General features: G+C 40.6%; 1 protein-coding gene across 1 annotated transcript; it reads right to left on the reverse strand.

The window, feature by feature from the left end:
- Positions 1-16079: 16079 nt before the first annotated feature.
- On the reverse strand, positions 16080-16325 carry LOC119528626 (cytochrome c oxidase subunit NDUFA4-like). Its single transcript, XM_037828943.1, has one exon. It carries the CDS (start codon positions 16323-16325, stop codon positions 16080-16082), a length of 246 nt encoding a protein of 81 aa, XP_037684871.1.
- Between the last annotated feature and the right edge of the window lie 55764 nt (positions 16326-72089).

Below are 72089 nucleotides of genomic sequence, written 5' to 3' on the forward strand. Positions count from 1 at the left end.
CTCTTCCCCTTCTGGGGCACCAATGAGTCTTAAATTTGGGCATTTTATTTTATCTATCATATCCCTGAGATCCATTTCAATTTTTTTGATTTTTTCCCCCATTTTTTTTTGTTCTTTAATTTTCTTTCATTTTCCATTCTGTGGTCCTCAAGGACACTGAGCTGTTGTTCAACTTCCACTAATCTTGTACTATGAGTATCCTGAATCTTTTTAATTTGGCCAACAGTTTCTTTTATTTCCATAAGTTCATCTATTTTTTTATTTACTCTTGCAATTTCTTCTTTATGCTCTTCTAGGGTCTTCTTTATGTCCTTTGTATCCTGTGCCATGCTCTCATTGTTTGTCTTTAGTCCTTTGATTGATTGCGCCAAGTACTGTGTGTCTTCTGATCTTTTGATTTGGGTGTTTGGGTTTGGGTTCTCCATATCGTCTGGTTTTATCATATGCTTTAAATTTTTCTGTTGTTTTTGGCTTCTTGGCATTTGCTTTACTTGATAGGTTTCTTTCAGGACATGAAAAACACGAATCTCTAGTTTGTTAGATCTACAGCTTGGTGGCGTACACTTTCTCTAACTAACCAGCAGATGGTGTCTGCAAGTCACCTATTCCCCTCCAGTCAGTTCTCCCCAACTTTGTCTTTGTGGTGTGTGGGGATCTGATTCTTGTGGGGTTCAATTGGTGCACTAAGTTTGGGTGTGTTGTTGGTGCTGTCCATCCTGAATGTGGGGCGTGTGTCTGAGCAGTTAGGGAGGCAGGGCAGCTTTAATAATGAAACCTCCCAGGTGTTCCTGGAGATTTAAGCCTGTTGCAAGAGTCTAAGCCTTCATTTCAGTCTTGCCACAGATTGTCTCTGCCGCTGACCCACAAGTCTTTGGTATTGGTGTGGGGTCTCTGGGCTTTCTGAGCGGGTCCCCCTTCTCAGCCGTGCTCTTCCAGGACCTCTGCTGATGGAAGGCTGTGCCACACCACAAGTGTGTGCCAGCCCTCCAGGGAAGCCCTGGGCCTCTAGGCCATGCAGGGGCATTCCCAGCCTGCTGTAAAGATGGCTGAATGGGGCGTGTTAATTTCCCCCTTTTCACACAGCTCCGCCTTCCCAGCTCCAGGACAATTAGCTGTGGGTGCACTAAAGGCCACTGTCCACGGCTGACATTGTGGTGTGTGCACGGTGCTGCAGGAAACACTGCCCGTCACACTGGGGCCCTTGGCATGGCTCTGGGCTATGGGTCTGGCCCTGGGCAGAAGCATCCCCAGCCCGCCAAGAAGACAGCTTCAAGGGGCGCGGTTACTTTCTTCTTTCGGCTCCCCTCTGTTCCCCTGGCCCAGAGACAATCAGCAGTGGGTGTGGGAAGGGCTATCCTCCATGCCACACACTGAGGTATTGGCACAGCCCGCTCCTGCCACGTTTCACTGCACAGTTCTCGCCACCGTATCTGCAGCCACTCCTGGGTTTTTTTTAAAACAGAATTAGTCCATCTCCAAACACCAGCCCACGGTTTCCCCACACTGCAGCATGGCCACTGGACTTTCAGCCGGCTTACTCACTCGTTTCAGAATGCAGACTCCTGGTTTCACCAAACACACAGTCCCTGTGGATTAACAGACCTTGTCCAGCTGGTGCATTGCTGGAACTGGTGTTCTGGTCACTTTCCGGCTTTTATCAAGTATTTTTCATAGAGGCGTTTTTTTTGCCCTGTCTCACCTAGTCACCATCTTAGATTCCCCTCAGACTTTTGTAACCTAATCACAAAAGTGACATCCCATCATCTTTGCCATATTTTATCAGTTAAAAGGGAGTCAAGGGGAAGTCAAACCCATAGTCAAGGGGAGTAGATACACAAGGGTGTGAATACCAGGCAGTGAGAATCATTTGAGGACCAATTTAGAAGTCTGCCTCCATTCTTTCTTGGAACTTCAGATGTCATTTGCTAGGATGATTCTCTGACAGCAGTCTTCACCATATTGGCTGAACCTACCTTTCCCTGTACTAATAATAGCTAATGCATATATAATGCTAATTACATGCCAGATTTTACATGAGCTTTATATGAGCTTTACAAATATTAACTCATTTAATCCTCAAAACAACCTTCTGGGAGGCGGGGCAAGATGGCAGACTGGTGAGCTGTAAGTTTTAGCTACTCCTCCAAGAAAGTAGGTAAAAAACCAGGAACTGCGTGGACTGGACACCACAGAGCAATCTGACGTTGGGCATACTTCATACAACACTCATGAAAACGTGGAACTGCTGAGATCAGCGAAATCTGTAAGTTTTTGCGGCCAGGGGACCCGCGCCCCTCCCTGCCAGGCTCAGTCCCTGGGGAGGAGGGGCTGTCAGCTCCGGGAAGGAGAAGGGAGAATTGCAGTGGCTGCTCTTATCGGAAACTCATTCTACTGATTCAAACTCCAACCATAGATAGACTGAGACCAGACACCAGAGACTCTGAGAGCAGCCAGCCCAGCAGAGAGGAGACAGGCATAGAAAAAAAACAACACGAAAAACTCCAAAATAAAAGCGGAGGATTTTTGGAGTTCTGGTGAACGCAGAGGAGGGAAGGGCGGAGCTCAGGCCTTGAGGCACATATGCAAATCCCGAAGCAAAGCTGATCTCTCTGCCCTGTGCACCTTTCCTTAATGGCCCTGGTTGCTTTGTCTATTAGCATTTCAATAACCCATTAGATCTCTGAGGAGGGCCGTTTTTTTTTTTTTTTTTTTTTTTTTTTAAATCCTTTTTGCTTTTTCTAAAACAATTACTCTAAGAAGCTCAATACAGAAAGCTTCAAAGAATTGCAATTTGGGCACGGCAAGTCAAGAGCAGAACTAAGAGAGCTCTGAGACAAAAGGCAATAATCCAGTGGCTGAGAAAATTCACTAAACAACACAACTTCCCAAGAAAAGGGGGGTATCCGCTCACAGCCACCATCCTGGTGGACAGGAAACACTCCTGCCCATCGCCAGCCCCATAGCCCAGAGCTGCCCCAGACAACCCAGTGTGACGGAAGTGCTTCAAATAACAGGCACACACCACAAAACTGGGCGTGGACATTAGCCTTCCCTGCAACCTCAGCTGAATGTCCCAGAGCTGGGAAGGTGGAGCAGTGTGAATTAACAAAGCCCCATTCAGCCATCATTTGAGCAGACTGGGAGCCTCCCTACACAGCCCAGCAGCCCAGAACTGCCCTGGGGGGACGGCACTCACCTGTGACATAGCACAGTCATCCCTCAACAGAGGACCCGGGGTGCACGGCCTGGAAGAGGGGCCCACTTGCAAGTCTCAGGAGCCATACGCCAATACCAAAGACTTGTGGGTCAGTGGCAGAGACAAACTGTGGCAGGACTGAACTGAAGGATTAGACTATTGCAGCAGCTTTAAAACTCTAGGATCATCAGGGAGATTTGATTGTTAGGGCCACCCCCCCTCCCTGACTGCCCAGAAACACGCCCCACATACAGGGCAGGCAACACCAACTACACACGCAAGCTTGGTACACCAATTGGGCCCCACAAGACTCACTCCCCCACTCACCAAAAAGGCTAAGCAGGGGAGATCTGGCTTGTGGAGAACAGGTGGCTCGTGGACGCCACCTGCTGGTTAGTTAGAGAAAGTGTACTCCACGAAGCTGTAGATCTGATAAATTAGAGATAAGGACTTCAACTGGTCTACAAACCCTAAAAGAACCCTATCAAGTTCAGCAAATGCCACGAGGCCAAAAACAACAGAAAATTATAAAGCATATGAAAAAACCAGACGATATGGATAACCCAAGCCCAAGCACCCAAATCAAAAGACCAGAAGAGACACAGCACCTAGAGCAGCTACTCAAAGAACTAAAGATGAACAATGAGACCATAGTACGGGATATGAAGGAAATCAAGAAGACCCTAGAAGAGCATAAAGAAGACATTGCAAGACTAAATAAAAAAATAGATGATCTTATGGAAATTAAAGAAACTGTTGACCAAATTAAAAAGATTCTGGACACTCATAGTACAAGACTAGAGGAAGTTGAACAACGAATCAGTGACCTGGAAGATGACAGAATGGAAAATGAAAGCATAAAAGAAAGAATGGGGAAAAAAATTGAAAAAATCAAAATGGACCTCAGGGATATGATAGATAATATGAAACGTCCGAATATAAGACTCATTGGTGTCCCAGAAGGGGAAGAAAAGGGTAAAGGTCTAGGAAGAGTATTCAAAGAAATTGTTGGGGAAAACTTCCCAAATCTTCTAAACAACATAAATACACAAATCATAAATGCTCAGCGAACTCCAAATAGAATAAATCCAAAAAAAAACCCACTCCAAGACATATACTGATCACACTGTCAAACATAGAAGAGAAGGAGCAAGTTCTGAAAGCAGCAAGAGAAAAGCAATTCACCACATACAAAGGAAACAGCATAAGACTAAGTAGTGACTACTCAGCAGCCACCATGGAGGCAAGAAGGCAGTGGCACGATATATTTAAAATTCTGAGTGAGAGGAATTTCCAGCCAAGAATACTTTATCCAGCAAAGCTCTCCTTCAAATTTGAGGGAGAGCTTAAATTTTTCACAGACAAAGAAATGCTGAGAGAATTTGCTAACAAGAGACCTGCCCTACTGGAGATACTAAAGGGAGCCCTACAGACAGAGAAACAAAGACAGGACAGAGAGACTTGGAGAAAGGTTCAGTACTAAAGAGATTCGGTATGGGTACAATAAAGGATATTAATAGAGAGAGGGAAAAATATGGCAAACATAATCCAAAGGATAAGATGGCCGATTCAAGAAATGCCTTCACGGTTTTAACGTTGAATGTAAATGGATTAAACTCCCCAATTAAAAGATATAGATTCGCAGAATGGATCAAAAAAAATGAACCATCAATATGTTGCATACAAGAGACTCATCTTAGACACAGGGACACAAAGAACCTGAAAGTGAAAGGATGGAAAAAAATATTTCATGCAAGCTACAGCCAAAAGAAAGCAGGTGTAGCAATATTAATCTCAGATAAAATAGACTTCAAATGCAGGGATGTTTTGAGAGACAAAGAAGGCCACTACATACTAATAAAAGGGGCAATTCAGCAAGAAGAAATAACAATCGTAAATGTCTATGCACCCAATCAAGGTGCCACAAAATACATGAAAGAAACACTGGCAAAACTAAAGGAAGCAATTGATGTTTCCACAATAATTGTGGGAGACTTCAACACATCACTCTCTCCTATAGATAGATCAACCAGACAGAAGACCAATAAGGAAACTGAAAACCTAAACAATCTGATAAATGAATTAGATTTAACAGACATCTACAGGACATTACATCCCAAATCACCAGGATACACATACTTTTCTAGTGCCCACGGAACTTTCTCCAGAATAGATCATATGCTGGGACATAAAACAAGCCTCAATAAATTTAAAAAGATTGAAATTATTCAAAGCACATTGTCTGACCACAATGGAATACAATTAGAAGTCAATAACCATCAGAGACTTAGAAAATTCACAAATACCTGGAGGTTAAACAACACACTCCTAAACAATCAGTGGGTTAAAGAAGAAATAGCAAGAGAAATTGCTAAATATATAGAGACGAATGAAAATGAGAACACAACATACCAAAACCTATGGGATGCAGCAAAAGCAGTGCTAAGGGGGAAATTTATAGCACTAAACGCATATATTAAAAAGGAAGAAAGAGCCAAAATCAAAGAACTAATGGATCAACTGAAGAAGCTAGAAAATGAACAGCAAACCAATCCTAAACCAAGTACAAGAAAAGAAATAACAAGGATTAAAGCAGAAATAAATGACATAGAGAACAAAAAAACAATAGAAAGGATAAATATCACCAAAAGTTGGTTCTTTGAGAAGATCAACAAGATTGACAAGCCCCTAGCTAGACTGACAAAATCAAAAAGAGAGAAGACCCATATAAACAAAATAATGAATGAAAAAGGTGACATAACTGCAGATCCTGAAGAAATTAAAAAAATTATAAGAGGATATTATGAACAACTGTATGGCAACAAACTGGATAATGTAGAAGAAATGGACAATTTCCTGGAAACATATGAACAACCTAGACTGACCAGAGAAGAAATAGAAGACCTCAACCAACCCATCACAAGCAAAGAGATCCAATCAGTCATCAAAAATCTTCCCACAAATAAATGCCCAGGGCCAGATGGCTTCACAGGGGAATTCTACCAAACTTTCCAGAAAGAACTGACACCAATCTTACTCAAACTCTTTCAAAACATTGAAAAAAATGGAACACTACCTAACTCATTTTATGAAGCTAACATCAATCTAATACCAAAACCAGGCAAAGATGCTACAAAAAAGGAAAACTACCGGCCAATCTCCCTAATGAATATAGATGCAAAAATCCTCAACAAAATACTTGCAAATCGAATCCAAAGACACATTAAAAAAATCATACACCATGACCAAGTGGGGTTCATTCCAGGCATGCAAGGATGGTTCAACATCAGAAAAACAATCAATGTATTACAACACATTAAAAACTCGAAAGGGAAAAATCAATTGATCATCTCAATAGATGCTGAAAAAGCATTTGACAAAATCCAACATCCCTTTTTGATAAAAACACTTCAAAAGGTAGGAATTGAAGGAAACTTCCTCAACATGATAAAGAGCATATATGAAAAACCCACAGCCAGCATAGTACTCAATGGTGAGAGACTGAAAGCCTTCCCTCTAAGATCAGGAACAAGACAAGGATGCCCGCTGTCACCACTGTTATTCAACATTGTGCTGGAAGTGCTAGCCAGGGCAATCCAGCAAGACAAAGAAATAAAAGGCATCCAAACTGGAAAAGAAGAAGTAAAACTGTCATTGTTTGCAGATGATATGATCTTATATCTAGAAAACCCTGAGAAATCAACGATACACCTACTAGAGCTAATAAACAAATTTAGCAAAGTAGCGGGATACAAGATTAATGCACATAAGTCAGTAATGTTTCTATATGCTAGAAATGAACAAACTGAAGAGACACTCAAGAAAAAGATGCCATTTTCAATAGCAACTAAAAAAATCAAGTACCTAGGAATCAACTTAACCAAAGATGTAAAAGACCTATACAAAGAAAACTACATAACTCTACTAAAAGAAATAGAAGGGGACCTTAAAAGATGGAAAAATATTCCATGTTCATGGATAGGAAGGCTAAATGTCATTAAGATGTCAATTCTACCCAAACTCATCTACAGATTCAATGCAATCCCAATCAAAATTCCAACAACCTACTTTGCAGACTTGGAAAAGCTAGTTATCAAATTTATTTGGAAAGGGAAGATGCCTCGAATTGCTAAAGACACTCTAAAAAAGAAAAACCAAGTGGGAGGACTTACACTCCCTGACTTTGAAGCTTATTATAAAGCCACAGTTGCCAAAACAGCATGGTACTGGCACAAAGATAGACATATAGATCAATGGAATCGAATTGAGAATTCAGAGATAGACCCTCAGATCTATGGCCGACTGATCTTTGATAAGGCCCCCAAAGTCACCGAACTGAGCCATAATGGTCTTTTCAACAAATGGGGCTGGGAGAGTTGGATATCCATATCCAAAAGAATGAAAGAGGACCCCTACCTCACCCCCTACACAAAAATTAACTCAAAATGGACCAAAGATCTCAATAGAAAAGAAAGTACCATAAAACTCCTAGAAGATAATGTAGGAAAACATCTTCAAGACCTTGTATTAGGAGGCCACTTCCTAGACTTTACACCCAAAGCACAAGCAACAAAAGAGAAAATAGATAAATGGGAACTCCTCAAGCTTAGAAGTTTCTGCACCTCAAAGGAATTTCTCAAAAAGGTAAACAGGCAGCCAACTCAATGGGAAAAAATTTTTGGAAACCATGTATCTGACAAAAGACTGATATCTTGCATATACAAAGAAATCCTACAACTCAATGACAATAGTACAGACAGCCCAATTATAAAATGGGCAAAAGATATGAAAAGACAGTTCTCTGAAGAGGAAATACAAATGGCCAAGAAACACATGAAAAAATGTTCAGCTTCACTAGCTATTAGAGAGATGCAAATTAAGACCACAATGAGATACCATCTAACACCGGTTAGAATGGCTGCCATTAAACAAACAGGAAACTACAAATGCTGGAGGGGATGTGGAGAAATTGGAACTCTTATTCATTGTTGGTGGGACTGTATAATGGTTCAGCCACTCTGGAAGTCAGTCTGGCAGTTCCTTAGAAAACTAGATATAGAGCTACCATTCGATCCAGCGATTGCACTTCTCGGTATATACCCGGAAGATCGGAAAGCAGTGACACGAACAGATATCTGCACGCCAATGTTCATAGCAGCATTATTCACAATTGCCAAGAGATGGAAACAACCCAAATGTCCTTCAACAGATGAGTGGATAAATAAAATGTGGTATATACACACGATGGAATACTACGCGGCAGTAAGAAGGAACGATCTGGTGAAACATATGACAACATGGATGAACCTTGAAGACATAATGCTGAGCGAAATAAGCCAGGCACAAAAAGAGAAATATTATATGCTACCACTAATGTGAACTTTGAAAAATGTAAAACAAATGGTTTATAATGTAGAATGTAGGGGAACTAGCAGTAGAGAGCAATTAAGGAAGGGGGAACAATAATCCAAGAAGAACAGATAAGCTATTTAACGTTCTGGGGATGCCCAGAAATGACTATGGTCTGTTAATTTCTGATGGATGTAGTAGGAACAAGTTCACTGAAATGTTGCTGTATTATGTAACTTTCTTGGGGTAAAGTAGGAACATGTTGGAAGTTAAGCAGTTATCTTAGGTTAGTTGTCTTTTTCTTACTCCCTTGTTATGGTCTCTTTGAAATGTTCTTTTATTGTATGTTTGTTTTCTTTTTAACTTTTTTTTTCATACAGTTGATTTAAAAAAGAAGGGAAAGTTAAAAAAAAAAAAAAGAAAGAAAGAAAAACAAGGAAAAAAAAAAAAAAGATGTAGTGCCCCCTTGAGGAGCCTGTGGAGAATGCAGGGGTATTCGCCTACCCCACCTCCATGGTTGCTAACATGACCACAGACATAGGGGACTGGTGGTTTGATGGGTTGAGCCCTCTACCATAAGTTTTACCCTTGGGAAGACGGTTGCTGCAAAGGAGAGGCTAGGCCTCCCTGTATTTGTGCCTGAGTCTCCTCCTGAATGCCTCTTTGTTGCTCAGATGTGGCCCTGTCTCTCTGGCTAAGCCAACTTGAAAGGTGAAATCACTGCCCTCCCCACTACGTGGGATCAGACACCCAGGGAAGTGAATCTCCCTGGCAACGTGGAGTGTGACTCCCGGGGAGGAATGTAGACCCGGCATCGTGGGATGGAGAACATCTTCTTGACCAGAAGGGGGATGTGAAAGGAAATGAAATAAGCTTCAGTGGCAGAGAGATTCCAAAACGAGCCGAGAGATCACTCTGGTGGGCACTCTTACGCACACTTTAGACAACCTTTTTTAGGTTCTAAAGAATTGGGGTAGCTGGTGGTGGATGCCTGAAACTTTTAAACTACAACCCAGAACCCATGAATCTCGAAGACAGTTGTATAAAAATGTAGCTTATGAGGGGTGACAGTGGGATTGGGAATGCCATAAGGACCAAACTCCACTTTGTCTAGTTTATGGATGGATGTGTAGAAAAGTAGGGGAAGCAAACAAACAGACAAAGGTACCTAGTGTTCTTTTTTACTTCAATTGCTCTTTTTCACTCTAATTATTATTCTTGTTATTTTTGTGTGTGTGCTAATGAAGGTGTCAGGGATTGATTTAGGTGATGAATGTACAACTATGTAATGGTACTGTAAACAATCGAAAGTACAATTTGTTTTGTATGACTGCGTGGTATGTGAATATATCTCAATAAAATGATGATTAAAAAAAAATAAATAAAAAAAAAAAAAAAAAAAAGAAAAGTAGGGGAAGCAAACAAACAGATAAAGGTACCCAGTGTTCTTTTTTACTTCAATTGCTCTTTTTCACTCTAATTATTATTCTTGTTATTTTTGTGTGTGTGCTAATGAAGGTGTCAGGGATTGATTTAGGTGATGAATGTACAACTATGTAATGGTACTATAAACAATCGAAAGTACAATTTGTTTTGTATGACTGGGTGGTATGTGAATATATCTCAATAAAATTATTATTAAAAAAAAAAAAAAAAAAAAAAAAACAACCTTCTGAAGTAGATACCTATATAAGCTCATTTTACAGCCAAGCCGACTGAGTTACATAGAAGTATCTTGCAAAGGTTATATAGCTATTAAGTGGTAGAGGTGGGATTTGGGATCTGGGAGTTTGGTTTCAGAATTCCTGCTATTAACCACCATACTATTCCATAATCCAAACATGAGCTGAGATCCCATATTGTCCATTCCTGGAATAGTGTGATATTAAAACAAAACACTAAAAGCATAGTTGAGCAACCAGAATAAGAATTCTAACACTTTATTAGCATTAAAAGAGATTCAGTCCACATCCTAAAGCAGCACAATTTGGATCCTAGGACCTTATTCTTGCCAAGTCTCCCCTCCCCATGTTCCCTGAAACCCAGCTCAGGCTTTTTTACATTTTCTTTCTCCTCTACTTCTCTCTTATTTCCTTATAATATAGGTTGATTTGGTGTTTTGGCTCCATTCTTTAGTACCCATCTATTTAGCTCATTACCTGAACCCTATACATCAAATGGCAGTCCTGAAATTGACCAAGAAATCAAGAGTTTTACTCCCTTGTCTCCTAAATGTCCTGTTGGGCTTCTTCCTACCAATTTCTGTATCATAAGAAAAACATAGACCCAGCAAAGACAGAATTCTCCTTAGAGAGTAGGGTAGAGTGAGAAGTTGAGTAAATAAAAAGACAATTCTCTTTTGCTTGGGTGGGTTTGGGGGTGGGGAGTGGAAAGGAGAAAGAACAGTAGGCTAGAGACACATGTCAGCAATCCTTGTCTTCATCACATTCCAAGAGATTTATGACTGTTATGATGTGTCCTTATGATCACAGATGAGATTGTCAAGCAGTGTGGGACAGTCTCAGCAGAACTGAGGGCCTTGGATGTGGCAGGGAAGCTTTCTTCTCAGGTCTCTCATCCAGGTGGTTCCCTGAAGCTGTGAATGGGGGATAAAGCACATGAGAAACCAAAGAGAGTAAGTCGTGCTTCCTGCTCCCCAGGCCCACTGGCCACCCATTACCCTGGGGTCCACACTTTGCTTCCAAGCACGTGCTTTGTTCACATGAAGGTGAGAGCTGATTCAAGAAAGATTAAGTCTCCACACTGCATTTTCTCTCAGAGTAAAACAAGGGAACTGACTCTTAAATCCGGTAGCATCTATCTTAGCAAAGCCTCTCCAATAGGTCTCTCTTATCCATTCTTGCTACCAACATCCTCATATGAAATTTCTGCTCTAAACCACTTCAACTGTCCTCTAAGTTACTCCCAACTTCTTGTGCCTCTCCCCCTCAATTCATTTCACCTACCACTGCCAGTTTAAGCTTCTCAAATGCTAGTCTGATCACACCATGTCACCACTCAAAACCTCTCTGTTGTTTCCCTTTCCCCATAAATTTCTTATCTAGACCTTGAAGACCCTCAAAGCCCTCTTTTTAGACATATTCTTCTACACATATCAGATTATCCATCTAAAATAGATGAATCACTGATTGTCAAATTCTCTACACTTTTCTGCCTTTTACTCCCATCAATTTTCCTGCCTCTAATACCTTCTAATTCTTTCAGCCCCACCCCACCTATCAGTCAAGGACCATCAGAAAAGCCACCTCCCTCGAGAAACATCTCCAGATAATTGCAACTCAGTGTGATTTCATCCTTTTTCATTTACCATTTCATTCATTTGATCCTCTTGTATGACATTGTTCTTGTACTACTGTATCCATATAACATCTGTTTAGTAGAAAGTTTCTTCTTTGAAAGGAAGGGAGTTTCCTTGCTTGACTTTAAATTTCCTACTTTGCCCAGCAAAATTTCTTAAACACATGCATGTTAAACGTTCAGTAAGTAGCAGCTGAATTGAAATGAAGTCTGTAGGGCTGATATCTCTCTTATTCTAATGTATCAAATACACCTTTGGGTGGACTAGGTGGGGATGGCGTGAGACGCATTCCTTTGAAGAGGGAGGGCATGAGGGAAAGCACAGGAGAGGCCCTTGACCTGGGTGGTCATTGTTCATGTACATTCCACAACTTGAATGTCATCAGAACCCCTGAACATTTAGTCTCTAGGTGTTACCTCGAGAGCAATGCCTTTAACCAGCCTGACCGCATGCTTTTCAACCCTGTTCACCAACCACTGTCAGAGGGAGTGAGGCACAGGGCATGTCAAACAGGAAAGACAGTTACGTCCAACTCAATTCTACAAATATCCATCCAACACATACTATGAGCCAGGCACTCTGCTAAGTGCTGGGGAGAGAGAGATGAAGAAGACAGGGCCCAGGCATCTTCAAAATATGACACCAATGCAACCCTTTATGCTGATAGCTTTCTATACGGCTCAGCTCTGGACTAAGTGCTTTATATGCATTATCAAGTTTAAGCTTTACAACCACCCTTATTATCACCTTTATTTTATAGATGGGGGAAAAAAAGCTTAAAGAGGCTAAGTGCCTTGCCTAGAGTTAGCAAGTGGCAGAGCTAGGATTGAAACCTAGTGTTGGCTGACTTGAGTCCATCCTGAGAAGCACTAACTCTGCCTCCTCCACGTGCTCTTGCTCTGCTCAAATTAGACTCTTGCTGTCTTCTTGACTTGTTGAGTCTTGCAATGTGGCTTTGGGTGAGTGTGTACATATCATAAACAACTTTGCCTTCCTTTTCCTCTGGAGATTCCACATGTTCACAGAATACTCTCCCCCTGGATTTTCTCCAGCACTCTTACCCCAGCAATACTCATGGACTGAAAGACAGAGGCAGGGTCTGTTTGCTCATATCTCTTCAAGGCATCCCTCCCACCTTACTCTACTCTGATACTCTCAGCTATATGGTTTGTCCTTTTCTATTGTATGAGTTTTGCAAGCCTCCTCAAATACTTTATGAAACAGGTGATACATAAATAAATCACACTTAACATGTGAAAGCAACTTAGAGAATGTCTTATCCAGTTTTCACTTTGTTCCATGGAGTAGCTCTTTGGGTCCCTCACCCCCACTGCCTCTGGAGCACTCCTCTCCATGTCTTTTGCATATAGGGCTTGCTTCCTGGAACATTTCCTTGGAAGAATGGATTCTATATCTGATAAAAGTTCAGTTTCTCATCTTATTGAAGAGGAACCTGAGTTTCAAGGTGAAGTGGCTTGTCCAAGGTCACTCAGTAAGGTGAGCAGCAGAGTTGGGATGAGAACTAGGGAGTCTTGGCCATCAGACCTCAGCTCTCCCCATTGTAACCTACTCCCTCCTCCCTGGGATGAGGGAGCAGAGGAGAACTCTTCATCACCCTCTTAAGGCAGGAAGAGTTTCCACAAAGCTCACAGCCTTGTACCTTCCATTCCCTTTTCCCCTCCTTTTTCTCCCTGAACTATGTGCTCCTGATGGTCAAAGCAGGCAAGGTCCTTATGACAAAACCCGGGAGAAGCAAATGCAGGTGGAGTGTGCTCCAGCAGAAAGTGTATGTGTGGATGAAGGTTTTCCTGTTATTTGAATTCTCTTAGATGCTAACTTTTGTATTTCATTCAAACTGAAATTTCCAGCACTTGGTTGGCTCCTGATGCAAGAGTCTTGCTTTCCCATGTGCATCTCTCCTAAACTTGCTGGTTGTCTCTCCTGGAGGCTCCCAGCTTCTGTCTTGAGGTTCTGCCTGTTGGGCTTGAACAGTTTTTCCATTATTAGAAAAGCATGTCCTGGCAAGCTCTGAGGACACATTGTAAATGATCTGAGAGAGGGCACACCTTTTGGTAAACAGGTGGTCATACCAGCTGCAAAAACATCTTCTGCTTTGGCACTCTTGGCACCCGAGGGACCCAAGCCAAGCCTTTATTTGGTCTTTGAATCCTCATAGACAGAAAACTTAGCCTAGGGTGGGAAGGAAAGGAAGTTGTTAAGAGTTTGAAAACCACACTTATATCTTCCACAAACAGATCAACTGGTGCCCTGAAGGGAGATAATTGTTTCAATATTTATTCAACAAATTTTGGTTGAGTGCCTAGCAGGGGCCAGACACTGCTAGGAACTGGGAACATGCTGGTGGGTGAAAGAAACAGGTTCTCTGCCTCCATGGAGCTTACAGCTTAGTGGAGGACGCAGACAATAAGAAGGCATTGCAGGCTATTTTTAAAGCAGTGATCAGAGGAAAGTTCATAGCCTTAAACTCATTCATCATCAGTAAGAATTAAAGCAAGTGAATTAAATTTCTAATGCATTTGTGTCTCCACCCCATCCCCGCCCCCCACTAAAGTAAGAAAACTAAATAGACAAGAATATTATAGACAGGGAAGAAACAGTGAAAAGATGGCAGGTAAGGGTGGTGGGGTGGGGGGTAGGGATGCTGCTACTTTAAATGAAGTGGTTAGAGAAGGCCATATGAGAAAGCAAATGTAACCTGACACCTGAAAGATAATAGGAAGCCAAAATATTTGAAGACCCAGGAATACAACATACACAAAGTTAACGAGACAGAATAGGGTCAGTGTGTGTGTGTGGAACAGAAGGGCCACCTGTGTGACACAGCACCTTGAATGAAGGAGAGTGTAAGAGGCCTGGTGGGTGACAATAAGGAGTTTGGCTTTTATTCTGAGGGCACTGAGAGTTTAGACATAGATCACAAGAATTCTGAACAGACCTCACCTCCTTGGCTGGGCCTTCATTGCTCATTCCCCATCCATTCCATTCTCCCAGTTGCTGTTCAAAATTTACTCCAGCCTCAGTTTTGAATAAGCCTTTCTCTGTCCTCCTGCTAAAGGGTAGAGATTGGGCTATCAGAAACTCCAGAGACCCATGAGATCTTGAATACGTTGGGCCTGGTTAAGTCAGCTTTCATAAATTCCTAACCTCTCGTCTACATTTAAGGTGTAGACATTTAGCTATAAGAGCCTCCTCCTCTCTGAGACTTGGCAGAGCAGAACAGAAGCTCCAGAGTGTATCACTGATTTCACTACATCTGGAATAAAGATCAGGCCAGCTGATCTTTAAAAATGCAGATTTTCTTTACTGCCTCCTCCCACCAAACTACTAAAGTTAAGCAACAGGCATTCAACTGGTGGACAATACATTCATCTTAAATCTGTCTAGGCATGGTTTCTTCCGTTACCAAAACCACAATTAACCCTAATTAAGGCTCACCCATCCACTCTTCATTGCCTCATTCCCAACCCCACCTACAGAAGAAAACCCAGCCCACTCCCCACCTGTAACCCAGAAAAGTAGAAACTGTTTAATGAGGCGCATGGACCCAGAGCCTTCTTATGGAGGACCCATATGTGTTTTGTTCCCTTTAACACTGGAATGGCCAATGGGGAAGGAAAACAGGGGGACACCATGTAGGGAAAGCAACTGTCCCAGCTGCAAACGTGGGATTCTGTCCCCATTTTCCTTCCCACTGAAGGATTGTCTTTCCTTGATTGTTTAAAAACTGACTGGCTCCTGTTCTATTTATTTTCTTTTATTTGTTCCACAAATATCTATTGAACAGTTAATAAGTGTCATGCAAAAATTTCTGGTATGATTCTTTCCTGGAGTGGCACAGTGGATAGAGCATGAATTCCGAAGTCAGAGGACCTCAGGTTTGAGTCCAGGAAGTTTTGCTTACCTGGAGTTAATCAGTTTACATCCCCAAAGTTCAGTAGCTACCTTGGCAGTCTACAGGGCTCTGAGGATCAAATATAGCACATATGTAGGTTCTATAAACCATAAAGGGCTTCAAAATGATAGTTGTGTATGAGCATTGCATTTGTTTTTTGAGTTTCAGATATTTTTTAATCATGACACACCAACAGGGTTTCGTGTATTTAGAGGAGAAATATTTCCAGGTTAAATGGAAAATTGTGTGGATGGATTTTGGAAGAACCTCATGCTAAGCAGCTCTAAAGGGAAACATTTCATTTAGAAGTCTGGTCCTTCTTTCTTCAATTTGCTGTAACGCACATTCACTGGGTAGAACTTGTATTGCTCCTTGGGACCCAGTTTGTTCCAGAGTTCTGGGTTATTCTTTCTGTCCCAACTGACATCTGGATTGAACACTGCCAGATGCAAGGCATGCAGTGCTGCTTCAGGACCTCTGGCAATAACTACAAAGAGGAGGACCAAGCTTGGGTGCTTCTTGGCCTGACCAAGGATCTGGCAGAACATGTTTGTGGCAGAGGCCTTGGGTATAGCAGGAATGACGAAAAAAGTTTTGAGGCCCAGGATTTAGCAGTCTCTGCACCAAGCCTGAGCTGCACTTGTTTTTAAGTGGATCTTCTTGTGGTCACTCATGGCCCATAGCCAGAAGAATCCAGTAGAGGCTACGGACCACTCACTTGCACATGCTCACTCCAAGGCCCCTTGGGCAACCTTAACAATGTGTTCCTATAGTCATAAGTTTTTCTAAAGTTTGGAAAATAAACATATTTTAACTGTGATTTATTAAGATCACTATGTCTTGATGTCAGTGCAGCAGCCTACAACTAAATTCCTAAATGCCACTGGGACTAATTTAAAAAAGAATCCCAGTTTCTACTTTTACTCAATGGTGAAATTGGTTGCTCTTGTATTTTATGGGAAAAAAATGGTTCTTTTTTTAACCTTCATACATTGAAACAAAAATACTTTAACTGCTGTAAACCTTCAAAAGTTAATAGAACGTTTTGGAGAGAAGCTCAGAGCTGACACTGATGCTCTGAGGTGCTAGACCAGAGTTTGCCCCAGACCAGCTGAGAGAGACTTTTGGAGGGACGCTTGGGAGCTGACACTCAGAGATGCTTGGAGACATTTGAAGATGCTAGCCCAGAGATATTTTGGAGAAAGCCATTTTGAAACCAGAACCCCAGGACAAAAGGTCAGCAGACGCCAGCCACATGCCTTCCCAGCTAACAGAGGTTTTCTGGACTCCATCGGCCATTCTTCAGTGAAGCTATCCTCTTGTTAATGCCTTAATTTGGACATTTTCATGGCCTTCTGACTGTAAATTTGTAACTTAATAAATCCCCTTTATAAAAGCCAAAAAAAGAAAAGTTAATAGAAGTGAGATCATACTGGTTTGTTTCTTAGCTTGATTGGAGAAAAATTAAATTGCTGCATTTCACAGGGACCCATTTGCATGGCATTCACAGTTTAGACTGTATAAGAAGAAATGTATGTGGTGAAATGTTAGCAAAAAATAAAGATCACTATGTCTTTCCTCTCTGACTTTCCCACCATCACTCTTTTATTATTGAGTAGTGATAAGTGACAGTAGACATGGTTGGTATTAGGCTAGGGAGAAGTTGACTTGAGGATCCATGAAGTTTGCATTTAGTGGCATATATTTGTGTGGTTTGCAGTCACTTCTGTGTTTAGTTAGGTTATTACAAGGCCTCTTGGGGTAAGAATGGCTTCCAGGAATACTCCTAACCCCCACTGTGCCAACTGACCTGGACTCATATCAGGAAGGTGCAGGACCAAGTGCCAAATCATGATATGAATGTGCTCCACAGTAGCTAGCACCAGAAATATATGTAAGGAATAGAGGAGAAATAAGGATTGAAATGTATGGACACAAAAATAGTCTGTAGAAAATTCTTCCATTTATCAGCTCCATAAAATTGTAAGAAGATTCAGTTTTCACTAATACCTAGTTAAAATGAAATTTTGTTACTCTCAGGAATATACTTGTAGAGCAGGGTTCACAGTTTTAAATGCACTATAATTTTTTTTTCTTTTTTGATAGGAATCTTGCAATATTAAAAATGATCCCAATTCCTGTGTATTTATAGGGCATAAACCTATAGCATTATCAACAGCAAACTCATCCGTGTGTAAAGTCACATGTTTTATGCATTTTACCATACAGATCACCTCTCAGCATACTGGATACTCCTTGTGCTGACAAAATCTGTTGGCTTCAGATGAAAAAGGCACACCAAATTGCAACACACATAGCAAGTGCCTGAAAAAACAAGTGTTCCTGTGTCAAGTCTCCTACACATATTCATTACTAAATCAGTGTAAGTTATATACAAGTCATTTGATTACAAAACTATGTAGTTCAACACAAAATAGCAATAATTTAAAATTTCTCTTCCGGAGGCCTTAATTTCACATTATTTTTTTTAAGAATCACTGATGATACAAGAGTGTCCAAAAAAATTTGTAGAGCTGTATTGGGCAGTTAATGAATAAAAATACTATGTTATTGTCCTGGATTTGGTGAACTTTGAAATATTTGCTAGCTTTTTTGCATTTGAAAATTACAAATCTATTTTCTCATTCTAAAAAACTATTTATTTTGTGTTTTTTTTATTCATGACGAATTTTGTATTCTTTTTCTTGTATAAGCTTTATGTCTTCCAAAGCCCGCATCTACCCTGGCTGTAGATGGTGCAAAATGTAGTCATCCCACTTTGCTGTAGACACGAGTCTGGTATTGCTGCCCCACTTGCTGCTCCACCCTTCACCAACAGCACTCACCCCCAAGAGTGCACTTTGCAGTTTCCAGGGCTTGTCACCCAAGACAAGAAGCCAAGCATCCCAGAGACTGCTAATGAAAAGATTCTCATTAATGGGTTTCTGGAAGTTAGTTATGAAGGGATGCTATGAGAGGGTAAGCAAGGAAGAAAACTGCAGAGGTTAGCAAGGCAAATGACTCTCAGATAAAAGCCACACAGAGACAGCTCAGAGTAAAGTTATTAAAAGTTTGTTTACGTCTCACCCTAAAGTACTATTTTAAGTAGCAATAACTGACCAGTAGAGAAAGATCTCTGTGGTGGAGAATATTAGTTGTCCACCAAAATCTATTCTCCCGTACTTTCCTAGATGTAGACTTTAGACCAGGCATCTGGCTACTCAACTAGAGATTACACTTCCTAGACTCCTTTGTAGCTAGCTGTGGCCATGTGACTAAGTTCACCAACGGAATAGGAGTAGGAAAGATGTGTGCGACTTGTGCTTGGCTTGCTTTAAAAAAGATATTGCTGCCCTGGACTTTCTCTCCTTTACCCTCTTGCCATCTGGAAAGATCAGAGCAAAGAACTGAGCCAGACATTACCATATCTTTCAGTTCACAGTGCCCAGGGGGTCTCAATAATTTTATCATGGCACCCCTAGGCCAAAAGACTCTATTTATTAATAGTTTGGTCCAAATAACTTAAATCCTTATTTCTTAACTAACTAGTGCCAAGAACTGTGAACAGTCTAAGATTTTACCCTACTTGTAGGCTAGCAAGTTAGCCTGCCACAAATTCATGGATGCTCCCTAAAAAGACATGAGACTGCCGGCTCAGGGGCAAAGAATTTTATTACTCACAGCAAAAGCAGTAGAGTGTCAGCATTTTCTCTGGTTCCCCAAGGCCCAATTCCCACAGGGCTTTTTGAAGAGAGCCAGGTGACACCTGGTGAGGAGTTGCATTACAGGGAGAGGTAACTTGATTCTCAGGTACCAAGTTTTGGTAACCTGAATGTTTCATAATGGACAGCAAGCCTGACATTTTCCTTGGAGGAAAACATTATCTTTATTAGGCCAGACAATAAACAAACCTGTTCTTTGCTCCAGAGGTAGTCACTCTAACTAATGCTATTAGCTGTACAAACATCCTTGAAAAGATAGTCTGGATCAAAGTTGTTTTGGTTTGCTGAAGCTGCCGAAATGCAATATACCAGAAATGGATTGGCTTTTAATGATGGGGATTTATTAGCTGACAAATTTACAATGTTAAGGATATGAAAAGGTCCAAATTAAGGAATCAACAGGATGATACCTTCTCTGAAGAAAGGCTACTGGTAATCCGGACTGCTCTGTCACTTCGCCAGGCACATGTCAATGTCTACTGATCCTTCTCTCCCAAGTTTCATTGCTTCAGCTTCTGGCTCCTTAGTCTATGGCTTCCTTTCTCAGCTTCTGTGTCTTTTTCTGGGTGCTTCTCTAAATTTCATCATTCAGCTTTTCTGGGGCTTCTCTGAACTTCTCTGGGCTCTTTCTATGTGTCCCTTATCTTCTTATAAAGGATTCCAGTAAGAAGGTTAAGATCCACCCTGAATGAAGTGGGCCACATCTCAATTGAAGCAACCTAATCAGAAGGTCCCACCCACAATAGGTCTGCACCTACAGGGGTGGATTAAAAGAACATGGCCTTTTCTGGGGTACACACAGCCTCCAAACCACCACAAAAGGCATCAGTGCCTTTGCTTACAGGTTGTACAAAACCATGAGAGGTCTATGGAGAATCGTCTCCCTATACTTAGTAGCTATTTGCAAAAATAATATTCATAAATTGAAAGAAAAAATAATTTCATGTTTAAACAACTGTAATTGCTTAGTAATGGGATTTGTGCACCTGTTGCACCCTGAGCAGATCTTCAAACCTTGGAATCAGATTGGACACTGCCACCCTTATTCCTGTTCCACCTTGATTTTCACGTGGTACTTGCTTTTTTATCACAGCAATCACTGAAAACCTAGCTTCACAAAGATATGGCATGTTCACATAGTTTCTTTCAGAAGTTGAGGATTACTATATTTTCTTCAAAAATTGGAAATATCCTGTGATGCCCCCTGTGAGTTCACTATGGGTCCCTGGGACAACTTGGTGGGGTTTGGGATCTGCAGCCCAGAGCAGCAGTGGATGGAAGCAGCACTCAATCCTGAACGGCCTCACAGAACAGAGCTGTCTTGAAAACCCAGACTGGTCAAACTGTTATGTCAAAGATAAATAAACTTCTATCTTTCATAAGTCTCTGAATTTATGAGTCTCTTTATTGCAGCAGCATGGCCTTTATCCTAATATAACTTCCTACATAATTTTGGCTTTACCTCATAATGTAGTATTTGATGATAAGATTTCTTACATTGTGAAAAACTTGTTTCCTGTTGTTTCCTTTGTCTCTCCAAGCTCATTCATCACCTCAATCAACATTTATTTAACTCCTATCATGCTCTGGCATTGGACAAGCTTCCTTTCAAGATCTAAATACATTTCTGTTACTCACTACCCTCAGCTGACCCTTGAGCCAATTCTAAGCAAACCTCTTCCCCATGCAAAAAGTAGGGTCCGGGATTAGCACTGGTGCCCCACTCCCAGGAGTAGCTGGTGTGCCTAGAGAAGAGTTCCAGGGTATGTAAGTAAACAATGGTAGACTATCCCCCATTCCCTGCCCATCCCCCCAACATTGCTAGTTTCCCAAGTCCTTGTGCAAGACTTCTGTCTTCATGGCCTCAACATTCTCTGCTTCTTCTGCTGGCACTAAAGCTCTGCACTGAAGGTCCAGTCTACCCATATGGAATTAGGCACTGTGATCTCCTCTTGCCACTCCTATTTCCCTGGGAGCCGACACCTTTCCTCCTTAGCCCCAGACAGCAGACGAGACATCTAGAATCAGAATTCCGGACCCCATTGAAGATCAAGTACTTCCCCTGCTTAGAGACTTCAGTTGCCCACCTCTCCCATTACATCAGATTCCCTTGATTCACAGATGAATTTACCATATGACTTTGGAAACTGCTATTTAATCTGCTGGCTGGAGGGCAGCCCAACAGCTGGATGAGTTTACCAGCCCTGTCTGAGAATTTGTCATGGTGTCATGAATATCCGGTTCAGGTCCTGCCATGTCATGAAGCCTCATCTGCCCACTCTGGCATCTACTGGACAATTCCAGCAGCAAAACCTGGAACACAAACCTTAGCACTTATTCTTCTTTACTCTCATTGTTTCTGATATTCTTTGCTTCCCAATGAGATTACATGGCAATGAATATTTGGCTCAGTTATCTTTCATTTTATGATACAAATATTTCTGACATATGCAATGAAGTCTCTCAACCACTGCAGCAACCAAAATATTGAAGTAAGATGTGGTGTGTTAAATGGTATGAAAATGAATTTATAGTTATGGGATCTTGGAATTCTGCCCTGGACATCTCCTGACAAGCTCCCTGAGGGCAAATATGCACAAGGAACGAGAGCAAAGCAGAGTCAATTAACCTTTCATTGCTGGCTGGGTTTGGGCTGAACCAGGTCGTGGATCAGTCTTTTTTGCTAATCTGGTTAAGACCAAGAAACTTTAGACCAAAAGCTAATCAGGCACATCCATCAGAACACAAGCTGATCAGATACATCCGGTAGGACACAGAGAATGCATCCTGAAAGAGAAGCATGTAAGCATCAAGATAGAGAGTACTGCCTAGTGCTGAGCTGGCCTGGGCTGCTGCCACAGACAGCCCTGGTTCTGTGACACTAGGGAGCAGGAAAGAGAGCAGGCTCTGGCTGTTTGGCAATAGAAAGGAGAAGAGAGAAGAGGGGTGGCTGGACTCACCTTGGGTAGCATTGGGAGAAGCAGGCCCTATGTCCACTTGCTACTTTTGCAACATGGGTGAGACAGAGACAGAGAGACAGAGAGATAACAGAGACAGAGAGGAAGTGGAAGCAAATCAGGTATGGGCCTGGACACCCTCCAATTCCGCAACAAGGAAAGAGAAGAGCGTGCTAAAAGAGCCCCCCCCACCCCCCCACCCCCACCACCCCAGAAAAGTGACATTTTAATGCACATTGACTTCTACTAAACTTAGCCCATTGTGGGTCCTGGAATTTGAGCAGTCCATGCCAGCTTTTCTTCTTGAGAGCAGCAAAGAAGAGGGGATAGGGGGCTTTGCCTCCCTCCTGAAGCCTTCACTGTATAACACTCACAGACCTACCGCAGCAGGAATTCATTTAGCAAAGAATCTCAAAGGGGTTGAAATAAAACAAAACTTATGATGAACTTGGTGTAAACTAGAATATTTATCTTGGTCTACAACCAGGTTTCTAGTTTCAAAAAGCTCTCCCGCCTCTCTTGTGATTACATCAGTGGGCCCACCCAAATAATCCAGGGTAATCTCCCCATCCTAAAATCCTTATCCTAATCACTTTTGGAGTGTATTTTACCTATTCACAGGTTTTAGGGTTTAAGACACAGCCATCTTTGGGGGCCATTATTCAGCTACCACAGGAAATAATTACAGACCCCCTTGCATTTCTCCAGATGTCCAGCCAGCTTTCCCAACACCATTTAATTATGATCCTTCTTCCCCTCTGATTCAAAATTCTATCTTTATCCTAAATGTTCAATTCTTAGGTTGATTTCTGGGTTCCCTTTTCTAAGCCATTGATTTGACTATTTATTCACGGTCTAGTATCCATCTATTTTAATTCCATAGCATCTATACTAAATTGAAGGGACCATGTTCATTTTCTCCTATTGGATTTGCAAAAATAATAGCTTACGTTTATTGGCACTTATATTGAATCCTATGTAATTGCTGTGTCTATTTTGCCCTATACAATTGTCAATTTCATATAGCTCAATCTGAGTTATTGAGGCATTTTGCTAAGCACTTTATGAATGTTAATTTACTGAATCTGTACAACAACCCATGAGGTGGTGAAACTGAGGTTATGGGTGGTGGAACTGAAGCACACAGGGATTGAGTAATTTGCCTGAGCTCACACAGCTAGAAGCTGCAGAAATGTAATTCTCATTTAGGTGCTTTGATGCCAAAGCCTGTGCTTTTAACTACCATCTTTACAGGCTCTCCAAAAAGGAAAAAAAACAAAAAAAAAAAACAAAAAAAACTGTCAATGTGCACTGTTGGCAAAGATGTAGGAAAACCTCATGCACTTGTATTAAATGTATAAATTTCTACACATTTTCTGGAAAATAAATTATTGATGTGTATCAATATGCATGCCTTTTGACAGCAATTCAACTTCTAAGAATTTATCCCAATGTTTCTGAGTTCAGAAGTACAGAGAAATGTATATTCCTCTGCATTGTCTATAACAGTGAAACACTAGCAATAAACTAAATGTTCATAAATAAGGGATTGGTTAAGTAAATTATACCACACCCATACAATGCAGCCAACAATAACGATTGTGGGTATCTAAAGTCTCTGAAAGGGAAATCAATGGAAGCCACATGAGCCCATTATAGAAACACTAAGCTAATTCTTCTCTAGTCATAGGGTGCCTTACACCGAGATAAAGTAGGTGGTTGTGTGGTAATGACATGTGAGACTCAGAGAAGCTTCCTGACCTCCCTCACTTCAAAATCACCTCTCCTGCTCTGGTCTGATACTCTCTCACACGTTTCTTGAAGTTGATCTTTGCTCCCGGAGCTCCACTTGCTCTGGGAAGCTGTAACCAATGATATCTAACTGCTTAAGATAAAAGTATTGGATGCTTTTCTTTCATGGGAATTTGGAGGGGCAGCATGAGACCACCAAGTACTTTAGCAGGTACCTAAAATATAGAAACAAATAAAGGGAAGTGGAAAGAAGAGAGCTAAATTTTTTAAACACCTTCTGATGACAACAGAGCCTCATCTCACGTGCAGGTGAGATTCCAAAGTTGGATATGGTCAAATTTAATCTTGTAAACTCCTTAAGCTGCTCAGAAAATAGTACATAGAGTCATGTACTCATTCTTTTTTGGTAATAAGTATATATCAAGTATATATCAATGTAAAAATTACAGCATACATATATAATAAAAATTATATATAAAAGAGAATATTTCAGAATGTTTAATTACATAAAAGAAGGCAAAGTAGAAAAATGGCAAATGTTGTATTTAAGTAATTTAATACTTACAACACCAAAGGGTGATCATTATTAACATTTTTAGAAAAGTAACTGAGGCTCGGAAAGGTTAACTGATTTTCCAAAGGTAACACAGCTAACAAGCGCCAGAGACAGGATTTGAATCCAAGCTTGCCCAGCTCCAAGATCACTTTTTACTGCTTTACCACAGTGCCACCCTTCCTAACTCCTGCCCCAGCAAATGTTGGGAGGTGCTTTGATTTATGAATTTCACAATTTTGCCCTAAATTGGCCTTGGTCTTACCCACATGAATGTTTAATTATATTTAAATGTAAAAAATTATTTCATGGTGTCATTTGTAGGGACATAGAGCAAGGGCAGTCTCTCCTACAAATTCAAGTTTATATATTCCCTCAAATTTAGCAGTTAAAAACAAAAGAAAGCCCTGTTTTTTATCACTCGTGACTTAATATTTCAGAACTTGAAATAGAATGATCTGAAAGATGATGAGAATTTGCTGCTTTCACATAGCCTTTTATATGGCCTCATTACGGGACTAATGTATCAGCTATTTGAGTTTCTGTTACTTGTGGAGACTCACTAAGTTTATGTAAGTGGAGAAAGAAACCACAGCCCATCTTTCAAAATGGGAGCACAGCCGTCATGAATCTAATGGGGCCAGGATAATTTGACCCCCACAAGTAAGAGAGTAGACTTAAGGGTTCTTCTACTCCCAGGAATTCTCTTGGAGTCAGAATTGTGGGTCTCAGTCATTTGTTGCATCACACTTTGCTCCAAACAAATGTGAGGATTAAGATCAGGAAGGAGCCAGGATGAGGCAGGAATGGAAGATGCTCTCCTTGTGTTTCACATTCTATCAAAGGGAAAGTGGAAAGTGTATTTTCAAAGTCATTCTTTATTTGGTAAAAAGGAACAAATCACAGACCATTTTTCTGCTAACTGAAAGAGAATCAGAAAGTATTTGAACTAATGACTCATTTTTATTTGTAAAAGACATGGTAGATGAGAAGCACTTAGTTAATTTTAATTGTTTACACATGAACTCAAGAAAAGATTAAAAACAGGTTCACTATTAGTGAATTTGAAGAAAAAAAACTTGGAGAACAACTGGCAACAAAATTCAGAAGTGAACATTTTTACTCCACAATAATTCTTTATGCTTAAAGTACAAGCTTGTTATTAAATTACTCAGCTGTTTCCCACACGGACATCAAAGGATTAGAATATTTTATCAATGTTACCTGAGACAATTATACTTCCTGTTCTTGCTGAAATATTAATGACCCAACTACAGAAGGAGAATTTCAACTTTTCTTCATTAGCTGGAGGTAGCTTAAATAAATTCTCTATTCCTAGTCGTTCAATGACAGAACTTGGCAGGCAAAGCAAATGGCCTTGGAAATGGCCCAGGTAACGTTCCATCGTGGGATCAGTCCTCACCCCATCCCCTCATTTTACTCCTCCCCCAGATCATGGCTCTTTCACATGATTCCTGCTCTCAGGACTCCACTCTATGGGGCATTTGGGAGATTATTGAACCCGGTTTCTCTATAAAACAAATAGATTTATTATATATTTTAAATATATATATATATTTAAAATATATATTTTTACATAAGATATGTTTAAATTTTTTTCACTGGAAAATATTTTATTAATGTACTGTGAAATTAATCCCTGTTTTGTTAGAAGCAAGTAATAATTTCAAATGTAGGTTGTTTCTTGATGTCCCATTATAGGGGACAAGTTAAAAAAAAAGATGGTACATCTACATAGTGGAACACTATACTAATACAAAGATAACTCTTAATATACAGATACAAAAACCTATTCAAGCTATATTGTTAAATAAAAATAATAGGTTGCAGAACAGCATGTATAATGATGGAATATTATACCCAATTAGACTGAACAAATTATAACCACATGCCTCGATACGGAAGAATCTCACAAACATAATGTTGAGCAAAAGAAGTCAAACATAATCCTATTTTAAAATTCCATTTATATAAAGTATAAAGATGGCAAAAGTAACCTAAGCTATTTAAAAAGTCAGAATAGAAGCTGCCCTTAAGGGGGGCAGTGACCCAAGGGGCCCCTGGGAGCTGGTAGTGATGTTTCCTGATCTGGGTACTGGTGGCACGAGCAGGTGAGAATTACTTGCGATGAGCACTTTTCTCTGTTATACTTCAATAAAAAGGTTTTACAAGTGTACATAAAAGGAGAGCCTAAGCCTCCCTATAATTGTGCCTAAGAGCCTCCTCCCAAATGCCTCTTTGTTGTGCAGATGTGGCCCTCTCTCTCCAGCTAAGCCAACTTGGCAGGTGAAATCACTGCCCTCCCCCTTATGTGGGATCAGACACCCAGGGGAGTAAATCTCCCTGGCAATGTGGAATATGACTCCCGGGGAGGAATCTAGACTCAGCATCGTGGGATGGAGAACATCGTCTTGACCAAAAGGGAGATGTGAAAGGAAATGAAATAAGCTTCAGTGGCAGAGAGATTCCAAAAGGAGCCGAGAGGTCACTCTGGTAGGCACTCTTATGCACACTGTAGACAACCCTTTTTAGGTTCTAAAGAATTGGGGTAGCTGGTGGTGGATACCTGAAACTATCAAACTACAACCCAGAACCCATGAATCTTGAAGACGATTGTATAACAATGTAGCTTATGAGGGGTGACAATGTGACTGGAAAAGCCATATGGATCACACTCCCTTTGTCCAGTGTATGGATGGATTAGTAGAAAAACGGGGGCAAAAAAAAAAAAAAAAAGGCACCCAGTGTTCTTTTTTACTTTAATTGTTCTTTTTCACTTTAATTTTTATTCTTACTATTTTTGTATGTGTGGTAATGAAAATGTTCAAAAATTAATTTTTGTGATGAATGCACAACTATATAATGGTACTGTAAACAACTGAATGTACACTTTGTATGACCTCATGGTATGTGAACATATCTCAATAAAAATGAACTTTAAAAAAAAAGTGTGCATAGCATGCTACCATTTGTGCATAAGACATCCCTGGAAGTATACTAAGAAACAAATACCATCTATTTCCTGTGAACAAGGAAACTGTGTGGCAGGAGAAAAACTGGGTGGTAAGGGACACAAAATGGGAGGAAGATTTTCACTGTAGACCCTTTTACCCTTCTTAACTTTTTAATCATTGGAAAGTGAAAGCTATTCAAAATTAACTTTTTTTCCAATTTTTTTAAAAGAATAACTTTACACTGGGCATACTGCTTAGTACAGCCATGTTGTCATAAATACAATCTTTTGTTAGGAATTTTCTACTGCACTGAAAGTGGATCACCATAAACTGTGAGTTGCGGTATCTTTATTTAAAATTGCTGTGCTCTGAGATAACTGGTTCTTCAGGTGAACCAAACCCACCAGATTCAAATCAGCAATGTAAAAAGTAGTTTCCACAGCAGAGTCTTCAGCATCTTGTTGAAGTTGTGGAAGAGAATGTTTCAAACAATGAAGACTGTTTCAGAAAGCTGAAACTTGGTTCTTGGAATGCAGTTCATAACCAAACTTCCTTTTATGCCATCTCAAAAAGCTTGCCCTCCTCTCTCCCTAGCTGAGCCAACCTGGCAGGTGAAATTACTGCCTTCCCTGCTATGTGGGATCAGACACCCAGGGGAGTGAATCTCCCTGGAAACATGGAATATGACTCCCGGGGAGGAATCTAGACTCAGCATCGTGGGATGGAGAACATCTTCTTGACCAAAAGGGAGATGTGAAAGGAAATGAAATAAGCTTCAGTGGCAGAGAGATTCCAAAAGGAGCTGAGAAGTCACTCTGGTGGGCACTCTTACGCACAATATAGACAACCCTTTTTAGGTTCTAGTGAATTGGAGTAGCTAGCAATAAATACCTGAAACTATCAAACTACAACCCAGAATCCATGAATCATGAAGATGATTGTATAACAATGTAGCCTATGAAGGGTGACAATGTGATTGGGAAAGCTGTATGGACCACACTCCCCTTTGTCTAGTTTATGGATGGTTGAGTAGAAAAATGGGGGAAGGTAAAAAACAAACAAACAAACAAACAAAGGCACCCAGTGTTCTTTTTTACTTTAATTGCTCTCTTTCACTCCAATTATTATTCTTGTTATTTTTGTGTGTGTGGTAATGAAGGTGTCAGGGATTGATTTTGATGATGAGTGCACAACTATGTAATGGTACTGTGAACAATCGAATGTACGTTTTGTTTTGTATGACTGCATGGTATGTGAATGTATCTCAATAAAATGAATTAAAAGAAAAAAAAGCTTGCCCTGCTCTCCAAGTGCATTTGAATCTGTTACGAATCCAGGTAGACCTGTTTTGTACATTTGTGCATATGTGCATGTGCATAACTGTTATTTCCCATTCAAATCTAAGCTCCCTCTATCATCAAGTTCTTCACAAGTCAGATGGGTCTGTGGGGGTAGTGCATGCAAAGTCAATTCCACAATTCAACCCACAACAGGCACAGTCCAATCCTCTTGGAAAGAATTCTTCCTAAAGGAAGAGAGAACCAAGCAGAGCAAGTTTGTGCAGAGAGGAAACCACCTCAAGTAGAGTTTAGTGGCTGCCACTCAGCTTGGTGTCTAAGCCCAGGTTTCCCCATATACTTATTTCTGAGTCTTATAGGGGCAAAGACTGAAAGAGTTATTTCAATTAAAGAACAGTCACTAGATTTGAAACAAAACAAAAACAAACAAAAAACACCCCTCCAGGGCATTGAGAGAATATAAGCAACCCTACTTTTACCCTTCAGTAACAGAGTAAAACCTAAAAGAGGGGAAGAGATGCTCTCGCCCCACTTTGCACTGCACTTCAGCAACTGCCAGGCTGGAGGCAATGGCCAACCTGGACCACGATGGACATGACCATGTAATTGAGCTAACCTCCCTCGTAAGGACCCAATATAACATCCCTCGAGACTTTCAGAAATATTTAACATGAGGAGCATGGACGATTTGTAGGGGGCTGGGATCCTGCATTAAGCGGGGAGGGCAAGTACCAGTGAAATACAGGATACAGAAGTACATTATTTAATATTTGTATAATCAGTTGCTTTGCAATAAAATCAGTTTCACAGCAACACTCTGTGAGTTTACTGTTTGAATGGCTTTGTACATGACAAGACTAGTACACAAAGCTTGTGGCTGGCTTGGAGGTGGTAAGGAAAAAACCCCCTGCATACTCTAGTTGTGGATGCTAATCCAATGGGTCAATCCATGCCAAGGGACACGATTCCAGGCCTCTAGTGGTGTGGTGTTCTCTGCCTCAAGGGAACAGCCAGCTTGGTGCTTGTTTCAGTTTGCTAAAGCTACCAGAATGCAATACACCAGAAACGGATTGGCTTTTCCAATGGGGATTTATTAGATTGCAAATTTCCAGTTCTAAGGCCATGAAAATGTCCAAATTAAGGCATCAAGAGGTAGATACCTTCTCTGAGGAAAGGCCAATGGTATCCAGGGTTCCTCTGTCACCTGTTGTGCCAGTTTGAATGTATTATGCCCCCCAAAACACCATTATTTTTAATGTAATCTTGTGTGGGCAAACGTATTAGTGATGATTAGATTGTAATTCTTTGAGTGTTTCCATGGAGATGTGACTCGCCCAACTGTAGGTGATAACTCTGATTGGATGATTTCCATAGAGGTGTGGCCCCACCCATTCAGCATGGGCCTTGATTCATTTACTAGAGCACTACATAAGCTCACACAGAAGGAGTGAGCTTTCTACAGTCAGGAGGAACACTTTGAAGAATGCACAGGAGCTAAGAGAGGAGCTGCAGGTGAGAGACAGTTTGAAGATGGCCATTGAAAGCAGACTCTTGCTCCGGAGAAGCTAAGAGAGGACAAACAACCCAAGAGCAACTGAGAGTGACATTTTGAAGAGGAGCTGCGGCCTAGAGAGGAAAGTCCTGGGAGAAAGCCATTTTGAAATCAGAACTTGGAGCAGATGCCAGCCACATGCCTTCCCAGCTAACAGAGGTTTTCTGGATGGACACCATTGGCCATCCTCCAGTGAAGGGACCTGCTTGTCGATACATTACCTTGAACACTTTATGGCCTTAAGACTGTAACTGTGTAACCAAATAAACCCCCTTTTATAAAAGCTAATCCATTTCTGGTGTTTTGCATCCCAGCAGCATTAGCAAACTGGAACACCTGGTAAGGTACATGGCTGGCTCTCCTGGTTCTTCTTTCCTGGGTTTAGCTTCTGGTTTCAGTGGCTTTCTCCAAAATGTCTCTGGCTTCTGTCTCAGCTTCTCTTGTGGGTCCTTCTTGCTTCTCCCAGGGAGTTTTCTTTCTAAGTGTCTCTGACTTTCTTCAAAATGTCTCTGCCAAATATCAGAAATCAACCTGAGCCTAGGGAAGGGTGGGGATAGATTACCCAGGGACTGGAATCTTCATGGAACCGGAGGTCAGGGAAGTAGCAGGGCATCAGGGGGTGGGAGTCAGGAACCAGGGAGCTTTCAGAAACCAAGGTCCTCACTTTCTTTTTCTTTCCCTCGCCACCTCTCATTGTCAGAATCCCAATCTTCTGCTTCTTTCCTCATGGAGAGTTTTTTTTTGTTTTGTTTTAATTAAATTCAGTTTTGTTGGGATATAGTTACATACCATATAATCATCCATGGTGTACAATCAACTGTTCACAGTCCCATCGTATAGTTGTGCATTCATCACCCCAATCTATTTTTGAACATTTTCCTTACACCAGAAAGAATCAGAATAAGAATAAAATAAAAAAAAAGTCTCTGCCATTTGTCCTCTCATAGAGTACTCCAGCGTGGGGATTAAGACCCACCTTAAATGGGCAGGGTCACATCTCCATGGAAACAACCTAATCAAAAGGTCCCACCCACAATAGGTCTGTCTCCACAAGATTAGATCAAAAGAACACAGGCTTTTCTGGGGTTCATAAGAGATTCAAACCAGTGCATGCTTGTCAAGGCTTTACCACTCAGAGGCTTGATCCTTCAAGCTGGTTCTGGGTCCCACTGGTGTCCTTCAGCCGGACCAGTTTCAAAGGTGATCCCTGTGATATCTCAAACCAGCATGGGTTCTGGGAGATGCAGGATGGAAATGGTCAGGATGTGCAGCAGGCCTGAAGGCAGAAGGCTACCAGCCAGGGAGTTTATACAGGTGGTGGCGTCTTCGACTTGTTAAACACTTAGTTGGGCAAGTAGGCAAGTCCTGAGATCTCTAGGCAGAACCTGGGCTTTATGTTTTGGATTTTGTTTTTGTTTTAAGAAAATACAAGTTAAAAAACCAAACCAAACCATGGTGTCTTCTTCCTTCCTGGTCTGCCTTACTGATATGCTACTTGATAGAATTCATTTATCCCAACCCCAAACCCTCATCAATAGGTTAGAAGCATCCTGCCCTCCCAAACATTCCACCTGCGTTGCTTTTTCAGCCTGTTGGTGTGAAGCCCCTGCTCACACTCAAGGAGGGAGGGAGACAGAGTGGCACCCTTGGGTTTGGTGTTGAAGTAGGAGAGAGCACTGAGATAGAAAGCCTGGAGGTGGGTGTGGGCTAACTGCCAAGACTGGACTTTCAGCGATAAAACAGGGCGATGGGCCAGTTTACTGTCAAGGATACCTGCTTTACATGCTGGGAGTCTATTCAACTCTTCAAAAGCTGAACCTGAGAGTCTGACATTTTTATGTTTGTTTGTTTTTAACATAGTTATTTTGGGCTCCAGCTTCCTGTAGTAGCAGTTTCTGTCAGACCAGTTTGTTATAAAAGCACTTTGAGTAAACATCAGAGGCCAGGAAGAAAGAAAATAGTGGAACTTAAAAAAAAAAATTAGTTTTGTTTTTACATAACTTGAGTTTTGGTTTCCACTCAGGGTTAGGTAAAGTTCTCTTCAGAATAGAGAATATGCGTTGGTGGAGAGGGGCTTCAGAAAAGGGAGAGAAACTGCCATAGCCTTGCAATTATAGACCCAGCCCCTGTAGCATCAGGATGTTCCACTGCACCCATGGGCTTTAAAACCCCAAAGGAAAAAATACAGGATAATTGTGCCTTTTGTTATATACTAGCTATTTTCCCAAAAGAATTATATGAAAAAAACTTACATGAAAAAATATTTAATTGACTCATTCAAAACATGTTAGGTGCTCTCACTAAAGGATTTTTACCAAGAAAATTTTCTAAAGTGAAATCACTGAAAGGTCAGGATTAGGGTTGAGGCAAGTAAGGAGAAACTGAAGAACTCAAAAATCAAGATAAGTAATATTTTAATGGAATATTTTAACAAATCAAAATTAATGCATAAAATCCATGATGGATGAATTATCCAAATTGTAAGTAAGAATAGGATCCATCCCTACCCTAATCTTCTCTGAAATTTCAAGTACTTGGGATTGCTTTAAGTGGAGTTAAACCCATTCCTTCTCTGAAAGAGGGATGGAGAAAAATGTGCTGGTAACAACTCGATGATGTCCCCATCACTCACCACTTTGCTAAAAATGACCTCATCCTTTTTCCTGTGCAGCGTGTAAATACTTTAAAGACTGTTCGTATATTAAATGTTGTGTGTGGGTTTTTATTGCATATTCTTAATATGTCTGTCAGTGTTGCCTGGTTTAAGTTGAAAGCTTCTAAGAGGCAGAGTTTCAAATGAAGTTTATGTTGGTCCTCACAAATAGACACATGGGTTGGATGATGGTGATGATGGTCAACAGTGTCCTAGTTACCACAAGAAATAGAGTAGAATTGTTTACATCAAACCTGAATGGAGGGCCACTGTGTAATCAGGCAGTGGGGATTAAGTCCACTTCAACCATATGCGTGAGCATAAATAAATGCAGCTTGAACAATTGTGTTACCATTAAGCTTTTTGCCCTGTTTCAAAACACTGAAAAGAGCAGAAGTACCAGGCCCCAGACAAGATGTACTTCTGTACCTCTGCAGCTGAAAGGGTGACAGGCAACTCCAAAAGACTAGAGGACTTTTCTGTGGTCACCTGGTACCATCTGCATCCATTCACATCTTTAACTTGGTGTCTCACACTGTTAGGAATTGACACATGCCTACCCACCCACCCCTGACCAAAGGCATGTTCAGGCCCACACCTGTGGGTGTGAACCCATGTGTAAATAGGACCTTTGAAGATATTATTTAAGTGTACCCAAACTGAATGAGGGTGGGACTTAATCCAATATGGCTGAAGCAAAGGAAATTGGATACAAAAGGGAAACCGTGGCAAACAGCCAGAAGCTGGAAGTCAATGGAACCTGGAAGAGAGAGGCGAATGTCTTTGTGTGCATTGCCATACGAAGGAGAAGTCAAAGAATCCCAAAGATTTCTGGCCAGCCAGAAGATAGTAACCCTAGAAGGAAGAAAGCCTTCTAGCCTCTGAAAGTACGAGCCTATAAATTCCTGTGGTTAAGTCAACTCATTGTGTGGTATTTGTTTTAGCAGCTGGGAACTGAAAACACGTACCTAGTCCCCAACAGTCTTATTCACCACCTTTCCTGCTGGTGAAAGAAAGAATATAAACATGCTTTTGCACTTGTACATTATAAAAAAGCGGCAGAGGTGGGTACGGGTAGAGTTGCACAGGGATTTTGGGCATGGACCAACATTGAAAAACAGTGGAATAAAATGCTGCATGTGAAAGCATATTGTACACAGCCTGGGACATCACAGCTGCACCATGAGGGTTCACTCCACCTGGTGAAGGCAGGTCTTTAGCAGTGGGAAGTAAGGAGGTCCCAATCTCCTTCTATGAAGAGCGTCATTTCTTAGTTTCTTTTCTTTCTTTCCTCTCTTTAAATCACAAGTGGTAATATCAATAGACTTATTTTCTTCTTCTTTCCAGTGTTATCACTGGATGTGCTAATGAATGTAAATAAAAATGGACCATTCAACAAAATTTATCTGTGAGATAGTGGCCAGAATAACGGATACCTTCAGATGGGGAAGAGTGTGTAGAGTTGTGTAAATTCACCAAGCCACCAAGCACTGCATTCAGATTTTGCACTTTACCGCATGTAGATTGTACTTCAACTTCTTCTTTTTTTCCCTTCAATTTCTTTCAATAAAAATGGGCTATATGGAGCTAGAAGTAAATACCTGAAACTACCAAATTCCAACCAGTAGCCTTGACTCTTGAAGACAACTGTATAACAATGTACCTTACAAGGGGTGACAGTGTGATTGTGAAAACCTTGTGTATCACACTCCCTTTATCCAGTGTATGGATGGATGAGTAGAAAAATGGGGACAAAAATTAAATGAAAAATCAGGTGGGATGAGGGGATGATTTGGGTGTTCTTTTTTACATTTATTTTTTTATTCTTATTCTGATTCTTTCTGGTGTAAGGAAAATGTTCAAAAGGAGATTGTGGTGATGAATGCACAACTGTATGATGGTACTGTGAACAGTTGATTGTACACCATGGATGACTGTATGATATGTGAATATATCTCAATAAAACTGAATTAAAAAAAGGGTTATATGGAACAAGCTGCTTGATACCGTGTTACAAAGTCTTTCTTTCTACTATCAAAATTCTAGCTGCCTTTTTGCAGAAATTGATAAGCTAATCCTAAAATTAATATGGAAATGCAAGGGACTCAGAATAGCCAAAACAATCTTGAAAAAGAAGGAAAAAGTTAGAATATTCACACTACCTTATTTCAAAACTTGCCTCAAAACTACAGTAATTAAGACAGTGTGTTACTGGCACTTTCTCTATCCAAACTGATCAAAGGAATAAAAGTGAGAGTCTAGACATAAACCCCAAATCCAGAGATATGGTCAGTTGATTTTGACATGGGTGCCAAGACAATTCAATGGGAAAAGAATAATCTTTTCAACTCATGGTACTGGGACAACTGGATATCCGCATGCAAAAGAATAAAGTTGGATCCCTACTTCATACTATATACAAAAATTTACTCAAAATGAATCAAAGACCTAAATGTAGAACAAAAACTATTAAATTCTTAGAATAAAATGGATGTAAGTGTTCATGACCTTGGACTAAATAATGGTTTCTTAGATACAGCCGCAGAAGTACAAGCAGCCAAAGAAAAAAATAATAAATTGGGCTTCATCAAAATAAAAAACATCTGTACATCAAAGGACATTATTAAAAGAGTGAAAAGAAAACCCACAGAATGGGAGGAAATATTTGCAAATCATATATCTGATAAGGGACTAATATTCAGAATATATAAAAGGAATTCTTAAAACTGCATAATAAAATATAATAGACATTGAATACCTATTTCTCCAAAGAAGATACACAAATGGCACAACATTGTCAGCCACTACAGAAATGCAAAACAAAATAATAAGAAACCTCTTTGTACCCAGTTTTTAAAAACTGGACAATAACAAATGTTGGTGAGGATGTGGAGAAATAGGAACCCTCATACATCACTGGTGGGAATGCAAAATGGTACAACCACTGTGGAAACAGTTTGGCGGTTCCTCAGAAAGTTAAGTACAGAATTTCCATATGAACCAGCAATGCCACTTCTAGGTATATATTCAAAAGAATTGAGGATTCTGGGAAGATGGCAGCATAGAAAGAAGTGGAAGACTTAGTCTCCCCCACAACAATTCATAAATGAACAAAAAACCAGTAAATAACCTGGTATGGTAGCGGGGAGACAAACGTGACTGTACACTCAACATCCACCAACATGAATTGGGTGGAATGCCCGAGATCACAGCACAAAATCTGTAAGTAAAATTGCGGACCCGCGCTGACAGCCGAGATCCTAGAGCCGGGAGACCCTCCCTCATGGAAGCCGTGCCGTGCACTTTCTCAGCCCAGCTCCAAGTGAGGTTTTAATAATAACTGCTCAATACAGACAGCGAATCCTCAACAAGCAGACAGAGGCTTTTGGTGACAACTGACCTTGGGAGAATCGGGGGACATATCTGTCTCAGGATAGGGAGCCCAGAGGATCGGTTGCTATCTCTGGCTGACGGGTGAACCTGGGAGTTTTTCTGTCCCTCGCTCTCTCTCTGGGGAGAAAGCCTCAGCTGTTCTCAGCCCACAAGGCATTGCAGTAAAGACAGCCTCACACATTCTGCATTCTGAAATGAGCTGAGAGCCCCGTGGCACAGCCAAGCAGCCCAGGGCTTCCCTGGAGGGATGGCGCACACTGGTGACGTAGCACGGCATCCCCCTTGGCTGAGGGAGGATTGCGGCTGGGAGGGAGGATCCGCTTGGAGAACCCAGGGCCGCTACGCCAAGTCTGGTGGTTTGTGGGACACCGAGAGAGAGCTTCCCTTCCTCTCTGGCCACCCGTGCATGTGCCCCACATTCAGGGCAGGCGACTCCAGCAGCGCACCCAGGCTGAGTTCTCCAAGTGAACACACAAGAATCATTTCCCCACACTCTGTGGGAAAAAAGATTGAGAACTGACTGGAGGGATATAGGTGGCTCACAGACACCATCTGCTGGTTAGTTAGAGAAAGTGTATGTCACCAAACTGTGTCTCTGAAAAATTAGATCGATACCCTTTTTTTTTTTGATACAACTTGAAAGAACCCTATCAAGCAAAACAAATGTCAAGAGGCCAAAAACAACAGAAAATCTTAATGCATATGATAAAACCAGATGATATGGAGAATCCAGCTCCAAACACACAAATCAAGATTTCGGAAGAAACGTTATACCTCGCAAAATTAATTAAAGAGCTACAATCAAAGAACGAAAACATGGCAAAGGATTTAAAGGACATCAAGAGGACCATGGCCCAGGATATAAGTGCCATAGAAAAGACCCTAGAAGAGCATAAAGAAGACATTGCAAGAGTAAATAAAAAAATAGAAGATCTTATGGAAATAAAAGAAACTGTTGGCCAAATTAAAAAGACTCCGGATATTCACAATACAAGACTAGAGGAAGCTGAACAACATCTCAGTGTCCTAGAAATCCACAGAACAGAAAATGAAAGAACAAAAGACAGAATGGAGAAAAAAATTGAAAAAATCGCAAGGGATCTCAGGGATACGATAGATAAAATAAAATGTCCCAACTTAGGACTCAGTGGTGTCCCAGAAGGGGAACAGAAGGGTAAAGGTCTAGAAAGAGTATTCAAAGAAATTGTTGGGGAAAACTTCCCCAACTTTCTACACAATATAAATACACAAAGCATAAATGCCCAGCGAACTCCAAATAGAATAAATCCAAATAAACCCACCCCAAGACATATTCTGATCAGACTCTCAAATACTGAAGAGAAGGAGCAAGTTCTGAAAGCAGCAAGAGAAAAGCAATTCACCACATACAAAGGAAACAATATAAGACTAAGTAGTGACTACTCAGTGGCCACTATGGAGGCGAGAAGGCAGTGGCATGACATATTTAAAATTCTGAGAGAGAAAAATTTCCAACCAAGAATACTTTATCCAGCAAAGCTCTCCTTCAAATTTGAGGGAGAGCTTAAATTTTTCACAGCCAAACAAATGCTGAGAGACTTTGCCAATAAAAGACCTGCCCTACTTCAGATTCTAAAGGAAGCCCTACCAACAGAGAGACAAAGAAAGGAGAAAGAGATATAGAGAATTTTAACAGACACATATAGTACCTTACACCCCAAATCACCAGAACACTCATTTTTCTCTAGTGATCACAGATCTTTCTCCAGAAGGGACCATAGGCTGGGACATAAAACAAGCCTCAAGAAATTAAAAAAAAAAAAAATTGAATATACTCAAAGAACATTCTCCAAACACAATGGAATACAAATAGAAGTCAATAATTTTTTAACTATAACTCCACTATTTACTTCCTACATGATAAAAAATACACAAACTCTAAGGACAAATCAATGGTTTTGAACTCAATGTAAAATATGTAATTTTAGACAACTATATAAAGGTGGGGGAATGAAGGAGTATAGGAACATAGTTTATGTGCCCTATTGAAGTGAAGGTGGTATCAAAGAAAAACAAGATTGATAGGGATTTAAGAGGTTAATTTTAAGCCCCACAGTAAACACAAAGAAATTATCAGAGAATATAACCATAGAGATGAAAAGTAGAGTTTGGGTTAAGAGAAATGGGGGAAGGGGCTATGGGAAGTTAAGAAAGGAGTGTAGGGTTGCTGTTTGAGGTGAAGGGAAATTTCTAGTAATGGATGGTGGGAAAGAACATAACATCATTCTAAATGTGATTAATCCCACTAATGGAAGGCTAGGAAGGGGGTGGAATGGGAAGATTTTGGCTGTATATGTTTCCACAATTGAAAAAAAGAAAAAAAAAAAGTCTAACTAGACGACAATTGAATGCTAAGGATGAACTTGGATGGGATTGGAGGGTGGAGGACAGGTGGCTCAAAGGGACATAGTTGAGACATAAGGAAAAGGAAATATAGAATGTAAGCATTGTATCATTGTTGAATCTCTTATACTGCTTAGCTGCACTTAATGGAATTACATAAAAGAATGTTCTTGTTCATGGGAAGTACATACGTGAATTATAGTGTATGTTCAAGGATGTGTGCAGCTAACTCGCATATATTCAGAAGACAGAGAAATATATGATGGATGATAGATAGGGAGGGAGGGAGGGAGGGAAAGAAATAGTGATGTGACAGCATGTTAAAGTTGGAGGATTGAGCTATTGGGGGAGGGGGTCAGGGTATGATGGAATTCTGTGTATGGGGCTAGTATTGTTTTTGCAACTATTCATGTAACTTTGAATTTATTTCAAAATAAAAAAAAAAGAATTGAAAGCAGGGACTTGAACAGGTATTTGTACACCAACATTTATAGAAACATCATTCACAATTGCAAAAGATAGAAGTAACTCAATTATTTATCAAATCAGTCCCAAGGTTATACCATGTTACTGACAAATTGTCTTCTCCACTGATTTTCTCCCTCTCACCATCCCCAGTTCCATTACCTGGGTGTTCATAATGGCCTTCTACATCTGGCCCATGATTTTCAAGGTCACTAGGAAGATGATCTGTATCTATTCATTGAATCATCCATTTCATTCAACAAATACACAATGAGTATCTACTGTAGGATAGGCACTGCTTTAAAATACTCAAAACAGGTTGAAAACTCAATTCTAGCCAACCTATCACTGTTGGAACAATTATAGAGCATTTCATAGTTTACCAGGTATATTCAGCTTCTTGCTTCATGTGGATTTCTCTCTCTGAATTTCATTCTGCTTAAAAAGGACTCCAGTAATAGGATTAAGACCCATCCTGATTTAGGTGGGTCACACTTTAACTGAAGTAACCTCATCATAAGGTCCTACTTACAATGTGTTCATACCCACAGGAATGGATTAAGTTTAAGAATATGTTTTTTCTGGGGTTCATACAGCTCCAAACCACTACAGTCAGCAAAGACTTAACTTTCTCAAAGAAGATAGAGCTCATTCCACCCAACCATCTCCAGGTTAATAGGATTTGTTTTCATAACTTCAGCACCATTTAATGAGAGTTATTGTAGCCCTGAATTATTCCAAACATAAAGAATAATAGTGATATCTCTGCAAATAAAAAAAGAGGCCTAACAGAAGTTTCTTATCGATAAGTGGTCATAAATGTAGGTGATAATGCCATCATAAAATCACCATTTATAAATAATACAATGCACTTGAAAACTAAGTACACCTCTCAATAACAGGAATGACTCAAGCTGACATAGAAAAATAAATGACCAGCATGCTATGATAATAAGTGCTTTATAAATACCTATTTATGTCAAATTAAACTTAGGTGGAAAATATAGAGGTTGGGGAGTAAAGTTATCCTGCTCTAGTTCCTGAGTACTTCTCAGAATCTTCCCCACAAAGTAGTGAGACAATTTTATACTCCATGCCTTAGGACAATATCCAAATTTCCTTAGGTGGACCTGCTAAATAATTGAATAAGCCCAGGCAAACGATAATACTAAATATTTCATTAATACTAGGAAAAACATTTGGAACATGTGGCAGTATTTTCTAAAAAAAAAAAAAAGTGAATTCTAGAAGCTGCAAGGGAAAAAAATACAAAAATATTCAAAGGGTAATGTGGATTTCTCACTTTTAAAATGTGGGCATGAGCACTGTGGGTGTTAAAAATTGGTTGTCTATTTCCACATGTGAAAAATAATTTGAACACATTTGATATGGGCAGCTGAATGGCAGTAATCATTTGAAACTTGTTCCTCAAAGGCTATGTTGGGGTGAAGAAATTTAAGGTCAAGTTTTATTTTTCAGTCTATAGCAAAGTTAACAAATGTTAAAAGCTATTAGTTTCACAAAAGATGGAAAAATGATGAGAAAGAAAATAAGAAAGCCCTGTTTTTCTAGGACTTCAAAGAGTCCCATAGACATAACCTCATTCATCTAAGAAAATAACCCTGCTTATTAAATTATACATATTATATATAATTACATCATTATGTATAATAAACTAATCTTTAGTTATCTCCTTTATGGAAGGAAAAATTCAGGCCTTGGGAGAACTGTGCAAAAGTGGAAAAACCAGAAAGAAACTCCTAGATCTGCTGACTTTTTGGCTCAGACTACACCCTCCTTATAACTTCAGATACATTTCCACCGTGACCTACCTGGTTCAGTGTATTGGGATCTCCTTCACAGAGGGAATGTAACATCTCCCCTAATTACCAGGTCACCATTTCCTCTTTATTCTCTTCCTTCCTCTCTGGTCATTTTTCAGTCTCTCGTAGGTTTCTTTTCTACTAGATACCTCCTAAGTCTTGCTGCTGTTTGTCCATCCCTGACCCATTTTTTTTTCCATGCTATTCACTTCCTCTGAGTAAATTTTCATCTCCCCTATCTTCAACCACCAACCATATGCTGATAAGTTGCAACTCTAAATCTCCAATACCATCCTCTCTCCTGAGCTCAGGCATATATGTCCAATTCACTACTGAGTATATTTTAGTTTGCTAAACCTGACAAAATGCAATATACCAGAAATGGGTTAGCTTTTAACAATGAGGATTTATTAGCCTACAAGCTTACAGTTCTGAGGCTGTGAAAATGTCCAAATCAAAGCATCAACAGGATGATACCTTCTTTCTGAAAGAAAAGTTGCTGGCCACCCAGGACTCCTCTGTCACATGGCAAGGCACATGGTGGCATCTGCTGGTCCTTCTCTTCCAAATTTTGTTGCTTTCAGCTTCTGGCTGCTTCTCTCTCAGCTCCTCTGTCTTTTCTCTCTGTCTTCTGTCTCACTTAGCTTCTCTGGGGCTTTTTTCTACGTCTTCTCTCTTTTATCCTCTTATAAAGGACTCCAGTAAAAGGATTAAGACTCACCCTGAATAAAGTGAGTCCCATCACAACTTAAGATCCTACTCACCAAAGGATCCTTCTTACAGTGAGTCCACACCCACAGGAATGGATTAGCTTTAAGAGCAGGGTCTTTTCTGGGGTACATAAAACTTCAAAATACTACAGGGTGTTTCCAAATGGAAGCATAGGGCAAATGGTCCCATAAGTACCTTAAGTTCAGTATGTCTAAAACTAAGCTCCTCCTCTTCCCCTGAACACCTTCTCTTCTCCATCTTTCCCCTATCCCAGTAGATGTCATTGGCATCTACTCAAATGTTGAGATCAGAAAATGGAATTGTCCAAGATTCCTTCCTCTCCCTCAGTCCCTGTGTTCCAGTTTGCTAATTCTGCCATTATGCAAAATACCAGAAATGGATTGGGTTTTATAAAATGGGTTTATCTGGCTACAAATTTATAGTTCTATGGCCATAAAAGTGTACAAGCTAAGGTAACAACAAGAGGATACCTTCACCAAAGAAAGGCCGATGGCATCCAGAACACCTCTGTCAATTGGGAAGGCACATGGCTGGTGTCTCCTGGTCCTGGGTTGTGTTTCAAAATGGCTCTCTCCAAAATGTCTCTCTCAGCTGCTCTTGGGGAGTTTTGTCCTCTCTTAGCTTCTCTGGAGCAAACTCTGGGCTAGCATCTCAAAGCATCCACAAGCATCTGGGCCTAGAGCTCTCTTAAGTAGTCCAGTGAACTAATCAAAGCCTACCCTGAATGGGTGGGGTCAAATCTCCATGGAAATGTTCAATCAAGAGGCCACACCCTAATCAAAAAGATTAATATGTCTGCCCCCACAAGATTGCATTAAAGAATATGGCTTTTGGGGACATAATATAACCAAACCAGCACACCCTGTATCCGAACAATCAAGTCCTGGGCATCCTGCCCCTGAAATCTTTCTCGGATCTACTTTCATCTCTCCTTTCCTGCAGCTACTTCCTTCATTTTTTCAACTTTTCATCACTTATCTCATAGACCATACACAAGCCTTGTATACTTGTCTCCCTTACTTCAGACACAACCGCTGACCTCACCAAAGCAGCTTTATCATGCCAATCATCTGTTAACATTCAGGGGCTCCCAATCCAGGACTGCATAATGTAGCCCGTCTACCAAAATTGCCTTATCTTGCCCCAGTTTACTACCTCTATATATCCTTTCTCACTGCTTGCTATGCCCCAGATATATCAAACTCCTTTTAACTCACCAAATATGCTAGGCCTCCCTGCTTTTGCATGTTCTATTCTTTCTGCCCTCCCCTGATGTCTACCTGGCAATGCCTGCATGTCCTTCATGTTCCAGCCTCCCCTCCTCTGTGAACGTGTTCCCTGACTCCTTCCTCCTCCACACCCATTGTGCCATCTACACACAACTTTTATAGCACTGACCACACTGACTGTGGGGCAGGAGCATATTTTGATATATTGACTGATGTAATTTTTTTCTTTATCAATGTATAATTTGCACACAAGAAAGTGCACAAATCTTGAAGTGTACAGCTTGATGTGTTTTTATATGTGTCTAACCTTATGTAACCACCACCCAGATGAAGTTACGAACCATTTCTAACACCACAAGAGGTCCCCTCATGCCCCCCTACATGCTGAGATGATACCCTCTAAAGATAACCACTAATCTAACTTTTATTACCATAGATAAGTTTTACCTGCTTTTGAACTTCATATTAATGGAATCATATGGAATCTTACCTTTTTGTCCATTTTTTAGAAGTTAACCAATTTAAAGTAACAATTCAGTGGCATTTAGTACATTCACAATGTTTTGCAAGCATCACCTCTATCTAGTTCCAAAACATTTCATCACCCCAAAAGGAAACCCCATACCCAGTAAGCAATCACTCCCCGTTCCCTACTCCTGTCAGTCCCTGGCAACCAGTAATCTGCTTCCTGTGTCTTTTGATTTACCTATTCTGGACACTTGATAGGAATGGAATCATACAATATGTGACCTTTTGTATCTGGCTTCTTCTACTTAGCATAATGTTTTCAAAGTCCATCCATGTTGTATGGAATCATATCTTCATATGTCTGTCTTATTTTGCTCTATGTTATAGCTGTAAGTTTCATCTATGCTGTTGCATGTGTATGTAGTTTTAAAGAATCGGTGTGTAGTATTCCATTGTGTGACTGTACCATAATTTATCAATGCTACTGTTGATGGACATTAAGGTTTTCCAGTTTCGGGTTTGTTCTTTTTTTACTATTGTGAACAACACTGCTATGAAAATTCTTGAACATATTTTTTGGTGAATCTAAAGTCTCAGTTGATACAGGTCCAGAAGTGGAATTGCTGGGTCATGAAATATGCATATGCATAGATTTAGTAGATATTGGCAAGCAGTTTTCCAAATTACATTCCTCCAAACAATATATATGATTATTACATTTGCTCTATATTTTTAGCAGCTCTTGATATTGTCAAGGCTTTTAATTTTAGCTCTCTAGTGAGAATGTTAGTGGATCTCATTGTGTTTATATGACATTTTCCATTCCCAGTATCTCCTGCCACCTCCACTCTTCCCCCATTCTGGCAGTATTGAGGATATTCTGTATTCACTGTCCCCAGAGTAGGGCTGATATGGAAGAAATGCAGACAAGAAAGGACAGAATCAACTGTCAGTTTTTCCATTTAAAAATAGATTTTGAAATTCATGTGAGAGGCAGTAGGCTTGAGAGAAAATGTTTTTAGTCTCAAAAGCATTTCTTTTGAGCATCATTACCTGACTTTTGAGTATCCAAGGCTAAAATTCCAAAGAATTTAGGGCAGAAAAGTATTTCCATTGTCAATAAACTTATAAGAATGTGGCCTCTCGCCTCTGACCTTTGTTTTCCTGTGAGAGCGCACATGTGTTCTCTCATATGTGTACCTAATAAATTTGCTTACTCTGTGTTGTGCTGTGCCCTTGAATTCTTTCTCGTGGCATGACCAAGAACCTTGAAACCAAATCCAGCAAACATATTTTGGTGATCCAGGCAGGAGACACTTCTCTCTGAGCATCTGGACTGCCAAACTCTACAAACAAACTGACTACCTTTCTCCCATCATGGGACATAACTTCGAGGGATGTTAGTCTCCCTAGCAATGTGAAACATAACTCACAAGGATGAACCTGGCCCTTGCATCGTAGGATACCAAGCCCCAACCAACACTGTTCCTAAAAACTCTAAAAATACCCTGAGCTCCATCGTGCTCCTGCTTCTGTTCAGATCATGTGTTTTGGTTTGCTAATGTTGCTGTTACACAAAATATCAGAAATGGATTGGCTTTTATAAAGGGGGTTTATTTGGTTATGAAGTTACAGTCTAAAGGCCGTGAAAATGTCCAAATGAAGGCATCAGAACAAGTACACCTTCATCAAAGAAAGGCCAATGGCATCTGGAAAACTGTTATCTGAGAAGGCATATGGTTGGCATCTGCTGATCCTGGTTTGTTTTCCAGCTCCCCTCTGTGCGGTCTCCAAAATGTTGCTATTAGGGTGTTTTGTCCTCTGTTAGCTTCTCCAGAGCAAACTCTGGGCTAGCATCTCCAAAGTGTCAGCAAAAGTATGCTTTCAATGGCCATCTCCAAAATGTCACTCTCAGCTGCTCTCCAAAATGTCACTCTTAGCTACTCTGAAGTCCTTCTCTTTGTGAGCTCTTTTATAGGACTCCAGTGATTAAATCAAGATCCATGCTAAATGGGCGGGGCCACACCTCCATGAAATAATCTAATCAAATGCTTCATTGACAGTTGATTGAGTCATATCTCCATGGAAACACTCAACCAAAAAATTCCAACCCAATCAATCTTACTATGTCTTCCCCCACAAGATTGCATTAAAGAACATGGCATTCAGGGGGACATAATACTTCCAAACCAGCACACCATGTATACAATTTCTCACTCAGCTCATTTTTTCCAGATTAAAAGACTTTCACAACAGGCTTCTCCTCACCAGAGGTTAAGCTCCTGTTCTACACACTCAACCAGCCACCCTCAATAGCATAGCCACAGACTTCTATGCTCCCACAAGTAGGGCCTGCAATCCACTGACAACTTGAAGCATCTATAGAAGATGGACCATTGGCCCAAATTCCCTTAAGATTAAGGGGAGTTAGAGGTCTCTCGGGGGGAAATGAGATAGGGTTAGAACTAGGGCAGTGGCTTGGCTGTGCAAAGAGCAAATTCCAAAAGTGGTCAGGCCTCGAGGAGAAACATATCTCTGAGAAGAACAACAATAAACAGCCCCTGGGGGCCAAATGACCCCACCTGAGCGAGTCATCTACAGAGAAGGGTGGAGCCATCTGACCCACTCAAATATGCTGTCTACACCAGGCATCACCCTGGAGAAAAGGGGGAGTAGAAGAAAGGGTCCAGAACAAGGAAGGGGAGGGGGCATAAGGAAAGCTAATCTATAAAAGCAAATGGCCCCACATTGCCAGCGCCTCTTGCCCTTGCCCTTTCTTTTCTTGAGAGAATTCCCACATGTTATCTTACATGTGTACCTTAAAAATTTTCTACCTGCTTACTCAAACAAACAAAAACAACAACAACAAAAAAGAATGAAGGTGGACCCCCTACCATACACCATATACAAAAATTAACTCAAAATGGATCAAAGACCTAAATATGAGTACCAAAACTGTAAAACTCTTAGAGGGAAACACAGGGATGCATCTTTAGAAACTTGGTTAGGCAATGGTGGCTTAGACTTTGCATCAAAAGCACTAGCAGGAAAAGAAAACAAAACAGGTAAATGAGACTTCATAAAAATTAAAAACTTCTAATTATCAAAGAACTTCACCATAAAAATAAAAGGACAATCCACAGAATGGGAGAAAATATTTGGAAACCACATATCTAATAAGGGTTTAATATCTGGAATGTATTTTAAAAATCCCATACAACTCAAAAACAAAAAGACAAACAACCCAATTTAAAAATGAGCAAAAGACTTGAATAGACATTTCTCCAAAGAACATATACAAATGGCCAAAAAGCACATGAAAATATGTTCAACACCATTAGTCATTAAGAAAATGCAAATTGAAACCAAAATGAGACACCATTTCACACCCACTAGAAGGCTACATTGAAAAAAAAAAGGAAAATTACAAGTGTTGAGACAATGTGGAGAAATAGAAACACTCATTCATTGTTGGTGAGAATGTAAAGTGGAGCACCCACTGTGGAAGACAGTTTGGCAGTTCCTCAGAAATTTAAGTATAGAATTACCATATGACCCAGCAATCCCACTTTTAGGTATATACCCCAAAGAACTGAAAGCAGGGACTTAAACAGATATTTGTACACCAACGTTCATAGCAGTATTATTCACAATTGGCAAAAGATGGAAGCAACTCAAGTGCCCATCAATAGATGAAAGGATAAACAAAATTGGTATAGACATACAATGGAATATTATTCAGCTGTAGAAGGTATGAAGTTATGATTCATGCGACAAAATGTATGAACCTTGAATCCATCATGTTGAGTGAAATAAGTCAAACGCAAAAGGGCAAATAGTGTATGTTACGTTTTGCTAATGTTGCTGTTATGCAAAATACCAGAAATGGATTGGCTTTTATAAACGGGGTTTATTTGGTTACAAAATTACAGTCTTAAGGCCACAAAGTGTCCAAGGTAAGGCATCAACAATAGGGTACCGTCACTGGAGAAGGCACTGGCATCCGGAAAACCTCTGTTAGCTGGGAAGGCAGGTAACCAGCATCTGCTTGCTCCCGGGTTGTGTATCAAAATGGCGTGCTCCAAAATATCTGCGTCAGCTTCCAATGGCCCTCTTTAAAATGTCTGTCTCAACTGCAGCTCTGAGGTTCTTCCGTTTGTGAGCTCCTTTATAAGACTCCAGTGAACAAATCAAGGCCCATACTGAATGAGCAGGGCCACACCTCCATGGAAACATTCAATCAGAGGTCATACCCTAACCAAAGGTATCACTCACAGTTGGGGGGGGGGGGGTGTCACAACTCCATGGAAACAACCTAATCCCAATATCCCATGAGATTGGATTAAAAGATCATGGCTTTTTCTTGGGGAACATAATATATCCAAACTGGCATAGTGTATGATCTCACTGATATGAAATAATTAATATAAACAAATTCCTAAAGTCTGTGATTTGAATGAAGGTTACCTGGGGCCTGGGGTGGAGATGGAGAATGGAGATTTAATGCCTAATTCATACAGAATTTCTATTGGCTTTGGTAATAGATGGTGGTTATGGTAGCACAACATTGCAAATATAATTAATCCCACTGAATTATATAATTGAATGTGACTAAACGGGGAAATTTTAGGCTGTATGTATGTTGCTAGAATAAAAACTAAAAAGAAAACATAGGACTGTACAACACAGTGAACCCTAACATAACTATGGACTATAGCCAAGGGTATAATTATAATAATGCTGTTTCATCAATTGTAACAAAGGTGCCACTCTAAAGCAAAGCGTTAATAATGAGAAAACTGTATCTGTGTGGGGATATACGGGAACTCCATATATTCTTCTCTAATAAAAAGAAATCTAAAAATATAAGGGCATTCATTCCCATTAAAAAAAAAATACATGCTCATGTAAGAGTGTGTTTTCCCCACTCCTGCTGAGGTAAAGATTCCCCACTCCAAACAGTGGTGATAAGCAGAAAAATTCTGATGAGTACCCTGCTCCAGATAACTCTAGAGTCAGAGAGAAGGAAATGACAGAAACTCCAGATTGGTTGGTTCTCTCAGGGTGGAGGAAAACTGTTCCTAAACACCAATTTCATAGAGTCCCCGGCATCCAGCATGGTGAGAGCAGAGAGTATAAATGGCTTGAAAGTGTGTCGAAGTCAAGAGTGCCTGAGACTAACCCGCTGACTTTCCCACAGGTATAGAGTCAAATAACCAAATATTTCCCACACCTTAGGCAAGGTGTGAGGGTACCTGAGAGAGCAGATGTGCCTGAGGAAGCATTATGGTTAGAAAGAAGGAGGAACATGGCACAGACCTCATGAGAAAACAAATATCTCAGCAGAATCCGGTAGGAAAAGATGAAGAATAGCCAAGAACCAGACAGAATGTGGCCATTGAACCCTAGATACCAACCGATCTCCCCTTCTTCATCAGAAGGCTTTGACATAACCCTTAGAATTGAGATGCACCTCTAGGGTGAAGAGGAGAGAGAGACGAGTCCAATTGATGGAGAAAACCTGATTGACAAAGATTTCATTTCTGCCACCAGGCAGAATGGGGCTCCATCTAAAAATCACATTTGCTTATAGCAAAAATTAAAAAACTTTTGTTTCTTACACAGCCAAATATGTATACTGCTTGGGCTACAGTAATTTTTACCTATTTATATGTCTATCTACCCACCAGACTATATACTCCTTGTGGTAGGGACCCTGTCTTTTCATCCCTGACTCCCCAGTGTCTATCACAGGCCCTGAAATACAGAGGGTCTCAATATATGTTTTTAATGGATTCATCCATTAGATGCCTACCCAAGTTTCACGTCCATGAAGCCATATAGCTAGGGCTTCATATATGTTTGGGACAGAAAGGAGATAATGGGGTGGGGGTGGGGGGCCCAGTTTGTGAAAACTTCCAGCAAGCACCTTTGTTTAGTCAACACTGGAAATTATAGGGCTTCAAGACCACACAGAACTCCTTTCAGGGCTAAGGAATCAGTGTAGGATGTAACCCAAAACAAAGTCAGGTATTTTGCCCCAAATCCTGCTGGTAGGACTGGGTTTAGGACAGGTGGATTATACCTTTGCCTCCATAGTGTGATTTTAGGGTCCCAGGTGGCTCACTGAAAATCCTCCCCCACCCTGTCCTTCTGGGTAATGTCTGATATTCTATATCAATGCTCCATTCCTTTAACCTGAGATGTTGATCTCTGCCAAAATGGAGGCACACTTGGGAGAAGTAATACTTTAAGTTGCTATTAGCCTTTTATCCCTTGGGGTGACCAAAAGAACTGAGGAATTTTTTTTAATAAGAGCAGTGAGATGGAGAGGAGGAAAGTAACAGGCTCCTGGAGGCTGGGAAAGGGGGTTCTCTGAGTTGAGAAAAGAGACAGAATAGAGAGACCTGGGGTGCGGATTCTTTTGGCCTTTGCAGTTATGCCTGGGTCCTGCCACACTGGTTCAAGAAAAGGATCTGGTTCTGGATCTGGGAGGATCACCCCTCCCCCACAGAAGTGACTTGGCACTGTGGGAATTTCCCTGGCCTGCTCAGCAACAGTTTTCAGTCTTGGATGAGTTTGTGCTTTTCTAAAGAAGATGAGCGCTGACATGGACTATAGAAGAAGTAAACCCTGGTGTGTGTGTCGCCTCACCAAATTGTTTCCTGGACTTGTGATGCAGAGAGCTTGTAATTAAGAGACTCTAATGCATGTAAGTTGGCTTGAAGAAATTAGGTGCACAAACCCAATTGCCAGGAGCAGTGAGATAAGGCAGATATGCTGAAGCCAAATGGATCATGTGGAGGCAAGCATCTTGGAGACTTGGGTTTCCAGATGAGCAGACACTGCAGAACTCAATCTAATTACTGCAGGAAGTAGGTCTCACTCTCCAAAGTGGAGGCTGTGACAGGCAGGACCTGAAGGAATGCGTGGAATTGTCTCAAAGGATTGAATGTCAGCACAGTCCATTCTTTTAATGGGGTCTTCTTAAATAAGGCGAAGAGGGCCTACTTCTCTCTAGGTTCATCTTGTGCTTCTGTCCAAGTAATTGAACAACTTACGTACGCATTTCATGTAGCTTAGAAACAAAGGTACAATCACTGATTGTAAACTTTGGAAACTTAGCACCTCAAAATAGAAATAGAGGCTGGAAGAAGATTTAACTGAGGTAACTTCCCACTTCTGCTTCCTTTTTGATCTTCACCCTTCCTGCCCAATGGCTCTGCCAACCTCTCAGCCTCCTGTTTGGCATGGTGAAGTGAGCTCTGTGCAAAGAGCCAAGGAAATGCTGTTGATTCTATACTGGGGAAACAACCCAATCATGAGTTTATATCTCAGCACAGTGCTAGCAGAACTTTTGTGCTGGAGCTTGGAATGCAGCGGTAAGTCTGCCCCCAGGTATGCCCCTTGACAGTTTTCACAGGGGGAGAAACTGAACTGGGGTGAAATGTCCCTTCACTGTGCTAACGAGACAACTGCAGGTGCAAGAATAATAAGTGTGCAAGAATAAATCCATACTTATGTCAAGACTGAAAAGGTAATGAAAAGAAATCAAGTCATTTTCAAAAAAACAAACAAACTGTGGTATATACGTTCCCTGGAATATTATGCAGCCGTGCAAAGGAGGGAAGTCCTGATGCCTGTGACAACATGACATCGTGTTGAGTGAAATAAGCAAAACACAAAAGGACAATTGTTTCTAATTATTTCACTGGTATGAAATAATTAGAATAAGCAAACTCATGGAGTCAGAATCTCTGGAGTGAGGGAAAAGTTTTGGTAGTGGATAGTGCTGATGCTAGTACAACATTGTGAATGTAATTAACACTACTGGATTATATATCTGAATGTGTTTAACAGGGGAAATTTTAGGTTCTATTTTATGTTACTGAAATTTAAAAAAAATTTCTAAGAGTCATTTGCAAAGCTAGGATGATGTCTTCAAATCAAGATAAATGAAAGCATCAGCAGTTCTTCCAAAGATTATACTCTTTAAATATGTCACACATGGGACTGTTTAACGAGTGAGCATTTTCTTTGTTAGTTTTTTAGTTTAGCACCTCAAAATGTTTAGCAGTTTCCTCCTTCACTTGGGTTTAAATGGTGACTTTTACAAAGTATTCACCAAAAGTTTTCTCTACCTTCTTTAATTTGGGATTGAATTTATACACATTTTCACTTACACAATATGCTAAGGATATTTTTTGAATAAAGTAAGGTAAATTGCACTTGTAAGGAAGGTGGAAAGAAAACAAAATGTGATGAGTAATCCCCATCTTCCTCACCTTCACTTCTAGTCCATTTTCACAAGTTGTCCGTTTTTCCTTGCCCTCCTTTGTCCCTTCCCTTTATTCTAAAATTTCTCCCAGATATCTTCTTGTCATATTCCCTCTAGGGTGAAAACACATTTGTAGTGAAGGGATGCCTGTGCCGGTTTGGATATGTTATGTCCCCCCAAAAGCATGTTTTTTTGTTTTGTTTTGTTTTGTTTTCTTTAAACTAAAAATCGATAGTTATTTTTAATCACAAAATGTGCACAGTTAGAAATTTGTACATTTTACAAGTGCATAGATTCCTTTTTTTTATTAAATTCAGTTTTATTGAAATACATTCACACACCATACAATCATCCATGATATACAATCCACTGTCCACAGTATGATAACATAGTTATGCGTTCATCACCACAATCTATCTCTGAACATTTTCCTTACATCAGAAAGAACCAGAACAAGAATAAAAAATAAAAGTGAGGAGGCGGGGCAAGATGGCAGACTGGTGAGCTGTATGTTTTAGTTACTCCTCCAGGAAAGTAGGTAAAAAGCCAGGAACTGCGTGGACTGGACACCACAGAGCAATCTGTCTTTGGGCATACTTCATACAACACTCATGAAAACGTGGAACTGCTGAGATCAGCGAAATCTGTAAGTTTTTGCGGCCAGGGGACCCGCGCCCCTCCCTGCCAGGCTCAGTCCCGGGGGAGGAGGGGCTGTCAGCTCCGGGAAGGAGAAAGGAGAATTGCAGTGGCTGCTCTCATCAGAAACTCATTCTACTGATTCAAACTCCAACCATAGATAGACTGAGGCCAGACACCAGAGACTCTGAGAGCAGCCAGCCCAGCAGAGAGGAGACGGGCATAGAAGGAAAACAACACGAGAAGCTCCAAAGTAAAAGCAGAGGATTTTTGGAGTTCTGGTGAACACAGAAAGGGGAAGGGCGGAGATCAGGCCTTGAGGCGCATATGCAAATCCCGAAGCAAGGCTGATCTCTCTGCCCAGGGCACCTTTCCTTAATGGCCCTGGTTGCTTTGTCTATTAGCATTTCAATAACCCATTAGATCTCTGAGGAGGGCCGTTTTTTTTTTTTTTTTTTTTTTTTTTTTTTAAATCCTTTTTGCTTTTTCTAAAACAATTACTCTAAGAAGCTCAATACAGAAAGCTTCAAAGAATTGAAATTTGGGCACGTCAAGTCAAGAGCAGAACTAAGAGAGCTCTGAGACAAAAGGCAATAATCCAGTGGCTGAGAAAATTCACTAAACAACACAACTTCCCAAGAAAAGGGGGGTGTCCGCTCACAGCCACCATCCTGGTGGACAGGAAACACTCCTGCCCATCGCCAGCCCCATAGCCCAGAGCTGCCCCAGACAACCCAGTGTGACGGAAGTGCTTCAAATAACAGGCACACACCACAAAAATGGGCGTGGACATTAGCCTTCCCTGCAACCTCAGCTGAATGTCCCAGAGCTGGGAAGGGGGAGCAGTGTGAATTAACAGAGCCCCATTCAGCCATCATTTGAGCAGACTGGGAGCCTCCCAACACAGCCCAGCAGCCCAGAACTGCCCTGGGGGGACGGCACTCACCTGTGACATAGCACAGTCATCCCTCAACAGAGGACCCGGGGTGCACAGCCTGGAAGAGGGGCCCACTTGCAAGTCTCAGGAGCCATACGCCAATACCAAAGACTTGTGGGTCAGTGGCAGAGACAAACTGTGGCAGGACTGAACTGAAGGATTAGACTATTGCAGTAGCTTTAAAACTCTAGGAACATCAGGGAGATTTGATTGTTAGGGCCACCCCCCCTCCCCGACTGCCCAGAAACACGCCCCACATACAGGGCAGGCAACACCAACTACACACGCAAGCTTGGGACACCAATTGGGCCCCACAAGACTCACTCCCCCACTCACCAAAAAGGCTAAGCAGGGGAGATCTGGCTTGTGGAGAACAGGTGGCTCGTGGACGCCACCTGCTGGTTAATTAGAGAAAGTGTACTCCACGAAGCTGTAGATCTGATAAATTAGAGATAAGGACTTCAACTGGTCTACAAACCCTAAAAGAACCCTATCAAGGACAGCAAATGCCACGAGGCCAAAAACAACAGAAAATTATAAAGCATATGAAAAAACCAGACGATATGGATAACCCAAGCCCAAGCACCCAAATCAAAAGACCAGAAGAGACACACCTAGAGCAGCTACTCAAAGAACTAAAGATGAAAAATGAGACCCTAGTACGGGATATGAAGGAAATCAAGAAGACCCTAGAAGAGCATAAAGAAGACATTGCAAGACTAAATAAAAAAATGGATGATCTTATGGAAATTAAAGAAACTGTTGACCAAATTAAAAAGATTCTGGACACTCATAGTACAAGACTAGAGGAAGTTGAACAACGAATCAGTGACCTGGAAGATGACAGAATGGAAAATGAAAGCATAAAAGAAAGAATGGGGAAAAAAATTGAAAAACTCGAAATGGACCTCAGGGATATGATAGATAATATGAAACGTCCGAATATAAGACTCATTGGTGTCCCAGAAGGGGAAGAAAAGGGTAAAGGTCTAGGAAGAGTATTCAAAGAAATTGTTGGGGAAAACTTCCCAAATCTTCTAAACAACATAAATACACAAATCATAAATGCTCAGCGAACTCCAAATAGAATAAATCCAAAAAAACCCACTCCGAGACATATACTGATCACACTGTCAAACATAGAAGAGAAGGAGCAAGTTCTGAAAGCAGCAAGAGAAAAGCAATTCACCACATACAAAGGAAACAGCATAAGACTAAGTAGTGACTACTCAGCAGCCACCATGGAGGAGAGAAGGCAATGGCACGATATATTTAAAATTCTGAGAGAGAGGAATTTCCAGCCAAGAATACTTTATCCAGCAAAGCTCTCCTTCAAATTTGAGGGAGAGCTTAAATTTTTCACAGACAAACAAATGCTGAGAGAATTTGCTAACAAGAGACCTGCCCTACTGGAGATACTAAAGGGAGCCCTACAGACGGAGAAACAAAGACAGGACAGAGAGACTTGGAGAAAGGTTCACTACTAAAGAGATTCGGTATGGGTACAATAAAGGATATTAATAGAGAGAGGGATAAATATGGCAAACATAATCCAAAGGATAAGATGGCCGATTCAAGAAATGCCTTCACGGTTTTAACGTTGAATGTAAATGGATTAAACTCCCCAATTAAAAGATATAGATTTGCAGAATGGATCAAAAAAAATGAACCATCAATATGTTGCATACAAGAGACTCATCTTAGACACAGGGACACAAAGAAATTGAAAGTGAAAGGATGGAAAAAAATATTTCATGCAAGCTACAGCCAAAAGAAAGCAGGTGTAGCAATATTAATCTCAGATAAAATAGACTTCAAATGCAGGGATGTTTTGAGAGACAAAGAAGGCCACTACATACTAATAAAAGGGGCAATTCAGCAAGAAGAAATAACAATCGTAAATGTCTATGCACCCAATCAAGGTGCCACAAAATACATGAGAGAAACATTGGCAAAACTAAAGGAAGCAATTGATGTTTCCACAATAATTGTGGGAGACTTCAACACATCACTCTCTCCTATAGATAGATCAACCAGACAGAAGACCAATAAGGAAATTGAAAACCTAAACAATCTGATAAATGAATTAGATTTAACAGACATCTACAGGACATTACATCCCAAATCACCAGGATACACATACTTTTCTAGTGCTCACGGAACTTTCTCCAGAATAGATCATATGCTGGGACATAAAACAAGCCTCAATAAATTTAAAAAGATTGAAATTATTCAAAGCACATTCTCTGACCACAATGGAATACAATTAGAAGTCAATAACCATCAGAGACTTAGAAAATTCACAAATACCTGGAGGTTAAACAACACACTCCTAAACAATCAGTGGGTTAAAGAAGAAATAGCAAGAGAAATTGCTAAATATATAGAGACGAATGAAAATGAGAACACAACATACCAAAACCTATGGGATGCAGCAAAAGCAGTGCTAAGGGGGAAATTTATAGCACTAAACGCATATATTAAAAAGGAAGAAAGAGCCAAAATCAAAGAACTAATGGATCAACTGAAGAAGCTAGAAAATGAACAGCAAACCAATCCTAAACCAAGTAGAAGAAAAGAAATAACAAGGATTAAAGCAGAAATAAATGACATAGAGAACAAAAAAACAATAGAAAGGATAAATATCACCAAAAGTTGGTTCTTTGAGAAGATCAACAAGATTGACAAGCCCCTAGCTAGACTGACAAAATCAAAAAGAGAGAAGACCCATATAAACAAAATAATGAATGAAAAAGGTGACATAACTGCAGATCCTGAAGAAATTAAAAAAATTATAAGAGGATATTATGAACAACTGTATGGCAACAAACTGGATAATGTAGAAGAAATGGACAATTTCCTGGAAACATATGAACAACCTAGACTGACCAGAGAAGAAATAGAAGACCTCAACCAACCCATCACAAGCAAAGAGATCCAATCAGTCATCAAAAATCTTCCCACAAATAAATGCCCAGGGCCAGATGGCTTCACAGGGGAATTCTACCAAACTTTCCAGAAAGAACTGACACCAATCTTACTCAAACTCTTTCAAAACATTGAAAAAAATGGAACACTACCTAACTCATTTTATGAAGCTAACATCAATCTAATACCAAAACCAGGCAAAGATGCTACAAAAAAGGAAAACTACCGGCCAATCTCCCTAATGAATATAGATGCAAAAATCCTCAACAAAATACTTGCAAATCGAATCCAAAGACACATTAAAAAAATCATACACCATGACCAAGTGGGGTTCATTCCAGGCATGCAAGGATGGTTCAACATCAGAAAAACAATCAATGTATTACAACACATTAAAAACTCGAAAGGGAAAAATCAATTGATCATCTCAATAGATGCTGAAAAAGCATTTGACAAAATCCAACATCCCTTTTTGATAAAAACACTTCAAAAGGTAGGAATTGAAGGAAACTTCCTCAACATGATAAAGAGCATATATGAAAAACCCACAGCCAGCATAGTACTCAATGGTGAGAGACTGAAAGCCTTCCCTCTAAGATCAGGAACAAGACAAGGATGCCCGCTGTCACCACTGTTATTCAACATTGTGCTGGAAGTGCTAGCCAGGGCAATCCGGCAAGACAAAGAAATAAAAGGCATCCAAATTGGAAAAGAAGAAGTAAAACTGTCATTGTTTGCAGATGATATGATCTTATATCTAGAAAACCCTGAGAAATCAACGATACACCTACTAGAGCTAATAAACAAATTTAGCAAAGTAGCGGGATACAAGATTAATGCACATAAGTCAGTAATGTTTCTATATGCTAGAAATGAACAAACTGAAGAGACACTCAAGAAAAAGATACCATTTTCAATAGCAACTAAAAAAATCAAGTACCTAGGAATCAACTTAACCAAAGATGTAAAAGACCTATACAAAGAAAACTACATAACTCTACTAAAAGAAATAGAAGGGGACCTTAAAAGATGGAAAAATATTCCATGTTCATGGATAGGAAGGCTAAATGTCATTAAGATGTCAATTCTACCCAAACTCATCTACAGATTCAATGCAATCCCAATCAAAATTCCAACAACCTACTTTGCAGACTTGGAAAAGCTAGTTATCAAATTTATTTGGAAAGGGAAGATGCCTCGAATTGCTAAAGACACTCTAAAAAAGAAAAACGAAGTGGGAGGACTTACACTCCCTGACTTTGAAGCTTATTATAAAGCCACAGTTGCCAAGACAGCATGGTATTGGCACAAAGATAGACATATAGATCAATGGAATCGAATTGAGAATTCAGAGATAGACCCTCAGATCTATGGCCGACTGATCTTTGATAAGGCCCCCAAAGTCACCGAACTGAGCCATAATGGTCTTTTCAACAAATGGGGCTGGGAGAGTTGGATATCCATATCCAAAAGAATGAAAGAGGACCCCTACCTCACCCCCTACACAAAAATTAACTCAAAATGGACCAAAGATCTCAATATAAAAGAAAGTACCATAAAACTCCTAGAAGATAATGTAGGAAAACATCTTCAAGACCTTGTATTAGGAGGCCACTTCCTAGACTTTACACCCAAAGCACAAACAACAAAAGAGAAAATAGATAAATGGGAACTCCTCAAGCTTAGAAGTTTCTGCACCTCAAAGGAATTTCTCAAAAAGGTAAAGAGGCAGCCAACTCAATGGGAAAAAATTTTTGGAAACCATGTATCTGACAAAAGACTGATATCTTGCATATACAAAGAAATCCTACAACTCAATGACAATAGTACAGACAGCCCAATTATAAAATGGGCAAAAGATATGAAAAGACAGTTCTCTGAAGAGGAAATACAAATGACCAAGAAACACATGAAAAAATGTTCAGCTTCACTAGCTATTAGAGAGATGCAAATTAAGACCACAATGAGATACCATCTAACACCGGTTAGAATGGCTGCCATTAAACAAACAGGAAACTACAAATGCTGGAGGGGATGTGGAGAAATTGGAACTCTTATTCATTGTTGGTGGGACTGTATAATGGTTCAGCCACTCTGGAAGTCAGTCTGGCAGTTCCTTAGAAAACTAGATATAGAGCTACCATTCGATCCAGCGATTGCACTCCTCGGTATATACCCGGAAGATCGGAAAGCAGTGACACGAACAGATATCTGCACGCCAATGTTCATAGCAGCATTATTCACAATTGCCAAGAGATGGAAACAACCCAAATGTCCTTCAACAGATGAGTGGATAAATAAAATGTGGTATATACACACGATGGAATACTACGCGGCAGTAAGAAGGAACGATCTGGTGAAACATATGACAACATGGATGAACCTTGAAGACATAATGCTGAGCGAAATAAGCCAGGCACAAAAAGAGAAATATTATATGCTACCACTAATGTGAACTTTGAAAAATGTAAAACAAATGGTTTATAATGTAGAATGTAGGGGAACTAGCAGTAGAGAGCAATTAAGGAAGGGGGAACAATAATCCAGGAAGAACAGATAAGCTATTTAACGTTCTGGGGATGCCCAGAAATGACTATGGTCTGTTAATTTCTGATGGTTGTAGTAGGAACAAGTTCACTGAAATGTTGCTATATTATGTAACTTTCTTGGGGTAAAGTAGGAACATGTTGGAAGTTAAGCAGTTATCTTAGGTTAGTTGTCTTTTTCTTACTCCCTTGCTATGGTCTCTTTGAAATGCTCTTTTATTGTATGTTTGTTTTCTTTTTAACTTTTTTTTTCATACAGGTGATTTGAAAAAAGAAGGGAAAGTTAAAAAAAAAAAAAAAAAAAAAAAAAAAAGAAAAAAGACAAACAAAGGGAAAAAAAAAAAAAAAAAAAAAAGATGTAGTGCCCCCTTGAGGAGCCTGTGGAGAATGCAGGGGTTTTCGCCTACCCCACCTCCATGGTTGCTAACATGACCACAGACATAGGGGACTGGTGGTTTGATGGGTTGAGCCCTCTACCATAAGTTTTACCCTTGGGAAGACGGTTGCTGCAAAGGAGAGGCTAGGCCTCCCTGTATTTGTGCCTAAGAGTCTCCTCCTGAATGCCTCTTTGTTGCTCAGATGTGGCCCTCTCTCTCTGGCTAAGCCAACTTGAAAGGTGAAATCACTGCCCTCCCCCCTACGTGGGATCAGACACCCAGGGAAGTGAATCTCCCTGGCAACGTGGAATATGACTCCCAGGGAGGAATGTAGACCTGGCACCGTGGGACGGAGAACATCTTCTTGACCAAAAGGGGGATGTGAAAGGAAATGAAATAAGCTTCAGTGGCAGAGAGATTCCAAAAGGAGCCGAGAGGTCACTCTGGTGGGCACTCTTATGCACACTTTAGACAACCCTTTTTAGGTTCTAAAGAATTGGGGTAGCTGGTGGTGGATACCTGAAACTATCAAACTACAACCCAGAACCCATGAATCTCGAAGACAGTTGTATAAAAATGTAGCTTATGAGGGATGACAATGGGATTGGGAAAGCCATAAGGACCAAACACCACCTTGTCTAGTTTATGGATGGATGTGTAGAAAAGTAGGGGAAGGAAACAAACAGACAAAGGTACCCAGTGTTCTTTTTTACTTCAATTGCTCTTTTTCACTCTAATTATTATTCTTGTTATTTTTGTGTGTGTGCTAATGAAGGTGTCAGGGATTGATTTAGGTGATGAATGTACAACTATGTAATGGTACTGTAAACAATCGAAAGTACAATTTGTTTTGTATGACTGCGTGGTATGTGAATATATCTCAATAAAATGATGATTAAAAAAAAAAAAAAAAAAAAAAAGAGGATATTATGAACAACTGTATGGCAACAAACTGGATAATGTAGAAGAAATGGACAATTTCCTGGAAACATATGAACAACCTAGACTGACCAGAGAAGAAATAGAAGACCTCAACCAACCCATCACAAGCAAAGAGATCCAATCAGTCTTCAAAAATCTTCCCACAAATAAATGCCCAGGGCCAGATGGCTTCACAGGGGAATTCTACCAAACTTTCCAGATAGAACTGACACCAATCTTACTCAAACTCTTTCAAAACATTGAAAAAAATGGAACACTACCTAACTCATTTTATGAAGCTAACATCAATCTAATACCAAAACCAGGCAAAGATGCTACAAAAAAGGAAAACTACCGGCCAATCTCCCTAATGAATATAGATGCAAAAATCCTCAACAAAATACTTGCAAATCAAATCCAAAGACACATTAAAAAAATCATACACCATGACCAAGTGGGGTTCATTCCAGGCATGCAAGGATGGTTCAACATCAGAAAAACAATCAATGTATTACAACACATTAAAAACTCGAAAGGGAAAAATCAATTGATCATCTCAATAGATGCTGAAAAAGCATTTGACAAAATCCAACATCCCTTTTTGATAAAAACACTTCAAAAGGTAGGAATTGAAGGAAACTTCCTCAACATGATAAAGAGCATATATGAAAAACCCACAGCCAGCATAGTACTCAATGGTGAGAGACTGAAAGCCTTCCCTCTAAGATCAGGAACAAGACAAGGATGCCCGCTGTCACCACTGTTATTCAACATTGTGCTGGAAGTGCTAGCCAGGGCAATCCGGCAAGACAAAGAAATAAAAGGCATCCAAATTGGAAAAGAAGAAGTAAAACTGTCATTGTTTGCAGATGATATGATCTTATATCTAGAAAACCCTGAGAAATCAACGATACACCTACTAGAGCTAATAAACAAATTTAGCAAAGTAGCGGGATACAAGATTAATGCACATAAGTCAGTAATGTTTCTGTATGCTAGAAATGAACAAACTGAAGAGACACTCAAGAAAAAGATACCATTTTCAATAGCAACTAAAAAAATCAAGTACCTAGGAATAAACTTAACCAAAGATGTAAAAGACCTATACAAAGAAAACTACATAACCCTACTAAAAGAAATAGAAGGGGACCTTAAAAGATGGAAAAATATTCCATGTTCATGGATAGGAAGGCTAAATGTCATTAAGATGTCAATTCTACCCAAACTCATCTACAGATTCAATGCAATCCCAATCAAAATTCCAACAACCTACTTTGCAGACTTGGAAAAGCTAGTTATCAAATTTATTTGGAAAGGGAAGATGCCTCGAATTGCTAAAGACACTCTAAAAAAGAAAAACGAAGTGGGAGGACTTACACTCCCTGACTTTGAAGCTTATTATAAAGCCACAGTTGCCAAAACAGCATGGTACTGGCACAAAGATAGACATATAGATCAATGGAATCGAATTGAGAATTCAGAGATAGACCCTCAGATCTATGGCCGACTGATCTTTGATAAGGCCCCCAAAGTCACCGAACTGAGCCATAATGGTCTTTTCAACAAATGGGGCTGGGAGAGTTGGATATCCATATCCAAAAGAATGAAAGAGGACCCCTACCTCACCCCCTACACAAAAATTAACTCAAAATGGACCAAAGATCTCAATAGAAAAGAAAGTACCATAAAACTCCTAGAAGATAATGTAGGAAAACATCTTCAAGACCTTGTATTAGGAGGCCACTTCCTAGACTTTACACCCAAAGCACAAGCAACAAAAGAGAAAATAGATAAATGGGAACTCCTCAAGCTTAGAAGTTTCTGCACCTCAAAGGAATTTCTCAAAAAGGTAAAGAGGCAGCCAACTCAATGGGAAAAAATTTTTGGAAACCATGTATCTGACAAAAGACTGATATCTTGCATATACAAAGAAATCCTACAACTCAATGACAATAGTACAGACAGCCCAATTATAAAATGGGCAAAAGATATGAAAAGACAGTTCTCTGAAGAGGAAATACAAATGACCAAGAAACACATGAAAAAATGTTCAGCTTCACTAGCTATTAGAGAGATGCAAATTAAGACCACAATGAGATACCATCTAACACCGGTTAGAATGGCTGCCATTAAACAAACAGGAAACTACAAATGCTGGAGGGGATGTGGAGAAATTGGAACTCTTATTCATTGTTGGTGGGACTGTATAATGGTTCAGCCACTCTGGAAGTCAGTCTGGCAGTTCCTTAGAAAACTAGATATAGAGCTACCATTCGATCCAGCGATTGCACTCCTCGGTATATACCCGGAAGATCGGAAAGCAGTGACACGAACAGATATCTGCACGCCAATGTTCAGAGCAGCATTATTCACAATTGCCAAGAGATGGAAACAACCCAAATGTCCTTCAACAGATGAGTGGATAAATAAAATGTGGTATATACACACGATGGAATACTACGCGGCAGTAAGAAGGAACGATCTGGTGAAACATATGACAACATGGATGAACTTTGAGGACATAATGCTGAGCGAAATAAGCCAGGCACAAAAAGAGAAATATTATATGCTACCACTAATGTGAACTTTGAAAAATGTAAAACAAATGGTTTATAATGTAGAATGTAGGGGAACTAGCAGTAGAGAGCAATTAAGGAAGGGGGAACAATAATCCAGGAAGAACAGATAAGCTATTTAACGTTCTGGGGATGCCCAGAAATGACTATGGTCTGTTAATTTCTGATGGTTGTAGTAGGAACAAGTTCACTGAAATGTTGCTATATTATGTAACTTTCTTGGGGTAAAGTAGGAACATGTTGGAAGTTAAGCAGTTATCTTAGGTTAGTTGTCTTTTTCTTACTCCCTTGCTATGGTCTCTTTGAAATGCTCTTTTATTGTATGTTTGTTTTCTTTTTAACTTTTTTTTTCATACAGGTGATTTGAAAAAAGAAGGGAAAGTTAAAAAAAAAAAAAAAAGAAAAAAAAGAAAAAAGACAAACAAGGGGAAAAAAAAAAAAAAAAAAAAGAGGTAGTGCCCCCTTGAGGAGCCTGTGGAGAATGCAGGGGTATTCGCCTACCCCACCTCCATGGTTGCTAACATGACCACAGACATAGGGGACTGGTGGTTTGATGGGTTGAGCCCTCTACCATAAGTTTTACCCTTGGGAAGACGGTTGCTGCAAAGGAGAGGCTAGGCCTCCCTGTATTTGTGCCTAAGAGTCTCCTCCTGAATGCCTCTTTGTTGCTCAGATGTGGCCCTCTCTCTCTGGCTAAGCCAACTTGAAAGGTGAAATCACTGCCCTCCCCCCTACGTGGGATCAGACACCCAGGGAAGTGAATCTCCCTGGCAACGTGGAATATGACTCCCAGGGAGGAATGTAGACCTGGCACCGTGGGACGGAGAACATCTTCTTGACCAAAAGGGGGATGTGAAAGGAAATGAAATAAGCTTCAGTGGCAGAGAGATTCCAAAAGGAGCCGAGAGGTCACTCTGGTGGGCACTCTTATGCACACTTTAGACAACCCTTTTTAGGTTCTAAAGAATTGGGGTAGCTGGTGGTGGATACCTGAAACTATCAAACTACAACCCAGAACCCATGAATCTCGAAGACAGTTGTATAAAAATGTAGCTTATGAGGGGTGACAATGGGATTGGGAAAGCCATAAGGACCAAACACCACTTTGTCTAGTTTATGGATGGATGTGTAGAAAAGTAGGGGAAGGAAACAAACAGACAAAGGTACCCAGTGTTCTTTTTTACTTCAATTGCTCTTTTTCACTCTAATTATTATTCTTGTTATTTTTGTGTGTGTGCTAATGAAGGTGTCAGGGATTGATTTAGGTGATGAATGTACAACTATGTAATGGTACTGTAAACAATCGAAAGTACAATTTGTTTTGTATGACTGCGTGGTATGTGAATATATCTCAATAAAATGATGATTAAAAAAAATAAATAAATAAATAAAAGTGAAAAAAAAACACTCAAATCATCCCCCATCCCACCCCATTTGTCCTTTAGTTTTTATCCCTATTCCTCCACTCATCCATACACTAGATAAAGGGGGTGTGATCCACAAGGTCTTCACAATCACACTGTCACCCCTTGTAATCTACATTATTATATAAGTGTCTTCAGGAGTCCAGACTGCTGGGTTGGAGTTTGGTAGTTTCAGGTATTTACTTCTAGCTATTCCAATACATTAAAGCCTAAGAGGTGTTATCTATATAGTGCATAAGAATGTCCACCAGAGTGACCTCTCGACTCCATTTGGAATCTCTCAGCCACTGAAACTATTTCATCTCATTTTGCATCCCCCTTTTGGTCAAGAAGATACTCTCAGTCCCACGATGCCAGGTCCACATTCATCCCCGGGAGTCATACTCTGCATTGCCAGGGAGATTTACACCCCTGGGAGTCGGGTCCCATGTAGCGGGGAGGGCAGCGAGTTCACCTGTTGAGATGGCTCAGTTAGAGAGAGAGAGGGCCACATCTGAGCAACAAAGAGGTACTCAGGGGGAGACTCTTAGGCACCATTACATACAAGTTAGACTCTCCTTTGTGGTAATGAGCTTCATAAGGGCAAGTCCCATGCTCGAGGGCTCAGCACATCAAACCGCCAGTCCCAATGTTTGTGACAACATCAACAACAGTCCAGGTGATGATGTCCAACACATTTGCACCTTCCCCCAGATCCTCGGGGCTGGGGAGGGGGAAGCTGTAAATATATTTTTTATTATCTGCCCAAATTACTCTAGGATGTGTCACTATTTCACTCCAGCCTATACTAACCTACCGTATCTCACTTCCTATTCAAAGTTCCATGCAATTGTGCTGTTTGAACAAATCGACCAAAAGCATGTTTTAATCCAATCTTGTGGGATATTGGGATTAGGTTGTTTCCATGGAGACGTGACTCACTCAACTGTAGGTGATACTTTTGATTAGATTATTTCCATTGCAGGTGTGGCCCCCACCCATTCAGCGTGGATCTTGATTAGTTTATTGGAGTCCTTTAAAACAGCCAGACCAGACCTAGACGTGAGCTGACACTTTGAGATGCTGGCCCAGAGCTTGCTCCAAAGAAGCTAAGAGAGGACAAAATGCCCCAAGAGCAGCTGAGAGAGATTGTTGGAGAGACGCTTGGGAGCTGACAGAGATGCTCAGAGATGCTTGGAGTTGCGGACAGAAGGACATTTGGAGATGCTAAGCTAAGGATACACAGGAGCTGAGAGAGGAGCTGAAACACAACCTGGAACCAGCAGATGCCAGCCACGTGCCTTCCCAGCTGACAGAGATGTTCCAGACGCCATTGGCCTTTCCTCAGTGAAGGTATCCTCTTGTTGCTGCCTTAGTTTGGACACTTCTATGGCCAGAGAACTGTAAATTTGTAACCAAATAAACCCCCTTTATAAAAGCCAATCCATTTCTGTCATTTTGCATAATGGCTGCATTAGCAAACCAGAACAATGCCCTAGCGGTCATTCCTTACAATCTGTGCTCCTTAGAAAGTGTATGCAGATGGGATGGAGTTGAACCAGCCTCATCTCTCCAACCTTCCTGTTTCCTTGCCTCTGTCCATGCATGGGGACCCCCAAAGACCAGGAAATCTCTGCCAGCTCTTTTCTCATTCCTATGCACTGACAGAAATATCTAAATGTCTGCTCAAAACCTTTTGCCCCTTCTCCCTTAGTAATTAAACCTTTATGTTACTGCAAATGTCAATATGTTACAATAAAAAACTAATTTTCCCAGCCTCCCAGGTGGATAACGGCAGGCAAGGGCAAAGTTTTGGCTGACAGATGTAAGCAGAAGTTATTAAGTAGGGCCTTAAAAGAGTGAACTGGCTCACCTAGCAGACCCCTTTTATTCTTTTCCCCTTCCCCTTTCTTGCTAACATACATTAAACACAAATGTACAACAACACTATATATATGTTGGATATAAGTATATTCCAGGGTGCATCTTGGTCACTTCAAAGTTGGATGCCTGCAGGATGCTGGCAATGTGAGTGGGCAGCTGCCAAATTTTTAAAAAGAGAAAGACCCTGCACAGACTGCTGATGAGAATGTGTTTAACTCAACTCTCTCCACCTGATGTCCTGAAGAAAAAGGAGTAGGAGTAAGAGGAGGAAGACAAGAACCAGTATACAAAGTTATTGTCAACAGTCATATGAAAGCCTGCAGTATGACACATGGGGGAATGTGTCTGGCATCAAACAACTCAGGAAACCATAACAACCCTCCTAAACTCAAACCTTCCCAGTCTTGCCAAAGTCTGACTTCACTCTTGGGAGCTCTCAAATGTCCAGTGGCTCTCAAATAGTCAGTGCTCTATGGATAACTAAGAGGTGAATCCTCTGCTTCCAGTACCATTCCCCGCAGATGTGAACAAGAACCCCTGGCTCTCTTGCCCGGAAGGATGCGGGCTGCTGGCCAGCCCTTTTATATCTGAAATCCATACTGGGTTCTATTTCCAGATACCCTGCTCTAAACCTGGGCCCCCACCCTGCTTCAGAGCCTTGATCTGTCTTTACACAGCTGTCCCTTTTAGGACTCAACAGACCTAGCTTCCTGTTTAGGTTCAGCTTTCCATGGGGAGAATTGCTGGCTGGCTGCTTCCTCTAAGCAAGAGTGCATAAAATTGAACATTAAGTAAAAATCCCCATGTTGCGGAAGACTTTTGACCGAAGAGCCTTGCAATAGAAGTCTACAGGAGGATGGTGGTGGACTCTGGCCATTCTCGCCCCTATGTAGTCCCCTCCCTGTGAATATTGATGGTCCCGTGACCTGCTTTAACCAGTACAGTGAGACAAAAGTGTGCTGTACTACTTTTAGGCCTAGGACTTGAGAAGGATGCTTCCACTTTGGTATTCTGGGGGAAGCCAGCTGCCATGCAAGACTGTTACCCTGAGACCACCATGCTGTAAGGAAGCCTCCAGAGTCGGGGGGTCAGGGGGTTGTTATACAACACTAGATAACCAAAACAAAGAGTTACCATACTGCAATGTCTTTAGGATTTGGAAATAGAAAGATTTAGGGAGAAACCTAGTGTTTCTTCACACAAGGGGAAAAGAAAGTGGTCTTTGACTGGTGATCTTTGAATCCCTGCTTAAGAGAATGTACAATACTGCATGTCATGGTTAGTTCATGTGTCAGCTTGGCTAGGTTATGGTGTCCAGTTGTCCAGTTGAGCAAGCACTGGTCTGACGGTTACCCTGAGGGTACTGTGTAGATGGATTTGCATCTAAATCAGTATACTTCATCTATAATTAACAAAGGAGATTGCCCTCAGAAATGTAGGGAATTTCCTCATCTAAACAACTGGAGGACTTGAAAACCAGAACTGAGGATTTCAGAAATCACAAAAAAAGAATTTCTGCTTTTGCTTAAGCCAGGCAGCTTCTTCTGGGGAATTCAACTTCATCTTCATCACAGTTTCCAACTTGCAGCCTATCTTACAGAATTTGGACTTGTCAATCCCCATGGTCACATGAACCAATTCCTACAAGAAGATTTCTTTATGTGTATATATATATATCATATCTATCTACATCTATATCCATATCTACCTGTATCTATATCCTGTCAGTTCTCTTTCTTTAGAGAACCCTGAGTAATACACTGCAGAACCTCATATGAATACTAACATTATCCCACTGCACTTCTCCTCCTTCACCTCCTCCACTTCCTTCTCCTCCTTTTAATATGCCATTTCTTGTCCCACTCCTGTGATTCTCCTGTGCTGTGCCATCCTCCTGTAATGCTTCCCCCTTCATCTCTGTGCCACAAAATCCCACCAGTTTTTCCAAACTGTTGTAAAATATAACTGCTTTTGTAAAATTTCCATGAATACCCCAGCCCCAGTGAGAGATCTTCCTTCCTTCTGAATGTAATTCCCATGGCAATTCTAGAGGGGAACATTGATTTGGCAATTAGCTATTTATAATATCATCTCTCTTATTTGTCTTGAAATGATAAATAAATGTATTTTGATTTAATATCATACTGGTTTACTTCTTGCTTCCTGAATCAGATTGTAGTTTATCAAGGACAGGAACATGTGTGTGTCCCCTCCATAGAAAGTTGGTAAATATCTGTTAATTTCCACTGTATTTCTCAGTTCTCTCCAAAGCCAAGGGGCCTAACATGTTTCTTTTTAAAGCCCCCATTTCCTATCAAGAGGTTGTAATGATTTTAAGCTTTTGCCTTTCTTACACTAGAATGCCCAACCATCCCAGTTCATCTGAGACTGAGGGGGTTCTTAGGACCCAGGTCCTTGTTTAAAACTGGGAAGTCTTGTGCAAACCAGGATGAGTTGGCTACCCTATTTATATGAATTACTGCACATCTAATTCACATGGTGCCCCACCCAGGGCTTCAAAGAGCAGAACAGTTGCCCAATCCTATTTTCACATATATTTATCTTGAGACCTACAAAGTTCAAACAGGTGGTCCCCTAAACAAGTTTCACTATCATTTCAATTTGAGAAAGAGGTTTTTGAAAACCATTTGTGGTAATTATATGTTAGCATAAAGGAAGTCATTTTCATAGTAGCAGCTCACACAAGGAAGGAGAAAAACTTGCTGGATTTTCTCCAGTGTGGTTCTGTGGAGAGAAGTTGTATGGGGCAAGCACATGCTGTCCAGCCCCCAGAAAGTCCACCATATCCGTTACATGGCAAAGAAAGTTCAGACCTTCATTCAGACATTGATTATTGTATTTATTACATGGTATTAAAATTTCCTTACGTGTCACTCTTCACCTCCCAGTAGTGTGAACTTCTCAAAGGCAAGGACTGGTATATTTATATGACATTCTTAGAGCACAAATGATGCTCCAGATAGTGTTCCCCGCTCTAGACAAATGTTAATTCATTTATTTTTCATATTATCCTTACCAGATTGGTGCTATTATTTTTCTGATTTTACAGGTGAGGAAATTGAGGCATAGTGATTAAGTAACTTGCTAAGCTAGTAAGCGGCAGAGCTGGAGTTGGAATCCAGGCACTCTGGCTCTAGAATGTGCTTTAACCACTGCAGAATCCTGCCTAGTCCCTACTCAATTGTTTTATGCACAGCACCCAGCCCTGTCCTCGCATAAGGTAGATACTCCATAAATATTTATTAAAGAATGAATAAATGAATGACTTCCATTTGCAGAACAATCATATGTTCAGAATATTCTTAAGGTGTTCTAATTTAAAATATTCTGCCATGTTTTCAAAATACGTGTCAAACCATGCATTAATCAGATGACGCTTCCGGATTGGGTGGGGGGAGTGTCAGAAAATGTGATTACAGTTCCCATCAGGTTATCAATTTTCATTTACTCTGATTGTATACTCAACAATCCACCTTCTAATTGACCGTTTTTATTCCAAGATATCCTGATGCCAGGAATGGTATGCTTTGGATAATGGGGTGTCAAATGCCAGGCACTGAAACAAACAAACAAAAACAATCCACCATTGTAGGATGTAACTTGGCACCTGGCATATAAATTTGTTCCTTGTGAGTGTGGTTGCCATGAATCAGTCTGGCAGAGTATTATCATCTCTGGATGAACAGAAAAAATAATTTCTGAACCTGGCAAGCTGAAAGTCAGACCTGGGCAGGAGGGCTCCACCCGTGTGGCCCGTGCTGAGTCCCTCTCTCGGATGGCACTAACAATGCTCTACCATGGTATTCGTCACCTTTGACGGTGCGAACGTGTAACCTCTTTCTTTATTGCAAGGAACACAATTAACTGGCAGAAAGGAGTAAGGTAGTAGAGCATAAAGGATTTTGCAATAAAAAAAGAAAGCAGTGCATGTTTGGGAGAGTATTTTACACCTCCTAGTCATTCTATCAGTGATCCTCAGGTGACCCTCTGAGATTACTGTATCAGAAACACCTGCATGTTTCAGGCCCCAGTCCAGGCCTACAGAATCTGATCTTTAGGCATAGCCTGGTCAATTTTGAGTTATTTTTGTTTCCTTTCCTCTCACTATTTAATTGGGCAACCATTTACCTATGCATTTTTTTAGTGTGTTAGATTACATTTAAAATTAAAACATAGTCAACAGAAACTCGGCTCTGATGACCCCAGAACCCTATCTCCAGCTCCTGCCCCAGGCATCTCCAGAACTCCAGAGGGATGGGCCCATGGGACCTCAAACCCAACACGTCCTGAATGAAACCCATCATATTCTCCCCTGCTACCTAAGCCCCCAATCTGCTTCCCTGTGTGGATTTATTTTCTCTTATTTTAATGAAATGATCACAGCCTCTCTAGAATCCACCCTCTCCCTTATTTCCCATGTTCAATTAGTCATCTAATATGAGCCATTCTAACCACTGGATCACTCTCAAATCCACCCCATCACCACTTCAATTACCCCGGGCCCTTGTTTCTCACTTGGATTATGGTTGTTGTCTATTTATTGCTTTCTTTGCTTTAAATCATACCTGGAAAGCCCTCTATTCTCTCATATTCTATCCTTGAAATCACCTAACTCCTAAATCTGATATGTCTCTCCCCTCCTAGGAATTCTTCAATGGCTCCTTACTGCTCTTGTAAACTGAAATAATATTCATGATCTTGAATCCTAAAAACATCATAAACATGTTGATCACAATTAGAATGTAAGCAAATGGAGAAAAACATGTTTTTGTATCAAGTAATAACCAGGCCTATGTGTGAGGATACGATTCGGACTGGCTTGCTGTCTGCCAGAGGAACACGCCCTCAATAAGAATACTGGTGACCAGAGCTCTGGGGCATAAAGCCCCAGGGCAGATGCCACTTCAGTGAGCATCGGGTCAAGCAGGCTGACACCCAGTTGCTCTGACCCTCAGCTCCATTGCCTGGGCTGTGCTGCAAGGCTTGTGGCTGTCCTCACCACTTGGCCATTGCCTCCCGCAGATGGCTTTGGATCCTCCACTGATGCTGCATCGGACCAGCTCTGCTGACCTGTCATTGAAGGTAATCCCCTGCCCTGTGCCAGCTCTCAGGCTGATGGACTTTAGAGACTCTTGGCATCTTCTACTTTTAAACGTGTTGTGTGCCTTTGACCTGGTTATTGCATATACTGGTTGTGCTGGCAGCTTGCAAGTAGGCAAGCAAATAAATTGCATTGAGCATCCAAACTATAATCATGTCAAATCTGCTTTTGATTTGCAATCATTTCTCAGGTCATTTTATAACAATTTTACTATACTTACATAACGACTGCGTACAGCAAGGGGCAGCAAACTGTTCTTCTGTAAGGGGCCAGGCAGTAAATAGGTCTGGCCTTGCTGGTCACATAAGGTCCCTGTCGCTTCTTCTCCTCCTCCTTCTTCCTCCCCCTTCTCCTTCTCTTCCCTTTAAAAATATAAAACAGCTTGCAAGCTAAATTTGTCCTGCAGGCCATGGTTTGCTAACCTCTGACTTACCATATAAATCTAACTTCTTGGCACGGCATTAAAAGGAACTTCACAACCAGTTCCCTATCTACCTTGTCTAGTATCATCTTAACTGGTAATCCCCAGAATATGTCATGTTCTCCCAGCCTCCCCACCTTGCACATGCGATACCTTCATCCTGAAATACCTGCTAGAGCTCTGGCAAACTCCTTCAAGGTTCAGTTCAAAGGTTACCATCTTCATCTCTGACGCACCAAGGCAAACTTGAGGTTATATAAGGGTTTGAATCAGACAAGGCATCTGAGAACATGAGGAGTCTTCTTAGGTTTGTTATTGTTAGACTTAAA

The sequence above is a fragment of the Choloepus didactylus genome, chromosome 3 (genome assembly GCF_015220235.1).
Source record: "Choloepus didactylus isolate mChoDid1 chromosome 3, mChoDid1.pri, whole genome shotgun sequence".
Classification (NCBI taxonomy): Eukaryota; Metazoa; Chordata; class Mammalia; order Pilosa; family Megalonychidae; genus Choloepus; species Choloepus didactylus.

Bases quoted from the DNA above. Each gene is read 5' to 3' on its own strand.
- LOC119528626 (XM_037828943.1), bottom strand. From the start codon at position 16,325: ATGTTCTGCCAGATCCTTGGTCAGGCCAAGAAGCACCCAAGCTTGGTC.